This window comes from Panicum hallii, chromosome 3, assembly GCF_002211085.1.
Source record: "Panicum hallii strain FIL2 chromosome 3, PHallii_v3.1, whole genome shotgun sequence".
Taxonomy (NCBI): domain Eukaryota; kingdom Viridiplantae; phylum Streptophyta; class Magnoliopsida; order Poales; family Poaceae; genus Panicum; species Panicum hallii.
Genome location: NC_038044.1, coordinates 13,812,514 through 13,865,739, shown reverse-complemented (window position 1 = coordinate 13,865,739; position 53,226 = coordinate 13,812,514). Strand labels below are relative to the sequence as shown.

Sequence of the window (53,226 nt, the reverse complement as noted above, 5' to 3'; positions counted from 1 at the left end):
CAAGTATATATTTAGCCAGCTGAAAACATAAAGAAGCTCGTCGATGAATTTAATAGAAGGGTTCTCAGGCGATGGATGGTGGAGTGGGCGGTGAGGCGAGCCAAACGCCAGAATAGCCGGTGGAGTAGTATCTTTTTTTTTAATGAAATCATACAGTACAATTTAGATATTCATGACGTATGCAGATTCACCTCTATGAACGCACGTACACAAACTCTACCTTTATAACTTTTATGAGCATCTTCGAAGATCGAGCCGACAAATCCTCGACATTGACGAAATTACCACAGGCGTCTCGCTGTCGATGGAAACGTCATCTACCACTGAAAGCATAATGCCGTTAAATCTTAGAAAATTCGCCCACACGAGGAGTCGAACGCAGAACCTCAAGTTCTACTTAGACTCTTGTAAACAATAGACTATGAGTCCTTTCGCGGTGGAGTTTTGCGGTGGAGTAGTATCATAGTATGGTATTTGGTATGGCAACAAAGAGTAGAGAACAAATGGCCGATGGAGCCATGAAGCTGGCTCAGTGGCTGCACACATGGAATAAAAACGGTCATCGGAATATAACATGTTCCTAAATATATAAAAAGATAACGATGGCCAAAAGTCTACATAATTTGACAACAACGTACACACAGCCTAAAATGATCTTTTTTACGGTCGCAAGGAGTAAGATATCACTCGTGGGATCATGACACTAACGGAGAGACCAGCTTTGCCGAGGGTCAATAGGTTTGCCGAGTGCTATATTTCGGGCACTCGGCAAACACATTCTTTGCCGAGTGTCGCTCTCGGCAAAGAAAAACACTCGGAATAATATATTTTGCTGAGAGCCTGACACTCGGCACACAGATACACTCGGCAAATGACTCGTCAGCAGTGAACGGGAACTAACGCCGTTAGCTTTGCCGAGTGTTTGATGTCTGACACTCGGCAAAGGGTGTATTTGCCGAGTGTCAGCTGACCGACACTCGGCAAATCAAATATATTTTTTTCTTTATTGTGTACAATTATTTGGCTGGCTGAGAGGTCCTGGCGGACAGTCCGCCAGGACATCTCGGGGTCAGCCAGCATTTTTCTTTCATCCAACGTATCTCTTTGTGGGCCCATCGTCTTGTGTCCGTGGGAGGCTGTCCAAAACCCCCTATACCTCTTGGATGAAGCTCCTCTATCTCTCTTCATCCACATAACACAACTCCATCCTCTCACTCTCTCTTCCTTCCCCACGGACAACACCCCCCCCCCATTGTCCGTGGAGCCAAGGATTCGGTTCCTCCGCAAGGTCCACGGCGAAGGAGCCCCTCCACAGGCTGCAAGAACCTTCTCCCCTCGTTTCCAATCCTTTGGAAGCACTTCCATTCATCCTAGGGCAAGAACAAGGTATATGCAATCCCCCATCAATCTCTCTACTCGATGCATATCTTGAGGAATGCTTTTAGCTATTGTTTTCTGCTAGGTAGAGCATGCTATTCCTTGAAAATCCTGAAGAATGGATGGCTAAATCTTTAGTTCACATGTTCATGTTCATTTCATAACCTAAACCTTGATTCAAGTCGATCTCCCAATCTATCCACCCAATGTTGTTCAAAATTTAATTCTAGGCTTCCATTATCATCTAGAATGTGCCTACAAAGTTTGAGCCACATTGGATTAATTCTTGACATCACATGTTTTCACGGGAACATTCAAAACTGAGGCGTCCTGACGGACAGTCTGCCAGTCCTGGCGGACAGTCCGCCAGGACCTCTCAGTTCTGATTGTTACTGCATAATCCTTTGTTTGTCTCCACCCGTTCTTTCATTACTTCTAATCAAGCAGTATACTTCCTATACATGTACAGATGGTGCATGAGAGGAGGACCAAGTTCTTGCATGATCCCGTCTCCGACTCCGATTCCGATAAAATTGAAGTCGTTCCTCTACCTAAGCGCACAAGGAAGCCAACGCCCAAAATTTCAATGAGTCGAGCTGGCCAAATGGGCGGTCCTAGCCATGCGGCACCCAGGCATAGCTACCAAAGAGCTGCTCAACCACAAGAAGATGTGCCTCAAGAGTCAGTTCCTATCTTTGATGATTACCCTCCACTCCAACCCTACCGGAAGTATATCATGCACAGACCGGAGTACACAAGGATCAACTTCGGTGACCCTGGAGTGAAGCGAGTGGATTACACCACAAAGCAAAGAGGTGCTACATTTAAGGAAAGAAAGGAAAATCCTTATGATTATAAGAAGTACATCACGGATAGGAGGTTTTGGAGCAAATTTCAAACTGATTGGTACATATCCATCTTTATTGAGAAGAAGAATGCTATCACCGTCTCCAAGTACATCAATTGGGTTGAAATGAGTGAGAAAAATAATCCAACCTTTGACTTGGTCATAAGTGAATGTGAGAAGAAACACCTCTATGAATTCTTGGCCCTCAATCAAAATTGGAACAATGAGTTGGTTGCTCAATTTTGCTCCACTGCTTGGTTTGAAGGTGAGGGCAAGAATTCCTTTATTCACTTCAATCTTCAAGGGCGCGCCTTCTGGGTTTCATACAAGCAATTTGCTACTATCCTTAAGCTTGATGACACTCTAGATGAGATGGAAATTCACGATGACATCAATCCAACGGATGAAGCTCTTATGACTCTCTATCGGGATGAGGATCCGAATTTAGCGACGACTCATGGACTACGTCCATATGTGGAGATCATGAACAGGATATTCTGGGAGACCTTGACTCCCAAGAGGGGTGATCGCACCAAGATTCATGGTACGGTCAAGTTGCTTCTTTTAGCTATGGACTTTGATCACCCGCCCTTTAGTGTCTATGACTTTTTCTGGACGGAGTTGAGGTACATGCTCCATCATGGCAGTAATCCAGTTATCTATGCTCCATACATTCAAAGGATGATTAATGCCGTGACTGGAATGGAGTTTGGATATGATGCGGTCCATGCCCCATATTGCCCACAGCCTCCCAAGGAGCAAGAGTTTCCACCAGAGGGCGAGTCTCCCCATCAGCTCACTCTCCACCCCAGCCCACTATGGATATGCCCTCCACCTCGGCGATGCCTTCCTCTTCTAGGACTCGTCCTCGCAAGAAAGGCAATGCCTTTATTTCTGGCTTGAAAGCTCTCTTCAAAGTATGCCGCAACACCAACGATGTAGTTCGTGCTCACGCTCGGGCAAATCAGCAGAGTATCAACAGGATTGAGCGCCACCTTGGCATTGAGAAGACGGATTGGCCCGCATTTCCACTTTCTCCTCCTAGGGACTTTCCAGCTGCGTGGGAGCATTATGATGTAGGTGATGATGATGATGATGATGATGATGAGGATGATGAGTGATTACTGCTCCAAGGTTCCATTTGTCTTTTCTCTTTTTGGTGTTTGATGCCAAAGGGGGAGAAGATTGTATCCTAGCATTTCTACCATTCTTATCTTTCCATCCTTTAGAGTCGTTGTGAGACTTTGGATGTATGTGAGACTTGGCTTGTATCGTATTTGAACTAAGTTGGCTTGTAATTTCTAATTTCTTTTTATGGATGATGCTTTGCTTGGTTGTGATCTTATTGCTTTTCTATGTTTGTGAAATCATGTGATATTCTATTATCTTGGTTTTATCTCATCACGATGCTTTGACTTTATTTGGTTTTCTCATTATGAAATGAAGTTCATGAATATCTTGTGGATGCATGGATTTAGGGGGAGCTCATCACATATTTATTTCCTCAAGCTCTATTGAATTTATTGTTTTTATTGATTCATTTGGGTTGTCATCAATCACCAAAAAGGGGGAGATTGAAAGTGCATCTAGGCCTAATGACCTATTTTGGTGATTAATAACAACCTAAATGTGTATCTAATGTTTCAATTGAGAATAATGAGCAGGGGTCAAAGAAACCAAAAAGGAGAAAAGAAAAGAACCAATTCCGACGATTCGTTAAAATTGGAGAACGGTATCGGTTCAAGAAATGTGGTTCAAGCGAAGATAATTCTTTATTTTACATTTTCTTGAGTCTAGGTATACCATACTATCAAGGGGGATGTGGAAAGTGTGTGGTAGAACACAAATAAACCAAATTCGGAGCCCATGCCTTGAATAGAAAAATGCAAACCCGAGTGGTCCTGGCGGACAGTCCGCCAGGACACTAAAAAACAGCCTAACGGCTAGTTTTTCGTGAGGCTCTATATATACCCCTTCGACCCCAACGGGAAAACCATCCTGCCAAACTGCATAAGCTGAGCCTCAAGCACATTCTAAGCACTCCAAAGCTCCCCAAAGTGAAACCCTAGCTTCCCCACTCCAAATCCTTGGTCTAGGGTTGGGTTTGAGCAAGATCCAAGCAAGATTCAAGTTCTTCCCAAGAGATTCACCTCTCTGGGGCATCTCAAAGCCCAGGCACCCCGTGCACGCATGCAGCAGGAACTGCCGCAGCGACCAAGATGCTCATGTTTTTCCATCGACGTCGCGTTAGCTAGATGCTTCCTGTGCGTGGGAGCTTTTGGGTAAAGGGCTGCTCCCTTTATGTCTTTATTATCACAATATTTCCCGAATAACAACGCATCCTCTTCCATCGCTCCTAATAACAGAACCGTGTGAAATTCACTAGTGACATGGACAAACTTTATTCATTGCCTGGATAAAGAGTGTGATGTTGTGTTGTGCAACTTGCTTGCCAATTGGATGCTCACGTGACAAAGTTATGACTATTTTTTTTCTCGTATATGGTCCAAAAATATATATATATATATATATATATATATATATATATATATATATCACAACGGACATCACATGCAGTTTATATATATATATATATATGACAATACACATTACACACATTTCATATATGACAATACTCATACAAGTCCATACAAATTCATACAAGTTCAAATGTCCTGAGCCAGCATAAATGAACATATACAGTCCATACAAGTTCGGAAACGTTCATACAACTCATTCGGTCGGCGGCGGAGGCTGTGGCGGCGGGACAAACCCGTAAATAGCTTCTAAGGCATAGTCCTTTGCTTCAGAATCTTCAAGTGTCATGAATATCTGGCGCTGCTCCCAATTTATCCTGCATAAATTTATAACACTACGAATTTCTTTGCCTTTGAAACCACACCTCATAGCTTTGTGACAACAATTTTTCATACTCAGTGGACCCTTGAAGAGTTCTGCGGCAATTTCTTTATCTTCCATCAGGTTTGAAAAACGTTCACCAATGCTTGAATCTAACTTGCCACTGCTGGTGGACTCTGCGTTGCATTTCATCTTCATCTTCTTTCTGGGATTAGGCTCGTTGGCTACATTATCAGTGTCTTGGATATAGTCAGGCGTAACATAGTCGAACACTGCAATCATTGTGAGCCAATCCTCTGAAATACGGTGATCACCCGCCTGCATAAACCAAAAAAAAACTTGTGGATTGGAAGGGTATTAACATTAAGCTAAGTTTCGGATTATGATATGGATTGCAATGCTTACCAAATGGAGTTTGACATCATTTTCCAATGCAGTAACATGTTCTTTTATATCATCGATAGGCATGTTGCAATTCACAGTACGTAGAGTCGTTCAACTCTTTCCGGTACATCAGTATCAGTAGCTCTCCACTGATCCTTACGATCCGCAAACTTTATGTTATGCAAAGCAAGAAGGATTCTTCTTCGCGTGTCCATCGGATCAGTTGGAAACCTACAATTTATAATCCAGCTTACTTCTGACTTTCCTGTTAAAAAGAAATTTGCACGATGCTGAGAAACTTACATTTCATATTCCAGCTCAATCGATGCACTTAATAATATTAAAAAAACTTGCGTCAGAACTTTTTGGAGGCCTCTGCTTCGTCAACCGTCTACCAGCGAGGTCCGGCGAGTCTCCCCCAGCGACCGATTCCTGAAGCAAAACGCCCGATCATAGCTCCCCAAGGGGATAAGTAAGTAAATTTACATGTTTTCAGTACATGTTTACGTTATAATTTCAAATTTGTGGTACAAATTAATAATTTTTATCAATCACCTGTGCAGGAACTGGATAGTTGTGGAGAGGCCCGTTGGTGCTCACAGACGCCATGTGAATGGCATCTTGGGTCTTTTGGTTAGGGATCACTTCCCTAGCCTGGTCACGTTGGCCGGAGAGCCGTGTCCGGCCTATACGTGGGAGCACTACCGGGCCGTCCCCGACATGCGGGATGTTGCCGGCAGACAGTGGCCCAACTTGGCTGAGCGAGTGAAGGGCGAGCTTTGGGTAAGTGATCAATATATCGCATTCGTTGCACATCCTTGATAATATGATTGAAATATATATATATCGTGTTTATTGCAGGATTTCTACAGACTACAGGCCGGGATGGACGCGCAGGCGGATGTGGTTGCCGAGTATCGCTGCAAAAAGCTCGTTACCGACATGTTCTACGAGCAGCGCCTCCAGTCAATCATCAACTACCACGCCGTCGTCCTTGGACAGAAGGTCACCAAGACGCAAGCAAGAACTATGACGTTGACTGAGGAGCAGTACTTGCAGGTAAATACCAAAATTTGATTTCTTTGAACATTAAGTTGGCTTAATGTCCTCTACTAATATGTCTTCTACTTGATGTCGTGTAGATGGTTCCTCATTGGTGTGCCCACTTTCCTGAGTGCTGGCAGCAGATAGTTGCTAAGTGGTTATCCGATGACTGGAACGCTTTGCACCAGGAGCGTCGTGAGCACCGTCTGACTATGGCCGGTGTGCCACACCACCAAGGCAACCGTAACCTGACTGAGTACGCCCAAGCATGGGTACGCGACTTTACTTGTTTTGTGGTTATTCAGCTATGCATGATTTCTCATCATCTTATTTCTCGCAGTCGGCGGCACATGGAGGGCAGCAGTGCAACAAATTCATGGCGTATGCTCTATCCCACAAGGGTAAAGCGACATCCAGCGTCAGCTACAACGCGGAGGACGGGCCCGAGGCGTACAGCAACCCGAGCATCTATACTCGCCTCAATGAGTACACATCGATGGCGAGGGAGGTGCACGGGCCAGAGTACGATCCGACCCAGGAGAAATTGTCATGAAGGTCGGAGGAGGAAAGAAGCATGGACGGTACTGGATTTGCGACGGCGCGATCGACTCCTCTTCTACTCCGACTCTATCTCAGATAAAAGCACGGCAAACGAGCTCGAGCGCAGGCATCCGACCTCATCCTGACAGTTCGACGACCCGTCTCCAGGCACTCCAGGTTGTTGCTTATTCATACGTTTTTTATCTATTATATTACATAACTTCTCTTTTGTATTATTGTAATATTGGGGTAAAAATTTTGCAGGCTCAGCTGGAAGAAGAGAGGAGAGAACGTATGGAGTTGGAGGCAAGGATGAGGGCGGAGATGGAGGCCGAGCGGGAGGCTGACCGACAGAGGATGGCGAGCATGTTCGCGTACATTCAGAGTCTTGGCGCCGCGACGGGTCTACCTCCGCCATCTCCCTTCGTCACCCCACCTAGACCACCCACCGATCCGTTTTCTACTTCAGTGAGTATGCAATGTTCAATATGTCGTTTATTTTGTCATTTCACTCATACATTTCATCTATATGTTGTAGAATCAGTCGGCAGCCTCCAATGATCCGTATATTTCTCCAAATCAGACCAACCGGAACAACTGGCCACCTTCGGCATAGATGATGGAGTTATTTGCATTTGAGACTTAGCTAGACTGAATGTACTTTGATTGTTCATTGTGTACTTTGTGATATACTTGGCTACAGCGAATGTGCCTACAAAGTTTGAGCCCCATTGGATTAATTCTTGACATCACTTGTTTTCGCGGGAACAATCAGAACTGAGGCGTCCTGGCGGACAGTCCGCCAGGCCCTCTCAGTTCTGATTGTTACTGCATAATTCTGTGTTTGTCTCCACCCGTTCTTTCATTACTTCTACTTCTAATCAAGCAAAGAGAAAATAGGGAGGTTATTAAAAAAAAATAAGATTTGCCGAGTGCTTCCTCCAGTGGCTCTCGGCAAAGAGGCAGAACGGCGCAGCTCTGGATGCCCTCTTTGCCGAGTGCTGTTGACTGGGCTCTCGGCAAAGAAGGCGACCAGGGTGGCCGTTAACTCGGTCCTTTGCCGAGAGCCTGACGGTGACACTCGGCAAAGGATCCGTCCATGGTGGCGTGCCGTGACGGCCACTTTTCTTTGCCGAGGGCCGCTTTTGGCTCTCGGTAAACAATTTGCCGAGAGCCCGAGGAAAAGCTCTCGGCAAAGTATCATCTGCCGACCCCGGCTTCCCAGAGAGCCCTTTGCCGAGTGGGGCTCTCGGCAAAGGATTTGCCGAGTGCCTTTACATCTTTGCCGAGTGCTCGGGGCACTCGGCAAATCAGCCGCGTCCGGTAGTGTGAGATCGACACGAGTAGGGTGCAGTGCTAGGAGACCATGAAAAAATGTCAAGCCAAAATGCTAGTACTGACGTAAGTACTAGCATCAAGCTGTTTTAGCCTTTGAGAGTTCCTTGCTTGTATACTTGCAAGCGGGGCGGTTTGCGGCTGCCCGCCCCCCGTCCGCATGAGCCGCAAGCTCCGTCGCGGGCGTATGCGGCGTTTGCGGCAGCCCGCATGACCGCCTTTCTTCCCCGCGCTCACCTCCGTCCCGTCCACTGGTCGCTCCACATCAACTACAGCAGCGGCAACTTACATCTCTCCGAGGCGCACTTCTTCTTCCCTACCAGCTCGCCGGCCGTCGCTCATTATGACCCCGTGATCACCTCCTGGAAATCCGCACCAAGGCGCCTGCTGGAACATGCTTGCTGCCTGCTGCTGGCGATGCCGATTAGCACTGCTTCCTGCGTTTGTGACACCGCAAGTATGGTTGACAGATTGAGACAGAACATAGAGCAGGGAGACGCCGCACCAGCTTGCGCGTTGGCCTAAAGGCGAAGCCATGAAATTAGGCATGAAACTCGAGCTGGACATAGCCGCCCAACCTCCCAATCGATCACTTGATGATAAAACAATCGGTTTCGTTATAGACTTAGTTGATTTTTTGATACTGCATCTATTACATGTCAAATCTTGTTGAGGAATTAGAAATCAGCTAGTAGCCTAGTAGTTCCATGGACATGGGCAAATGGATATGTAGTATTCGAATCCATGGACAAGCAGATACCCAGTGCAAGGAAGGAAGCAGGAAGATAGATGTAAGGATCTCGATTCTCGATCTTGACGCTATGGGATGCGAGGGTATTCTGAACCCTGATTAATTGGTTAGCCAAAAGGGTTAGAACGGAAGGAGCGTATGAAACGGCGGCGAGGACGAGGCTGGATCGGATGAGCTCGTCGGCCAGCGTGAAAACAGCAGGTGTTCGCCATGATCTCTCTCCACCGGTTGACCTATCGTTTTGCGGTTCCTGCGGGGCCGCTAGGTGATGCGGGCAGCCCGCGTACCGCCGCTTCAGCGAAGCGGGTCAAATCGCGGCGTTTCATGGGTTTGTGGCGCGGGCCTGCCCGGCGGGTTGGCGGCATAACCCGCGCCGCTTGCATCCATACTTGCTTGTTCCTACTCCAGCTGATAATCTTTTTATCAAAAAAAAAAGAAAAGAAAAGGGGAGTACTAGTATTTATCTTTATCCTGTATCCTTGCTGGAAAGTGGTTGATCACCCATCATTAGCAGCAATGATGACACGAGCTTAAATGCATCATTAGCGAGAGGACCACAACACCCAATAATGGCGGTGCTGCCCGGGAAAGGATCATTGCTAGCTGCAGAGTGGAGAGTGGAGACCCGATCGTACACTTGCAGCTAGGGCACGGACTGGTAGCGAGGTGTAGTCGCAACTCGCAGCAGGTACATACTCCGGAGTGTGCGCGCACAGGCTTTTTCGCCATCAAACAAGGAACATATGCTCCCCAGTTATTTTCAAATATATATATATATATGCGGAGTATTAATGAACGTATATGACATGGCATGTCATACATACAGCTGCATAGTTTTTTAGTTGGGGCTACTTTTAAAATCTATTTGGATTCACACTACTAACACTAAAAGGGACTCAAACTCCACCTTTCCACCCCTACCCCTCCCACCAACCCTTGGCGCTCGCGCTGGCGTCTTCCCTCGCTCCTCTGCTCCCGCCACCGCCGCCCCTCGCGCCTCTGCCCCCGCCGCCCCTCAACGCCTCCCCCACCCACCCCCCTCGCTCTTTTGCTCCCGCCGGCGCCGCTGCTCCTCGCTGTCACCGTGCGCTCGCCGGCCGGATCCACCCCCGCCGCACCTCCACACCGCCAGATCCACGCCGCCGCCGCAATCGTAGTCCCCCCCCCCCCCCCACCGAGCCCGCCCCCACTGCCGCTTGGAGCCCGCCGCCACCGCTCGGAGTCCCCACCGCCGCTGCACCTGGGAGCCGCGGGGCCGAGCATGAGCGCAGCGTCGACTCGCTCGCCCCCCTGCGTCGCGGCCAGGGAACGCCGAGGAGGAGGAGGACGCGGCGGCGCCCAGGCTGGATCTAGCTGAGGAAGACCGGGCGACAGCACGGCAGGGAAGCAAAGCAAGGTCGCCTTCGTTCGTTTGGCAAGGGCAATATAGTCTTTGTGCAGCTATAATAATGACCTTTAGTCCCAGCTTCCAAATAGGACATGGACTAAAGTTTACTCCCTTCGTAAGACATTAGACGCGTTCAAATTTGTACATAAATGTAAGGCATTTTAAGGGTGCTTTGAAAATTAATTATTCCCAACCTGCCATAAAATCAGCAAAATAAAATCAGCGAAATGATAAAAAAACATTAATAGAGGCACATGTGTCCCTGGACTAAACTTTAATCATAGGACTAAAGGATCCAAACAAACCCCTTATTCAAGAGGCCTGTCACAAAAGCAAAATAGCATAACACGAACGAGTTCACAGATCACTAATTCACTATCATGTTGCTGTTACTAGCTCTCGGGTATGTGTGTTTGTAGAAAATAGTGTGTGTGCGTTTAAGTGTCTGTATCTGTGACAGAAAAAAAAAGACTAGTATCTTTTTTTGAAAGATCCAAAGAAAAAAGACTCTAGTGTAAGGTGATGTCGTGATGTAATAAGTATAACAAACGGATGAAAACCTATCAAAATTTGTGGCACACCCAAAAGTTCCTGCGGCTGGTTTGGCTGTTGGATAATCCGGACCTGCTTGCGAGCAGAGATAAACTGGGCATTGTCTTTTGGAAACCAATGTAAGTATAACTGAACATTATCATGCATGCAACACATAGTTGGATGAGAGAGTTACGAGCACGACTGCACGAGCGGCAATCTGGAACGGGCCGCACGGCCACGAACAGTTGGGCCGAGACGAAAGGCCGTGGGCCGCGGTCTTTCTCGGTGTGCGCTGTAGGCTGTCGTCACGCGGTCCAGCCCGTTCATCTCCTCAGCTGGTGAACGATGATGTTGTGGCTGTCAGGCGGGTCAAGCATGAATTCATGATCGTCGTGAACGCTAGTAAGCCTAGCATAAGCAGGATCGCCGTGAACGCTAGCAAACGGATTCAAATCTGTAGGCTAGCCGGCACGGCTCGCCGTAGCCGCCGGCCGAGGCAGTCGCGAGGAGCCTGTACTGTAGCGCAGCGACCACGGGCCGCCGGGAACAGCGGCACCAACGCAACCGGAAACTGTTTCTGGATTCGGAGGGATATGTGTGTGTGTGTGTGTGTTTTGCTCAACCACAATCCAAATCCAAACAGATAAAAAACAGGTTTGTTAAGATTTTTCGAAGGATAGAGAGTGCCACGCTTCAAAAGCGCGCGGGATCCGCGGGGGGTCGTCGCTACACTACATCCCCTCCCACGGCGACGCGTGACGGCGCAGCCGCCCGCCGCCATGCCGGGCCCTCCTCCGTCCAATACCCCGCCTCCATCTACTACTTCTACTGCCCCAACAGCCCCGTCGCCGCCAATTCCAAGCACTCGTCGCGAGCCGTCGCCCCCGTCCGCTCGGACCCCGTCGCCTCCATCTGCTGAGCCGGACCTGCCGCCCGCTCCGCCGCTGCAGGCGCCGGTTCTGCCGCCGCCGACTCCTGTCGCTGCGCCAGCGGCTCCTGCTGCTGCGCCACCGCCGCCTTTGACGCCGGTGCTCCCGCCTGATCCTCCGGCAGCTGCTTCGCCGCCCCCGCAGTGGCCGGTCGCGCCACCCGCCCCGCCGTTGCCCTCGCCAACCCTGCCGGCCCCATCCGCCCCGCTGGCACCAACTGATCCGCCGCCGTCTTCGCCTCCCACGCCGGCGCCGCCTGCTGACCCGCCGGCGCCATCTACTCCACCCCCGCAGGCGACGCCAGCGGCACCGCCGGCGCCTTCCCCTCCGCCGCAGTCACCGGTGACACCTGCTGCCCCGCCGCCGTCTTCTCCGCCACCGCAGCCACCGGTGGCGCCAGGCGCTCCGCCGGCGTCTTCTCCCACGCCGCAGCCACCGGCGACGCCAGCTGCTCCGCCGGCGTCTCCTCCTGCACCGCAGCCGCCCGCGCCTTCTCCGCCTGCACCGGTGGCGCCCACGCCGTCAGCGCCGGCCCCATCTCCACCAGGGGCCCCGCCGGTGATGCCACCGCCGTTGCCCGCGCCATCGACACCGACGCCATCGCCGCCAGCGATCCCCGCGCCGTCGACGCCCACGCCGTCTCCGCCAGCGATCCCCGCGCCATCAACGCCAACTCCGCTGCCTCCTGCGACGCCTGCGCCCACGCCGTCACCTACGCCATCGCCTCCTATGCCGCCTTCACCACCGGCGCCCGCGCCGTCGTCTCCAATGCCGCCTGCACCGTCAGTACCCACGCCATCACCGCCGGCGACGCCTGCACCAACGCCCACGCCGTCGCCTCCAGGGACCCCTGCACCACCAACGCCGGTACCGCCGTCCCCTGCGGTGCCAACGCCAGCAACGCCGTCCGCGCCTCCTCCGGTTCCACCAACGCCGGCCCCGCCATCTCCATCAACGCCAGCGCCACCATTGCCTTCGCCGCCTTCCCCCGTGACGCCAGAGCCACCAGTGCCGTCTCCGCCTTCTCCGGCGACGCCCAAACCAGAACCGCCGACGCCCTCCCCGCCCTCCCCATCAAACCCAGCGCCACCAATACCTTCGCCGCCTTCCCCGGCGACGCCCGAGCCGCCAAGGCCGTCTCCGCCTTCTCCAGTGACGCCACGGCCACCAAGGAGGCCCCGGACTCCACCAGGTGTCCCGGCCCCAACCGTACCACCATCCCCGCGAAGGACGCCAGAGCCACCACCCGCAACGCCATCTCCGCTCGCCCCGGATCCTCCAGGGGCGCCCAGACGGCCGCCCTCGCCGCCTCCTGCACCAGTGCCACCATCTCATCGTGGCCGCCCGGCTCCTCCTGGCGTAACCCTGTCTCCCCCGAACGGCGACGGTCCTCCCTCGCCGCCTTCCCCGCCGTCGCTCACACCTCCGGCGCCTTCATCACCGTCATCGCCGTTGTCGTCGCCGTCGCCATCGGCTACGAGCGGGACCGTGATCGGCGTCTCCGTGGCCGTCGCGACGGTGGTCGTGCTCGCCCTCATAGCTGGGCTCATCTACTGCTGCTCGAAGAAGCGCCGCCATCGCCGGCACGGCTCCTCTCCGGCGGGTACGTATCCATACCCGATCACCCGGTACGCTTTACACGCGCTGCATCGGCTGGTGGAAGCGCACCACCACCACCGCCTTGCTACGCTGCTCCGTCGCGGGCACGAGTGCGCGAGCCACACGAAACGCAAAGACGCCGGGCGGGCCCCGCGGCTTATTTGGACGCGTCGCGCCGCGCACTCGCCGCGCGTGCGCCGGTGACGTCACGGGGAGCAGATATAGCTGCTGCTGGTGACGATGGCGACACGTACGCCATGGAGGGCATCTGACCGGAGAGTTTGAAGGCGGCCGGTTCTCAAATGCTTGCCTCGTGTGGGTGGTTTTTTCAAGTGCGTGGCCGATGGCGACTCGCCGCGTAAAAGTTGCTCGTTGATGAGCTTGTGGACGGGAACGGCAAGGGCTATACAAGTGTGCAATCTGGAGTTCTCTCTTCTCCGCGTTACTGGTCGCTTGCTTTATGCGTTGCGTCCTTGCATACTGCTTTTCTTGTTACATTTTCTGCCCCTAGATTAGATCATCAGATCGTCGGCGCAAATCATAACCGGCGTTGACAAGAAAAAAGTCAAACAAAATCCCACGTGTCTGTGTTTCGAAACATTCTACAATTTTCTCCTTTGTTTTGAATTTTTATCTTATTATGTTTGTCTTGCGTCCTCAGGCAATGTCTATGGCGGGCCCCCGCTGCCGGTGACGTCGAAGGTGTCGTCAGCGCCGCTACCGTCCCCGCCGCATGCGTACTCGCAGTCGCAGCAGACGTTCCCGCCGTGGGAGACCGGCGGCGGCGGCCTCTCGGCCCCCCCGCGCCCGCCGCCGTCGGTCACCGGCGGCACGGTGTCGTACGCGGAGCTGGCCGCGGCGACGGGCGGGTTCTCGGACGCGAACCTGCTCGGGCAGGGCGGGTTCGGGCACGTGTACCGCGGCGCGCTGGAGGGCGCCGGCGAGGTGGCCATCAAGCGGCTGCGGCCCGGGAGCGGGCAGGGCGACCGCGAGTTCCACGCCGAGGTGGAGATCATCAGCCGCGTGCACCACCGCCACCTCGTCTCCCTCGTCGGCTACTGCATCCACGGCGACCAGCGCCTGCTCGTCTACGAGTACGTGCCCAACAAGACGCTCGAGCTCCACCTGCACGGTACGCGCGGTTCAGAAGAGCTCCACACCTCTGGCGTTGGCCGCCGCCGGGCTCTTCCTTCGTTCTCACACGCGTGGTCTCGTCTCGCATGGGGTTTCAGGGAGTGATCGGCCGCCGCTGGATTGGCAGCACCGGTGGAGGATCGCGCTCGGATCGGCCAAGGGATTGGCCTACCTGCACGAGGACTGTAAGCTCAGTTCATGCGTGCCTCCCGCTACATTTTCCTTTTTTTTCCTGCTCGTTTTAGCACTCTGCTGGTCTGAATTTTTCTGAGATCAGTGTGGTTGTGTTGATGGGGCGATGCCCGGACTTGTTTTTTTTTCAGGTGATCCTAGGATCATTCACCGCGATATCAAGGCGGCCAACATACTTCTGGATTACAATTTCGAGCCCAAGGTACGTACATCACTATCTGAAAGGTCACGCCTGCGTTGAATTTATCTGAAGAACCGAGCATTTCGTCGTGCAGGTTTCGGACTTCGGGTTGGCCAAGATCCAGCACGCGGACGACACGCACGTCTCCACGCGCGTGATGGGAACCTTCGGGTAAATCGGTTATCACTCACTGCTCCAAAACTTTTGCAGTTATACAGCGAACAAGTGACCAGGAATTTACAGATGAAGTACAGTACTCCGTAGCACAGAACGCATTGGTGGTGGTAACATGAGCTCGTTCTTGGTCAGGTACTTGGCGCCGGAGTACGCCACCACCGGCAAGGTAACCGACCGGTCCGACGTCTACTCCTTCGGCGTCGTGCTTCTGGAACTCATCACCGGGAAGAGCCCTGTCCTGTCGTCCGAGCCCTACAACGACGAGACCTTGGTTTCTTGGGTGAGTTATATGAATTACTTTAGCAACATTTGGTTGATTGATTGTTCATGTGGAGGTGCCTGAATTTCTGGCGGTGAATGTTTGGGTACAGTCAAGGCCAAGGCTAACGAGAGCTCTCGAAGAGGACATCCTGGACGGGCTGACCGACCCAAGGATGGGCGCCAACTACGACGCCGGCGACATGCGGCGGCTCATCGCCTGCGCCGCCGCCGCGGTGCGGCACACGGCGCGGTCCCGCCCGCGGATGAGCCAGGTGACGGATCATCGCTGCAAAGTTGCCAAAAAAAAAGGCACAATTTTTCGCTACAGATTTTTAGCAGAACGCTAACAGTGGACGACGACGTGCTGTTTCCATGGACAAGCAGATCGTGCGGTACCTGGAGGGCCAGCTGTCGGCGGAGGCCCTGAACGCGGGCGTGGCGCCGGGGCAGAGCGAGCTGCTGGAGGACCACGCGGGCGAGCAGCTGCGGCGGATGCGGCGGCTGGCGTTCGTGCCGGGGACCACCACCGGCGGCTTCCTCACCGGGAACATGAGCAGCAGCTACGTGAGCGAGCCGACGAGCGAGTACGGGCTGCACCCGTCGTCCAGCTCCAGCGACGACGCCGACGCGAGCGAGGTGTCGAGCGTGCGCAGAGCGCCGAGCCGGCCGCCGACCACCACCACCGCGTCCAGCGCCACGGGCGCGGGGGTGGAAGGGCATAGCTCCGGCGAGTTCGGGGCCGCCGACGGGGTGAGCCGGCGCATGCGCCCGGGACGCGGCGGCGCGTGACAGAAGTTTTCGATTTCCCGTCAGGTTTTCATTCTAGGGTACACGTGTAGAGTTGCGGACAGGGTAGTGCTAGAATTTTGTAACCTGCTCGTATGATTTTGGTCTCAGGTTTTCAAGTGTAGAGTGACAGTAGTTATTGAGGAACTTTTCTTCAGATGAAAACAGGATGCGTAGTCGATCGAATGATATTCCTCTCATGATCGGATTAGGTGCATGTGCATGGAAGTTTCTTGTTAGTTGCATTTGCTTTTCTGCTTCGTCGTGCTTACGTGTGCTCTTCCAAGAGACGCGTTGCGTGCCAGGTGGATGGCTAGCATCCTACTAGTGTTCGGCATATGCTTTCGGTCGCTATCGTTGCTACCCCTCGCCCTCCAATATACATCCAGACATCCCATCAAATGATGAGCCTCAAGTCACATGGCTCCGACTCTAGTAACAGTTTCGCGCATTAGGCTTGAAAAATTTGCAATACTTATAAATTCAATTTTAAAATATTTGTAAATTTGTCTAAAATACATATATTCATTCACTACTCAGAAATCAGACAGATCTCTGCGCCTCCTCCGCTGTGGCCAACGGTGTGGCCGCCACCTCATCACACCTTCCCCATCTCCCCGGGTTTCCCCTTCCTCGCGTCGTTCCAGCCCCCACCCCCCTCCCCCCCACCCCCGACAAGACAACGCAACGCATCGCGGCGGCGGCTCCCGCTGTCCCTCTGGTCAGGTCTCCCTCCCGTCTCCCCTCCCAATCCCCGCCCGCGAGATCGCCGCCCCAGGGGGGCCCTAGATCCCGATGGCCTCGCGCCGGCGCACCCTGCTCAAGGTCATCATCCTCGGCGACAGCGGGTGAGCGCTACGGATCTTCCCTCCTCCGTCGCCCCCGCGGCTTCACCCTGGTTCCCTGCTGACTTCTGTTTCCTGCGATCCAGGGTTGGGAAGACGTCCTTGATGAACCAGTATCCTGCGATTCGGATAAATTCTTGACAGGCTGACTGGATTTCCTTGAATTTTTCTTCTTCTTGTTGGCTAGTTTTCTTGTTTTCTTTGAGCTGTGATGTAATTCAGATACGTGAACAAGAAGTTCAGCAACCAGTACAAGGCTACGATTGGCGCGGATTTCCTCACCAAGGAGGTGCAGTTCGAGGACAGGCTCTTCACTTTGCAAGTAAGATTGGCTCCCCTCGCGACCTAGCCTTGCTCTATGTTGTGCTCTGCGGGTAGTTCGGCTGATTTATATGTTACTTAAGTACTGATTATTACCTTCTTAGTTAGTTTACGAACTGATCACCTCTGATCTCATAAAGCATACGAGAGGATGCTTGCCTCTTAACACTTGAATGATTGTTTGTTAGACCATAGCATTGAGGTTTGTGCAACTGATTCAGTCTACACTTTATCTTGTTGTGTCTAGGTAGATTGCTTAAACTGGAAGTGTCTAGTTCCTGTGCCAACTAATATTTTTTTGTTTCTTTGATTTACTTTTTTTGGGAACCTGCCATGCCATGAAGTATTTCTTCTAGAAGATCTACCTACTAAATTTTCCATGAAAAAACACTGGCAGTAAAAGGTGTATTCTGTTCAAGAACTTTTAGGCTTATACATTATTTTCATTCTTTGCTAGTGAATCCTATGCTGCTGCTTATATTGGCATCATGATGTTTGGAATCAGCTTAGGGCACTTGGCATCTGAACTGTTAACCATTCCTTATACTTGCCCTACAGCTTTGCTCATGGCTTAATTAACAAAAAAGTATGTGTTCAGATCATTTCCAAACCTTTTATCTATATTAACTGTCTAAGTAGTTTGTTTATGTTTTGATTGCTGCTTGATAAACACCATCTTGAGCATCTCCGGTGGGCACAGAAGAAATCTATGTAGATTCAAATTAATATCACGTGAACAGATAAATTTTGAATGTGTCATCATTTATCTGCTGGATTATGGAGCTTAACAACATGTCTTTGTAGATATGGGACACAGCTGGTCAGGAAAGGTTTCAGAGTCTTGGTGTTGCATTTTACCGGGGAGCAGATTGTTGTGTCCTAGTCTATGATGTTAATTCTATGAAGTCATTTGATAATCTGAACAACTGGCGTGAAGAGTTTCTAATTCAGGTGCAGTATTTTCAGTGATCTGTTAGTTCAGTCTGTCATGGTTCTTGTTTTTGTCTAACTACTGTGGAAGTTTAACTTTGCAGGCTAGCCCATCAGATCCGGACAACTTCCCTTTTGTTCTTTTGGGTAACAAAGTTGATGTAGATGGTGGCAACAGCCGTGTGGTAATTACCATTAGACGTTTTGCTCTTTTAAGTCTTCTCTTGAATTAGATTGGCTGATTATATGTGTGAACTGTTTCGTTTTAGGTCTCCGAGAAGAAGGCAAAGGCATGGTGCGCCTCTAAAGGGAACATCCCATACTTTGAAACATCTGCGAAGGACGGAACAAATGTCGAAGATGCTTTCCAGTGTATCGTAAAGAACGCACTGAAGAATGAACCAGAGGAAGAACTGTAAGCGCACTGCAATTCTCCTAGCTTTACATATTTTGACATTAACAGTTACTTTTTTAGGTGACATAAATCATTTTGAGTACTAGAAAAGGAGTGCCACAATAAAAGTACGAACTTATGAAATATCAGTAGTTCTGTCTATTAGGCTTTGGACCAGTGATTATTTACATTAAATCATCAATAGAAACATACGTACTTATGAAATATCAGTAGTTCTGTTTATTAGTCTTTGGTCCAGTGATTATTTATGTTAAATCATCAAAAGAAACTAGTCACTTTTTCTGATCCCCTTTGTAGGGTATATTTGCATAGTTTCAGGACTAGCATCACTCACTGGCATCATATTTATTTCCATGTCCGCAACAAACTCTGGAATTTCCATTCATGACCTCAGTTCTGAGGAAAAAAAAGTAGATCATATTTTTCCTTGTTCCAGAAATTGTCTATGTCAAATCATCAATAGGAACTATATTGGCCTTTGATTTCCTAAGCACAAGCACCTGACTTGTTTCTGTTCCCATGTGCCAATCCTTTTTGTTAGGTATGTTTGCATTGTTTCAGGTCTAGCTTTACTCTCTGTTTCTTCTGCTCCTATTTCATTCTGTGACTCCTTTTTTGATATAATTCGTTTGTTCTTGAAGGTATGTGCCGGATACCGTGGATGTGGTGGGTGGCAACCGGACCCAGAGATCATCTGGTTGCTGTTAAAGCATGACGCGTCAGAGGTGTCACGATCATCGGCTCTGCAGTAACCAAGCATACCTTCTCCATTGCTGGGTCTCCATGGTTCTCAATGTCATTTGTTACCTTTCCAGTCTCCTGCTATGTACCCAAGGTCGGCTGTCCCCCATGCTGTCGATTCGTGGACGTTGTGCAGTTCCATCAGTAGCGTCATATCTTGTGAATACAATTCGGTGAAATAAGAGAAGTGTAAACTAAAGTTCATCCGTTATGGTCTTGTGTGCCGATAGAATATGAATTTTGTCCATCTCAGAATCACCTTTTCCTCGCTCTCAGCTTCGATGTGAGTTACACCCGTGCTGACCAGAAAAGTTTGGCAAATCCCTTTTGGAACGTAACATTGAGTTTCTCTGAATGAATGCAGTGCAAGATGCGTCAAGTGTCAAAAGAAAATGCAAGATACGTCTGCAAATTCAGTTGTCATTTTGTGAATATATTCGGAGAAAATAGGCCGCCGGAATCCAAAAGGTTCACCGAAGTCACGTTGCCTGCCAGTTTGCCGACGACATTTTCGTCGATGATCTCTGTGCGAGAGAGATTTCGCCGATGTCGACTCCTTCTCATCCGCTTGTTCGTTTGCGCATTGCAGAGAAGTGCACGTTGAAGGCGAGGAAGCTTCGGCCTTTAGAAAACGGAAAACGGCGGGTGCCCGTGCGCGGCCGCCTGGCGCCCCGTCCGCACACCAAAGAGGAAGCGGGGCCGGCCGGCCGGCCAGTGAACACGGCCGGCGGGGGCATGAAACGAACGTGGCGGACGCGGCCCGCACACGGCTGTCGACAGAGAAAAGAGCCTCTTGCCTTGCCGTGGCGTCGAGCTAACCCATTGCCCCCACGTTTTCCCTTCGCCCAATCCCGCTACGTTACACCGCCATCCCTTTACCTGTCCTTGTCGGCTGTCCCCGGCACCCGGCGCCGGCATCGGCATATATACCACGCGCGGCGATGGCGAGTGGCAGCTTAAGCTCGGCACGCGCTCTTGTCGCAGGGGCTAGCTTAGCTGAAAGTGTGAGCACCGGGGCGGGGGATGGCGATGGCGCCAGCAACGCGAGCTCCTGGTCCTGGCGGCGCAGCCGCTAGCCGCTTGGTCTCTAAGAGCGGCTTCTCGGTGCCGCCTGCCGTCCGGCCGCCACGCCGCGCCGCCGGGGGGACCAGGACCGAGCTCCTCGGCGTCGCAGCGAGGAGCGGGCGGCGGGACGGCTGGCCGGGCGCCGACTCCTCCAGCTCGTCCTCCTCCGGGGGCGGCGGCGGGCTGGTGGACGCGGATATGGCGACGCTGCGGCGCCGCATCCGCGAGGTGAGGGCGGAGTCGGCAGAGGAGGACGGCATTGACGCCGACGATGACGACGACGCCGGTGGCGGCGTCCCGCTCCCGGCAGAGTGGACGGAGCTGGAGCGGCGGCACCACGGGAGCTACGTGGCGGGCGTGCGCAGCGCGGTCGGCCTCCTCGAGGCGCTCCTCGTGAGCGCCAGGCCGGGGCTCGGGGCCGGCATGCTGGCGATGCTGCTGCTCGGCGTGCCGGCGTCACTGTTACTCGTGTGCATGCAGCTTATCAGACACTGATTTCCGTCTCGTCCGGATCTCTGGCCGGTCGATGAACGGGAACTGAATTAGTGTATGGACTGATGCAGCTCTAGGTCAGCCGAGCACGGTAGGATATTTCTTTCCAGAGAGGCAGAGATCCATAGGATCTCTGAAGTCTGAATTGATTGCATGCTTAAACCGCTATAGTATATACATAGCGGGCATTGTTCTTCTGTTAATACACACAAATTCTTCAGTTGATAAAAACATTGCTTGGTAAACTCTTCTGTTGATAAAAAGATTGCAGAAATAGATAAAAACACCATATGAATCTGACAGAATCACAAATTCATAGTCGATAATTTAAATCGGTAGATTGAATTGTTCTTTTAGTGACCCTAAGCCTCGGCAACACCACCAGAAACAGAATCCAACACATTTCTTATCCTGCAAGCCGACCGTACCTTACCTACATGAAAAATGAACAAACCGTTTGTATTCGCCTTAGTTTGAGCAGCACCCAACTCTCTTCATTGCGGACACATCATCCTTCACGTTTATTTTCTCCCCTTTGCCCGGGCCAGCCGCGCCATCCTCCGGTGCCTCCACTGTCTTCTTGCTCACGATCTGGTATATCTGGGTCAGGACCTCTGAGAACGCGTTGTCCACGTTGGTGGCGTCTAGCGCAGACGTTTCCATGAAGTACATGGACTCAGCCTCCGCAAACTCTTTTGCGTCCTCAGTTGAGACGGTCACCAAGTGGCGGAGATCAGATTTGTTGCCAATCAGCATGACAACGATGCTTTGATCAGTGTGGTCTCTGAGCTCCCTTAGCCAACGGCTCACATTGTCGAATGTAGCACGGCGGGTGACATCATAGACAAGTAATGCTCCTACAGCTCCACGGTAATAGGCACTTGTAATAGCACGGTACCTGAACAACAAACAGACAGAAAACAGGAAGAGATGATAAGATAAGTGGATATTATCTTTCCTTTTTATCTTCTCGTGTTGGTTTGCAAACGAGATCAAACATGTCAGTCTCCTAGGAGAGAGGTAAACCATCCTGAATTGTGAATACACTGAAGGAAACGTTAGTGTGGACAGCTCCAGAGTTTTTACAGGAAGTTATGAGTAATGAGCATCCTAGAGACTCTTAATTCAGCAGTTACGGTTAGTTGTGATTTCAAAGATTGAGTCCATAGCTCCATTAAATTGTAAAAAAAAAGGAACATGGGATCAAACAAGCTGATCTCCTAGGAGAGATGTAAACCAGCCTGAATAGTGAACCCACCAAAGAAAGATTTTACTCTGGACAGACCCAGAGGATTACATCTAGTTATGACCATTCTATATCCTTTCCTTTCAGCAACTACGGTCAAGTATAATTTTAAACATCGAGTCCTACCACCATTGAATAGTAAAAAAGAATACCACGAACCTAGTATTGTTAACCAACTACTGTCAGGGCTATTTCTCAGCTGATTTGTCCAAAGAAAGTTCTGGCCAAAAGGAAAATTACTCATGATCTAACGAGCTGCTTTTCAACTAATTACCATATATCATCTCAATCAGCTTATGTGATGCTAAACGAAAGGGAAAAAAAGTAAAGAAATGACCGCTTCGGCCATTTCCAATGATATTCAATATGACTAACATTGTGACATGGAGAGATACAAGCTAACCAATACCTTCCGAAATGCATCAACTCAATACAAACATAAAATCCAGTTTTTGTATGGCATGTTTGCTGTTGCGCCAAAGAATCAAAGGTCCATAGGTTGCTTACACATGAACTGTGTAGCTGCATGATTGCTTATGGCAGACAAAATATCACAAGGCACCAAGTTCATTTATCAACATTCCTTGTGTCAAAATCTTTAAGTTGAGGCAAGACAATTCGGTAGCACCAACCCCATGTAACTTGTCCTGCCTTGCAAAATCTATTAATAGGTACGTGCCAACTACTAGTTAAGTGGTTGGTTAAATACACCAGTAAAAAAAAGTACTGGTTTAAATACACTAAAACTGTCACTTTTAGTTAATGACCTCGAGCTCATCTAGTCGCCCAACCTTTCTGTTTCTTCCAAACTGAGCAGTCGGTAACAAATTTAAACCGAGATCTCTTTATAACATAGTTCAAACTGGGACAACCTATATAGCCCCTATTATGACCGGGAAGAAGGCAAAAACATAATGGACCAGACACCGGAGGGCAGTGAAATTTGCCCGTGCACTTGCCAACAAGTAAGATATGAACGGAATCGACATCTCAATCACCAAAGATCGAAATGTTCCATCCTGACATCTGAACCACTCGGACACCCCCAAGATCCCGTCTTTCAGTAAATCTTGCCAAGCTGGGGGGGTTCCCCGGTGATCGTACTCGTGGTAAATCATAACATAAATGGCAATCTCCTCCAGATCACCAATCATGGAAAACCCTTACCAAAATAGCAGCCAAAAATCTAGCTCCCTAAACAAGCAAGAAAGCTATTGAATGAGCAACCGCGACCAAACAGTTAGGAAACCTGCCGAAATCAAGCCAAGGAGGCTCCTGACAACATCACATTTTGCCCACCCCATTGGTTGAGCGCACAAGGAAGTAGAGAACAAATCTACACCAGTGCACCAAGGACGCCTAGCGAAGACGGTAGGAGCAGATCAAAGCGTACCTCTCCTGGCCGGCGGTGTCCCAAATCTGGGCCTTGATGACCTTGCCGTCGACCTGGAGGCTGCGGGTGGCGAACTCAACGCCGATGGTGGACTTGGACTCGAGGCTGAACTCGTTCTTGGTGAAGCGGGAGAGGAGGTTGGACTTGCCGACGCCGGAGTCGCCGATGAGCACCACCTTGAAGAGGTAGTCGTAGTCGTCCTCGGCCCGGTACCCGCCTCCGTTGGCGGCCATTGCTCCCCTCCGAGCAGAGAAGGCCGGCTGCTGCTGGCGCGGGCGAGGTGTGTTGGGGGTCTTTGGGGTCTGGATCTCGCTGGAGCCGGGGTGGTGGCGCAGTGTCACTGCAATTGGGAGGGGCGGTGCCAGTGAGGAGGCAATCAAGTAGTTGAGCAGTACTAGTGTGGGTTTGCCGGATGCCAAAGGGTTGAAGACGGAAGAGTGGTTGGCCGTGTTTACTTTCCGTTGTTAACTCTGTTTGATGATATGGAACGGGAAAGCTAATTTCTCGCAAACGTAGAAGACGGAGTTTTGCTTCGGCACCTAATACGGCTGCACATTTTCTCCTTCTATGTAAAATTGTGTACGGCAGATCCAGCAGTAAAGGAATACAGTCATGAATGGCCTGTATGGGTGTGGCTCTTTGAAAGAAAGAGTGATTTGTATGTTTACAAAATACATTCCAAGTACAATTAGTTTTACATGAGGTGTAGAGTATTCGCTAACATATTTGGGTCAGGCATCTTCACTTCTTTCTTAATGCAATGATGCGTAATTCTGCTGCCGAAAAAAATACATCATGATGGTAAGAAGAATCATGTTGCGATGACCAATAAGGTTGAAAGTAGATAGAAGATGTCAATGAGCCATTGGATGCCGATCTGGTAGACTAATATGTGCTGAGATGCTCTAAATGCTGCTTAGATAAGCCATGTAAAAATTACTGTCAATAACTCCAATAAAAACTAAAACGTTGGTTATTGTTTCTACTAAACAAAAAATTGGAAAATGATCCTCAATTCCCCATTGATCCCTATGTAGTTAACGAGTATTAATGTCCATTGCGATAAGAAAAGAAAGAAAGAAAATAGAACCTAATCAAAGACCATTGATTGAAGTTTAGTGCATCCTTATTATTTTTGCTCCCTTTCGTTGTGGCATCGTGCAGTTGCTGTTTGCGCTTTGCAGCGATACGACACCGCTAGGCTGTGGTTGCTGCGAAATTCTGAAGACTTGTGTAGGCTATTGTTGTCCATGGGCTGCACTTCCCGTACCGACAGACAGGTTGTGAAATCTTGGATCCGGCGAACCGGGAACCTCTGCCTGGCCGGACCCTGTCCTGTACACGGAAAGGATAGATTGTTGTGCGCCATCTATTCTACGGCGCGACCAAGATCTGGAGCGCGAAAAGATAAACAAAAAATGCCAGTGGGACGAGGTTTTCGTGAGGCGGACAGCGAGCACCTGGCTGGGTGGTCACGCCCCTGAGACCGCAGGCGGCGGCAGGCAGGCCGGTCGGTTGCTCGGCCGGCGTCGGCGGTATCCTCGTGAGCTGGGCGTTGCACTTGCACCCGCCTCTGTCTTTCTCTCTCTCCGGTCGCCGACGATTTGGTTAGACGGGAGAGCGACTCCCCATCCATCTCCTCTCGCCCACCCGACGCCATGGCTGCTGGTTGGGCAATGGGCCATCGAACTGATTCGCACCACCTCGCTCGCTCTCCCTCCATGCTCCATCCACGAGGACAAGGCCCATGGGCAGAGAGGCAGGGGGGCAACATCCTGCGCTTCTGTTTCACTCACAACACACACCAAACCACCACTTGTCGTTTGTTGTCGATCGGCCTCACTGAATTCACGACGTCGCTGCCCCAAGCAGATCCGTGACACTGGCACCTGGCACTGTGGCAACATACCAGCAGAGCAGCAGCAGCAAAACAACAAGAGGAGGGCGGCAGGCAGCAGCGGCACTGCACGGTTCAGACATTTGAATTCTAGAAACTGGAGATTTTTGGAATCTACATACAGCTGCCCACGCCACGCCAGGCGATCCGGCGGCGAATCTCCCTCCGAACCCCACGCTGGCTAGTGGCTAGGCCGCGCCTCGAGCTCCATCGGGACAGGAACGCGCGCCGCAAGTGCCGTCGGCGCAACTTGGCGCGTACGTACAACCTGCCGCGCACCAACCCCCGCCACACCACGACACCCGGCGGGCGTTCGAATCAGCTCCTGCGCGGAACTCGGAGCCCTGCTGCAGCTGGCGATGGGAGGGAGTGCCGGGTGACCGATCAGCAGCGCCGGCGCCCGTCCGGGCGGGGCAGCAGGCTGAGGTACTCGAACCAGACCTGGCGGAACACCTTGACGATGCAGTCGTGGTGCTCGTCCGCGTTCAGGGACAGGTAGCACGCCAGCAGCCGCTCTAGCTCCCCCGCGCCTCCGCGCGTGCTCGCGATCATCTCCACCATCGACTCGCGGAACGCGCGCTGCGGGTCCCGCGTCCGCCGCACCACCGCGAGGCTCTCCGCCAGCCCGGGCGCGCGACGCGGCGACCGCACGCGCACCCGCGGCGGCAGCATCCGCCCGGAGATGGACGACGACGACGACCTCCGCCCGCCGCTCACGCTGAGGCGCCGGCTGCTGCTACGGCGCCGCCGGCGTCGCCTCGCCCGCGCCGGCTCCCCCGCGGCCCCCGCGGCGTCCGTCGCGTCTGAAGGCGCCGCGGCAGACGCGGCGCGCGCGGGGGAGCCGGCGAGGGAGAAGGGGATCAGGCGGCCCAGCGGCGGGAGCTCGCGGTCCCCGCCGAGAGAGCAGTGCCTGCGGAGGTGCTGGCACTGCTGGCGCGCGGCCGCGTCGTCGGCATTGTCGTTCCCGACCGACAGCCGCTGCGGCACGACGTCGGGCGGGGAGCGGCGCGGCGGCGGGCTGTAGGGCCGGCCCGGCGCGGCCATGGCTGGGCTCTGGCTGGTGCGCTTGGGGAGGCACGACGGGAACGGGGGAGCCCCGGCCGCGGCCGCGCCGTTCTTGCACGCAGACGACGCGGACGCGAAAGGCTTCTCCTTCCCCGTGACCTTGGCGAGCCACGAGAGAGGGGAGAAGGAGAAGGCCCTGCCCTTGCCCTGCTTGCTCCCTCGCTCGCCTTCATCCCCCTGCACGCCTTGCGCAGCCGACGCCGCGTGCTGCTTCCGGATCCCCCATCTCATGGCTGCAAAGCTAGTAGTTCTTGCTACTGAGCTTGGTGTCACCGTGTCACTGAGGGAGCTTGGAGCGCAGAGTGTAGAGTAGAGGGCCAGGGCGTGTCCGATTTAAAAGCGTGGAGGTTTTGGCGGTTACGCGCCGTGCCGGCGTGACGGCCTTGGGACTTGGGCTCGTTCAAGCTTTCAAACACTCGAGTGCCTCCTCAGGACAAAGGCGGACACACTGCTACGGCTACTGCTAGTACATGACAGAAGTCAGCATCGGAGAATGGAAAGCAGTGAAACAAAACAAAGGGAGAAGAGTGGGGAAGGAGACAAGCGTGATCTGAAGTTCATGTCTGCACTGCACAAAGCATTCATGGGTTTTCGAAAGCCCCTGGCGGCTTCAGATCAGGGTTCTCGCACAGTCCGGCCGGCGGCCCCGCATTCAGGCAATCAGGCAGGCACACACTCATGATGCGCCCATTCATTAGTCCACACCTTTGCGTGCGTCTTTGTACTTTCTGCCGTCCTCTGTGTACACTGTCGCAGTCCAAGTCTTAACATTGGCACATTGCAGTGCAGGGGCAGCCATGGCTTGTACTGGCTGCTGACTGGGAGAGCGAAGGAAGGAGACAGAGCAGGGGGGGAAAGTGGTTTGATGGCTGAAAGCTAGGACCCCGCTGAAACTGGGACGGCCGACGAGTGGGGCTACCGGCACGACGGCTTGCTTGCTTGCTTTTGTGCGTGCTTTTCTTCAGCACCGCGCTCCCGCCTCCGGCTTCTGTTGCTGTTCTTCTTCCTTCGATCGTTTGAACGAAGTCCCGCCAGCTGATGCCTTTCGTGCATTGCTGCACACCAGAATTTCCAATCACCACTCTCTGACGGCTCCCAGCAAACAGAGGAACGACGGCTGCTGCAAAATTCTAGTTTCTTTTCCACTGGCTTTGTGGTGATGCAACAATGTACTGGTGCGGCGGTGCCATACTGCCAGTAAAGCATTGTTGGCACAGTATAAGAGCTTCATATTTGAACAGAGGTCTAGGTCTTTTTCTTCTTGTTTTTTTTGGCCGCCACAGCTCCAGCTAAGCGTGCCTGTCCGAGGTGTACCAGTTGTACGGCAGGTGATTACACTATCATGCTCGTGCCTTGTTAGATAAAGGTGCTGTCTGAATGGCTGACTGAATTAAAAATTTGCTTGCACCATTCCTGAGATCGAGCGTGTCCTGTCCTGCGATACGATGTCGTTCAAGATGTTTGTTGCACTGTGATCTGGATGCTTTGTTCTGATGGTCGCCGGTTCAGTTCCGAAAGGGGAGGCCCTTTCCTTCATGTGCCGTTCAGGCAACGTCTGAATCATGATGTCCTTCTACTCCTGAATGGCGAATAGATCCTAGCCTGAATTCTAAGCTGTGGCTCGAGGTAGATGCATCATGCATCATGCTTCATGCGTGCCCGCCTAGTAGTTCTGAAGAATTCATGTGTGCTGTTCAGCCATCGGCAAGTCAGGAAGAGAGGCAGGTCTGAATCCTACGCTGCGAACCCTGGTAGATGCGTCCTAGCTCTGAAGAAGAATCATCTCCACCCCCCCCCCCCCCAAACCCCGCGCACTGGGAGATATTTTAGACCGACACTAGCCAATGAACAGTACGAAAGCTGGTCGAGATGGCACGGGTTTAGGTGGAACTGACGTTGTCGTCATCTCAATGAGCTTGAAAGTCTCTGAACTCAGAACATTTACGCATATGCACAAGGAAGGCCACCTTGTTTCATTCCAGTCACGCAGACATTTCGCCACGCACAGATCTCTGAATCTTTTCCTTCACCGAAACATTGGGGAGCAGATGTCCTGCTTACTGTAGACTGTTCTGTCAGTTAAATCAGTTTCTGCTGCAACTTCATGGCTAAAACCTTCACAGTTCATCAGTTTCATGCATACTTCTGCATTTCAGTATCCTACAGATGTCGGCAGACTACCCTCGTCCGGACTTTGAAACATGAACATGCCATTTCGGTCCACCATCGACGATCTGACCAGAAGATCTGTCTGAACTTTGCATCATGACATGAAACAGCCCACTGTTCAAACCCGAAAGGGACGGGAACCAATCTGCCGCCCGGTATCATCCTGCCTGCAAAGAGACGGGCAAAAGGCCAGGAGGGGGACAAAGGGGGATTTGCATCATATCGCCCCGTGGTCCCTTCCAGATCGGCTTCGGCGTTCTCCAGAATGGAACTCTCATCAGAGGCCATTCCTATCCACAGTGCATGTGCGGCCGGGGGCGAGCACCGTGACCGTCAACTCCATCCATCCCCCTCGTCGACCCCAGGCGCACTAGAGCCACCGCACTCGCTCTCACGCCCGCGCCGTCCAGTGCTTTTTGCCGATTTGGACAGCGCCCCGGATCCGAGAACAAAAGCTCCCCGGCCAAGTTGGCCCGGGAGGACGCTCGAAATATCCCACGGCCTGCTGCTTATTGTTATGGTTATGGATGGAAATGGAACAGTGCAAGTTGTGCTCAGGTCTCTTTCTCTTCCAGATGTATAAGCTGTTTTGCTAACATGTTCAGGAAAAAAAAAGACTGCACCTTTTGACATCTTCTGAACTCCTGGGAATTCAGCTTGCATTTCTCAGCTGAAAACTACTATTTTGTACTACATAGAGTGTCCTTTACCCGATAAAGTTGCACTTGAATATTGTCAGCAGCTACTAACAAGCGCTTCCATTGTAGAATAGAAGCAAATCACATGGATAACACGGCCGCAGCACCCAACCGACCGGCGGCGGGCCCCGGCGGCCGAGCACCCTCGCCAATGTCGCCATACAGCTACCGGAGAGATTCCAGCCACCAGAAAAAGCTTGACCAGCCGCCCATGGCCATCGCCCTTTTATTGGCAGTCAAGTGGCGCCATCGGATAGCACTCCGGGCCTGAAGCTGAAGGGGGAGCTCAGCTTCCCCTGCAATATCCGAATAAAATCAGAGGGATATGCCTGTGCCTGTCCACGACCACGAGGCTGGTTGGTGGCCCGTGCGCCTCACCCTTCATTGCCCACCGCCCATCAGCCTCGCTTCGCTTGCTCGTCTGCTTCGCCTCCCCGCTGACAGCCGAGCCGCGGGCCGTTGGCCCCCTGCTTTCAGTTCTGCTGCCTGAGCTGTGCTGCTGTGCAGCAGCAGGAGTGCTGGCGGCGTCAAACGGCGCGTGCGTTTTTTTGGCTTGGTTTGGTTTGGATGGAATTTAAAAATGGGAGGATGATGCTGAGTCGGAGCCTGGTCAGCACGGGGCTGACGTGGCGCTACAGCCCCCGGGGACGGTCCACGTGGCCACAGCTGTAAACCGGTCAGAGAGGCTCGGGGCTCCAAGTCCAGTCCCGATGGCGATCGCTCACTGCCAGCTTGCCCTATCCCCCAGCTGATGGCTCATTTTTTTTCTTTCTCTCGCTAATTGTAGCTGCGACTACTATTCCATTAGCAGTGGAGTTTCATCTCGTCCGCAGGAGGTAAAGGCGTGCTCGAAAAACCTAATCAGATTATGGTTGAGGTGCACAGTAGTAGCCGCGCCGTGCTTGGTCACGTGCGACGTCACCCTCGCGCCGCCGTGGGCCGTGGGAGTGGCCCCCCGCCGCTACGCGACACGTGCTCCACGCCCCCGGCCCGGCCCGGCCCGGCCTTGTTGCTGCTGGCGCCTTGCATCACGGAGAAAAGACGACGAGGACGGCTCATAAAACCGCCGGGGGCAAGGGGGACGAGGATTTCTAAATCCACAAGCCGCGGGGCCCACGCGACCGATCCTGGCCGTCCATCGCGGGCGTCCGCCCCGTGGGTCCCGCCGAGTCAGGTGGCAGCGCGGCGCCAGCTGGCGCCGGTGGGGGCACGCACTACCTTATCCTCTTTTCCCGATGTGGCACCTCCCCAGACGCGGACCAGTGAACTGAAGCCATCCGTCGGAAGTGGGACCCACTTGTCGGTGAGGGGGAGTCCACGAGGGAGCGCGCTGCGCCGGGTCCAACCGCTCGGCGAATATACCGTGGTCGTCTTCCTCGCCGCTCGCACGCACCCAGCCCTCCCCCAACTCTACCTTCCCCCCATTCCGAAATCGAAACGCCCCCCGAGTCAGATCAGATCAAAGCGGCGCCGCACCTCCCATTCCGCGGATCAAGAAGAGGCTAGGGTTCCCGCGTAGCAAGCCGCCGCCGCCCCGCTTCAGCCATGATGTCGAGGTCGTACACCAACCTCCTCGACCTCGCCGCGGGGAACTTCGCGGCGCTGGGCCCGTCCGGCGGCGGGAGGCGGCGGTCGGGGTCCTTCGGGATGAAGCGGATACCCCGGGTCATGACGGTGCCCGGGCCGCTGTCCGACCTGGACGACGACGACGAGGAGCAGGCGGCGACCAGCAGCGTCGCCTCTGACGTGCCCTCGTCGGCCGTCGGGGAGCGCCTCATCGTGGTGGCCAACCAGCTCCCCGTCGTCGCGCGCCGCCGCCCCGACGGCCGCGGCTGGGTCTTCTCCTGGGACGAGGACTCGCTCCTCCTCAGGCTCCGCGACGGCGTCCCCGACGAGATGGAGGTGTTCTTCGTCGGCTCGCTCCGCGCCGACGTGCCGCCCGCCGAGCAGGACGAGGTCTCGCAGACACTCATCGACGGCTTCCGCTGCGCCCCCGTGTTCCTGTCGCCCGAACTCAACGAGCGGTTCTACCACCACTTCTGCAAGGGGTACCTCTGGCCGCTGTTCCACTACATGCTCCCCTTCGCCGCCCAGCTGTCCCCGACGACGGAGGCGGCCGCATCCAGCGATGGGGGCAGGTTTGACCGCAGCGCCTGGGAGGCGTATGTGCTCGCGAACAAGCACTTCTACGAGAAGGTGGTCGAGGTCATCAACCCGGAGGACGACTACATCTGGGTCCACGATTACCATCTCATGGCGCTGCCCACCTTCCTCCGGCGCCGATTTAACCGCCTCCGGATCGGCTTCTTCCTGCACAGCCCATTTCCCTCATCGGAGATCTACCGCACCCTCCCTGTCCGAGAGGAGGTTCTAAGGACATTGCTAAATTGTGATCTCATCGGGTTTCACACCTTTGATTATGCCAGGCACTTCCTTTCTTGCTGCAGTAGGATGCTTGGTCTTGAGTACCAGTCAAAGCGTGGATACATTGGATTGGAGTATTTCGGCCGCACTGTTGGGATCAAGATCATGCCTATGGGAATCCATATGGGCCAATTGCAGTCAGTGCTGCGATTACCTGAGCAGGAGCAGAAGGTTGCTGAGCTGCGGCAGCGATTTGAGGGGAAAGCTGTGTTGCTTGGTGTAGATGATACAGATATCTTTAAAGGGATCAATTTGAAGCTTCTTGCATTTGAGACTATGCTGAGGATGCATCCCAAGTGGCAGGGGAGGGCTGTGCTGGTGCAGATAGCAAACCCTCCTCGTGGGAAGGGTAAGGAACTGGAGACCATCAAGGCTGAGATTCGGGTGACTTGTGAGAGGATCAACAGGGATTTTGGCCAGACTGGGTACAGTCCTGTTGTCTTTATTGATCGGAACGTGCCAAGTGCGGAGAGGCTTGCATATTACACAATAGCCGAGTGTGTGGTAGTTACAGCGGTGAGGGATGGAATGAACTTGACTCCTTATGAGTACATTGTCTGCCGGCAGGGGATACCTGGCTCAGAGTCCGCACCAGAGGTGAGTGGACCAAAGAAAAGCATGCTTGTTGTGTCGGAGTTCATTGGGTGCTCACCTTCGTTGAGTGGCGCTATTCGTGTTAACCCATGGAATATAGAAACAACTGCTGAGGCATTGAATGAGGCCATCTCAACATCAGAACAAGAAAAGCAGCTGAGGCATGGAAAACATTACCGCTATGTCAGCACCCATGATGTTGCGTATTGGTCAAGGAGCTTTGTCCAGGATCTGGAGAGGGCCTGCAAGGACCACTTTCGGAAGCCATGCTGGGGCATTGGATTAGGGTTTGGATTTAGGGTGGTGGCCCTAGATCCACATTTCTCAAAGCTTAATTTGGATACCATTGTCATGTCTTATGAGAGAGCAAAGAGTAGGGCTATATTACTTGATTATGATGGTACATTGGTACCACAGGCTTCAATCAACAAGGAACCAAGTGCAGAAATAGTGAGGATCATCAATACCCTATGTTCGGATAGCAATAACATTGTTTTCATTGTGAGTGGGAGAAGTAGGGATAGCTTGGGACCAATGTTTGCCTCATGCCCAAAGCTAGGACTTGCTGCAGAACACGGTTACTTCTTAAGGTACAATTTTTGCATCAATATTGTTCAATCTCTTGTTTGGTGCTAGCGGGAAAGTACTTTATCCAGTTGTACTAGGTTGCAATGTTCATTCTAACTTTTAATTTGTAAAGCTAATGTATTTTTAGTCAAAAGTGTGCTTGCTACTTTGTTAGTGCTTCTTTCAAGAAATATCAGGCATAAATGTTTTGTGTATTGCAGTCAGTTAGATTAACTATTTGTTGTCTTCCTGCTGCAATACTAGTGGATTTAAAGGCCAGGACTGAAATATTAAGCTTGTTAATCTTGAAATATTGAGCTAACTGCGCTTCCATTAGGATGTTTTATTCATTTTTAAATTAAGTGGATGATGAAATGCTTTATTTCATCGTGTAGGTGGACAAGAGATGAAGAGTGGCAAACAATCACGCGTACCTCAGACTTTGGATGGATGCAAATGGCTGAGCCGGTGATGAATCTTTATACGGAAGCAACAGACGGATCCTACATTGAGACCAAAGAAACTGCATTGGTGTGGCATCACCAGGATGCTGACCCAGGCTTTGGGTCTACCCAGGCAAAGGAGATGCTTGATCACCTCGAAAGTGTACTAGCAAATGAACCAGTTGCAGTCAAGAGTGGACAGTTCATTGTCGAAGTGAAACCTCAGGTTTGTGATATTGATATCATCCAGTCTTTCCATAAGGTTCCCTGTTTTTTACTGATGGTTTGCAGATATTTGCACCTTCAATGTACAACAAGGATACATGCATATTTCCCAACTGATGATCTTACATGCCTCTTTTTTTATATATTCTGATTTATGTATTGATGTACAGCAATTAACTCTAATTATCTTATTGCGCTGCAGGGTGTTAGCAAAGGTCTTGTAGCTGAGAAGATACTCACATTGATGAAGGAGAAAGGGCGGCAGGCAGATTTTGTATTATGCGTCGGTGATGACAGGTCAGATGAGGATATGTTTGAAAATATTGCTGATGTCATGAAGAGAAACATTGTTGCTCCGAAAACACCACTGTTTGCATGTACAGTGGGGCAGAAACCAAGCAAAGCCAGGTTCTATCTGGATGATACATTCGAAGTAGTGAACATGCTGAGCTCACTAGCAGATGCTTCAGATGCTGACCCTATAATAGAATTAGAAGATGACTTGGCTACATCTGTCTCATTGATAGATATCAGTGATGAACCACCAAATCTTGGTAATAGAAGAGATGAAGGATCTTAGGCTTGAGCTTGAACTTCCAAAACCTACATGTTATGATGATTGGCTCGCACAATTTTTCTGTTGGTTGGATCTGAAGTTGTGGAACGGCGAATGAAGACTGGCAGCAGGTCTAAAGATGCATGACATGACATGTCAACAAGCTAACTGATTCATTATATAGATGATAGCCTTTTTCTCCAGGTGGGCAAGAGTCTACCTGCACAAATCCTAATTCTGCAGTCTGGAGAGGGATTTCAAGAGTAGTTTCAAATAGCCTCATTCTGCACTTGGTTCGGGCATCACAATCAGTTGGTGCCAAGGAGATTCATCTGTCCATAGCTGACACCTTATGTTCTTGCAAGTTTCAACGCTTCTCCTTTTTTCGCATTATAATCTTATGGAATCTGAAATGTAATATCCACGTGGTTGCTGAAATGTAATCCATATTAGTAAGGGAGCAAGGCTGATGAAATCCATTGGTTGGAGCTTCTGAAAGGACACATGTGGCTACATGTGGTTCGGTGTTTGCTGACTTTGTTAACAGCTAGATTGTCTAGTCAGGAAAAAACATGTGATTTGTTCATTTTGAATTGTAATAGTGTGGCAATGTGAAGGATGTTGCTTGATTCATCGTTTGATGACCTAATATATATCATCCTTATTTATCTGGCTAATCTGTCATTGGTGTCGTCATCGAACCTGACCAATATGATTATTTGTTTCTTGGATTTGCAGTTGCTATTGCCAGCGATCCTCGAAACTATTGTGTTAGTTTGGATATCGTGTTAGTTTTCTCGTAGCAATGTTTCTACCTGAGTGTAATGTGTCCAACATTACGGTTTGTGCACTCCTTTTAGCTTGTTTGTATGTAGCTTCTCCTGAGCCAAGCAACTGCGCCAGCTAGATGCAACATTCAACTTTGCACGTAGCAGCTGTTGCCGATGTTTCTTTGACGGCGCTTTACCCATTGTCCATAAAACTTGGTGAGCAGAAGCCTCTTACTTGGGCGACAGAATAATCGCTGTTCAGATCGTCAACAATGGCTCAAAACTTGGTGAGCAGAAGCCTCTTGCTAACGATTCACGTGTCCTCCATTGGCTAGAACCAAGAGTCAGTTTATTCCTGGTGAAAAGGGGATCATGCAATTTGAGTCTCGGAACAGTTGGAACCGGAAATTGCCTCTGAACAAGCTCCGGGTCCGGATGGAATTTTTTAATCTTAATCTTCTTCAAAAGTTGCTGGGACACAATTAGAGACGACATCACAGCAGTTGCCAACTACTCCCTTCGTCCCAAATTATTAGTCATTTTAGCTTTTCAAAATTTATTAACTTTATTATGCACCTGGACATAATATATATAGATGCATATAAAAAATTATGAATTTAGAAGAACCAAAATGACTAATAATTTGGAACGGAGGAAGTATTTCTTTCATGCAGCATTATCAGCATTTCAATCATCTGAGCAATGCCCATGTGATTCTACTACCAAAGAAGAATGAAGCAAGCGGCATGTCTGATTATAGGCCGATTAGCCTCTGCCTCACGCATAGTATTGCAAAGCTTCTTTCTAAATTGTTGGCCTCAAGCCTTGCTGGCAGCCTCAATGACATTATCTCAAGATCACAAAGTGCATCCATAAAAAGGTGGTGTATTCAGGATAGCTTCCTGTACACCCAGAACATAATAAGAGAGTTGCACCGAGGTAAAGTACCGGCACTTTTCCTTAAATTGGATATTGCCAAAGCATTTGAGTCAGCGAGGTGGACGACAAGGAGAAGAGGGAGCAACCGAAGCAGAAGAGAGCAGCAAGCAGCTGATGGGGGAGGGACCGCTCCGAAGTCATCAAGGAGAAGAGGGAGCAACCGAAGAGAGCAGCAAGCAGCTGATGATGGAGGTGGACGACAAGGAGAAGACGTCTTTTTTATCTCACTTCATCGTCTTGATCGGATCGGGAACTCAGTAGAGGAAATGGACAGCGTACCATAAATCCTTGGGGAGAATCTTAGCCGTTTGATTTGAAGCGAGCGGTTCAGATCTAGATCTACTGTGTGTATCTGCACACGTTGTGAACATGATCGGATTGGAAGATGAAATTGATGTTTTTTTCTTTGTGAGGGGATGATTATCATACGACACCGGGAGAATCTGATCTGGATATCCAATATTTAAACACGTGGTTAATATGACCTTTTTTCGAAAGGACAGTAAAAACTTTTGTTACATTTTTTATTAGAAAAAAAGAAAAATACAACAAGTGCCAACCTGCTTTTTTAGTGGAAACAGGGTCAAAAAAACACACAACTAGTGGAAGCACTACACTTCCCCGCGAGTTCGGAACAACGACCAACAACAAAACACTCTACACCACTACTTGCTCATAAACTATGGCGACTTGGCGTGGTTAACATGACTGTCTACATTGTTTTTGCTGATCCTGATCGCTGATGCTTGCAAGGAGCCTTTAGGAGTTGTTGGCGCAACGTCACTTTTTCTGAAAATCAATGTAAATTCTGGAAGCTGATCTCTTCTTTCGTTTGCCAACCCAAACCTGCATTTGATCCTTTCCTTGCGGAAAATCCACCATTTATGTTGCCCAGCCAGCGACTTCGTCTTCCCAATTCATATGGTGTAAATTCTGGTTGCCCGAGTTTAGATCTGCTACCGTGTTTAGATCTAGATGCTAGGTGCTGGTTTTGGAACTTTAAGCTTGCCTCAACAGCACAGACGAACGAAACAGAAAGTGGGTTGAACAAAAAAACATTCATCTTTATTATGCACTGAGGTAGATTCAGAGATGATTAGATGGGGAAAATTTACACCTCGTCAAATGCTTTTCTGCAACCACGAAAGCATCAGATTAGCTGACGAGTAGCAGATGCAAGGTGCAGAGATACTCACGACTTCTCTGATCTGAGGCTGTAATTCTGAATTAGGTTATCCGATTCAGCATCTTGTAGGCAGGAGACCTGCTTGGGGACAAGCCCTAGTGGACCTCCTTCACCTACGCCGGCGACGGTGCGTCCCAGCTAGGAGGAGGGACGACCGAGCGAGCGAGCAAAGCCATCGTCGGCCCATAGCAAGCAGGGTTCATCTGCAAATAATCCTCTTTTACTGGTCAACGAAGAGCCGATTACCAGCTCCGAACGGACGCGTGCCGACCGCGGCGGCGGCGGCCGGACCGGCGAATGGCGGAGGGAGAGAGGACAGGGAGAGCGCTAAACTATCTGCTGTACAGAGGTAGAAGAGGACCTATCTGAAAATACCAGGGGGCAAAATAAAAATAATCGGATCGCGATTAATAATCTCGATCCAAATCAGGGGGGTAAGTGAAACAATCAGGGCGGAAATTGCAAATAACCGGATCGCGATTATTAATGCGATCCAAATCAGGGGGGTCAATGAAAACACCAGGGTGTAAATTGCAAATAATCGGATGGCGATTATTCCCCTTTCGTTCTCCTTCCCGGCGAGCCTATCGACGCAGCGGCGAAGCTCCGGCGATCCCCCGCAGCGGAGCACACGGGATTGGCGAAGCTCCTGGAACTAGGCACCGCAAGTATGCATGTCATCACCGCAAACATCTTCCGTGACGAGAGGGGCAGGCGCCGGCGCCCGAGTCCCCGCCGGTTGCCGGCGTTGACGCGGAAGCAGCGTCCAGACGGCGGGCCCCTGGCGGGAGGAGCACCACCGCACAACCCGTTTTGGGCAGGAATGCGGCGCATGGCATCAGTTTCAGCTAACTGCTTGGGCATTCGACGGGCGACGTTCGGAGGGCAGGTTCCCAGGCGCGGAAATGGCTGCTGCGGCGGAGCATTGCGCCGGTGGCCGCGTGGATCAGGTGGGCATAGCGATTTCGGCCGGCCAGGTCTTGGGCGCCAGATGGTTGAGCGGAGCCGCGTCAGAGCCGATCTGTCACCCGAACCAAATCTCTGCAACTCTGTGTTAGCAATAGCACCGCCCTTTCACCTGAAGCGACAGTGTTTCCATGATTTCATCAGTCAGATGGAACTCGGAGGTAGAGATGGGACTTGGGCTGCTATTCTTGAACGGGCTACGGCACGATTTTTGTATGATTTAAAGTACGGTACCTAAAATTTTGGGCTATGTTGCCTAGTATCTCAGCATGATAGGCATAGGCTACAGGTCGTGCTTAGACCAGCATGGCACGAAAATAATCCGTCAGCCCGCATGTTCTTCTACTTTGATAGTTAATATCGCTTTCTAATTAGTAGTCACGTAATTTCTGTGCTTCCTAGTTAAGATACGGTTGCTGTGCTTCCTAGTTAAGATACGTCGCCTTCCACATGCGGTGTACTAATGTCAAAAACAAAATTAATAAAGCATATTTTTCTTAATTTTATTTCTTCTTATTCTTTTTAAACCTTACTTATTTTCTTATATCAGTTTGAATATTTTTTTCTCATTGTTGGTTCTACTTGTAACGACGAGTACGTAAGCCAACTTCAAATATCTAGAATATCTGGAACGCCATGCTTAGACCAGCACGGCATAAAAAAGGTGCCGGCGTGATGTAGACCGTGCTTGGACCTGGTAAAAGAATTGTCCTGCGGACACAACACGGCACAATATGCCGACCGTGCCTAGAAGTTTAGACCTGACACGGCACGAGGCACGAGAGAGCCGGGCTGGGCCGGCAAGGCATGGCCCAAGTCCCACCTCTACTCAGAGCATTCAACTATCAGTTGGGCCAAGCCAGCCTTTCAATTTTCAAACGCCCATCAGATTTGGAGACTTCACATATATACATACTATTCAAGGCATGTTCAGTTCAGTACATAAATGCTCCTGCCGAAGGCGAATAGGCGATGGTGGCTCAAAGTGCACAAATAGCAGCAGCGCTCGCCAATATGGCGCCAAGAGTAAAGCAATACAGGAAGCCCAGAATCTGTAGGCTTCCGAGTATGATGGATACACACACAGCCACACTACAATAACAATGCTATGCTGGTTCAGGAAGACCCTCCCCGCCTGCTTCCGTCTCAGGAGAATATGTAAACCTCCTCAAAAGATTTCCTGGCATGAATGAACGCATTGATTTAGCCGACGAAAAGGTGGTACATATGGTAGCAGGTAAAAGATACTCAAACTCACGAGATTTTTCCGCTAAATGTGGGATTGTAGTTGTAGATCAGGTTATCGAGCACCTTGTCTGCAGGAGGCCTGTTGGGAGACTTGCGAGCTTGGCTGTTACACATCAGAGGCAAGAGTGAGGTAAGCACTATATCCATTTTTCCTTCATGTGCACTTTACACAATCGCATAAAAAAAGGCCCCTTATTGCATATCTGTTGCCCTCATAGAGTGGTTGACAGCAAAATGAGAAGATGTGTGTGGTTTTATATTGATTTGTGGTATGTTTCCACAAAAGAATGAGAAAGATGATGAGTGGATCCACAAATAGCCAGATCAAGTATCATCAAACTGAAATCTATAATAAGAGGTTACAACCACGAACCTGATAAAATGATTAGCAAAATGTTGAGTAACTTGTATTGCATCTTCACTGTGTGGGATCATTGGTTTTCTCCACTCAAAAATGGCTTTCTGCATCGAGAATAAATTTTATAGTGGCATAAAGCCATCATTACTTGGTGAGTGAGCACATTATGGTATATCACCTGTGAACATTAATTAAGAGGAACAGTGGACAACCAAAAGGAAAAAACACAGAATCCATAGGTATACAGCGTATGTTAACTTCCAAAACAACTACAACTAGCATACCTCAGGATGCCACTGCGTGCAGGTGATTGGATATTTATTTGCTTGTACAGTTGAGACATAGACCTGATTTGGCAAACGGGAGAATGTTAATTTGTGCAACAGAAGAACTGATGAGCTTTAATCCAGATCAGATAGGCTATATTTGCAAAGTTCATCAAAGCTGTTCTATTTATACCACCTGGCACCTTCAAGAGAGATTAGCATGTGAGACTAGGAGCGGAAGTTTGATATTTATACCTTGCCGTTTTCATCAGGCGATGTAGTCAAGACTCTGAAGAAACTTGATAGCTCATCATTCTCTCGCAAACGCTTTGGTGATATACCATACTATGTATGACCAAATAGGAAATGAAACATGTTAGCAAACTTGAATTTGGAACTAAGTTCAGTTGTTCCGCATATAGATACTATCATAATCAACAGCCTTCTACATTGAAGTTGGTGCTGGTGAAGTAAAAAAAAAAGTAAGCAGAACCAGTAGTGTACTTACTCTGTGATTTTGCATGACAAGACAGCTGCTGCTAACTTTCTCGATGAGGTCAGAGTCAAATCTGTGAGCAATTGCCAGGTGGGTCCACGAAAAGCGCAGGTAGAAAGTATAAGACCATGAACATCAAATCTTTTGAATGTAAGTATCCATGGCATTTCATTGGCAATTAAACACTCTCTGTTTGAGAGCAATTGGTTATGTACAGTCCAATCTAGATATAATTATGTCGTATTAGCAATCTCTGAAACTATCTGGATCGTAAAATACATTAGTTTAACCCATTTGCAAATTATACAGTTTCACTTTTGCTAACACAGTAATAAAAAGATGCAGTTCCACGGATATAATTTTATGCCGTTTGGCTGAACCACAGTTTTCCTACATGCTTTATATTGCACTATAAGATAGCACCAAACAAGAGTAAAATGCACCGCCGGTCCTCGAACTTGGCTTGTAATGTCATCCAGGTCCCCAAACTTCCAAAATGCACATTCAACTCCACAAACTTACTAATTGGGTCACTTGACGTCCAAATTACCATTTTAAGTTATAAAGTGGAAGTATTTATGCTGATGTGGAGCTTATATGTGACATTTTAAATTTTTTCGCTCAACTCTTATATTTTTTGAAATTCTCTACAAGATTTTGTTTCAAAACTTTATGTCCGAATATTTTTCCAATGTTTTCCCCAAATTTTTCCTTTTCTATTTTGTAATTTCTTTACAATTTTTGGCATATGAGTTTCATTTTCCTACAAAATTTTTATACAGATCTTTTGTATTTGAACATTATTGTACAAGTAAATTTGTTATGTTTTTTTTGCATGTATATGTTTTATATATAATTTTATATTTGAACAATTATATAACCTTCAATTTAGCTTAAACAACTGTGATTTGGACCTCATGTGATACGATTAGCAAGTTCAAGGATCTAAATATGCATTTTGAAAGTTTGGGGACCTAGATGACACCCCGAGCCAAGTTTAAGGTCCGGCGGTGTATTTTACTCACCAAACAAAGATTGTCTTTCTAAATGTTCAGCAAGAAGTAGCAAATAAAAGACTTGCTTGAACATGGTTGCATGAAGCAGCTACCTTTGAAACACTGTGCCCTTGAAAGAATAGCTGGGAAACTGAAGAGTAGATACTTGATTCTGGGCGTCAAACGTCTCCAAGATATTATTGTCCTAGCACAATACGAAAGGCAAACTCAACAGGAATAGTGGTGCGTTCATTGAACAGAAGACTGCAGCGCACTTTGCTCCAGTGCCTTACAACAGACGAGCAAAGGTAATCTTCTAACTTCAAACTAAGCATTACTCTTTTTATCAACAAAAAAAACTAAACATTACTCTTACTGCCAATGTGTATGAGTTTATCGATTTCGTAAAGAAAATAATCTAATATGTTAGCACATTATCTTTTATATTTCAATTATTACACTTGTAAGTTGCTAATTTGTGAAAAGTTAAGTTACCTTGCTGACAATCATGCTTACGAGCTCAAAGCCTAGGCATTGAGCAAATAAAGGAAATGGTTCACCTGCGTCATTCCTGTCCAAAACATACTGAAAAGGGAAAGCGGAACTGTTAGAGTAAATTGTGATCAATTGGTTGAATATCCTTCAGGCTTGGGCATCCAAAATAGATAATCCAAAGTTATGATACTGAAATGTGATATGTTCTACTGTAATTAACAACATTAGAAGCAAATCATACTTAGGAACCTGTCAACTCCAAACTGTTTGACAACTAATTGAGTGTTATGGGTGGTTCAGCCCAACCAGGCCAAGGCGCCCACGCCAATGGCCTTAGCTGGCTGGTAGTCTTAGATTGATTAGAGATAGGCAAGAGTATTCAAAATCACAATCTACCTGAAACACTTTTTTGATTGTCTCAAAATATACACCTTGCTTCTCTGATCCACCAGTGAACAGCACACCATTCACCAAACTCAGTTTCTGCACGAGAAAAAACAGGAATGAGTAATATGTAAAACTAAAAGGCAGGGCCACCAAGCAATTACTTACAAGCCAATAGCCATTTTGATGTGAAGTCATGATTGAAAAAGACAGCGAGAATCTTCAGCAGCTCACGCCAAATTCTGCATAACCTAATGCTTGTGGACCCTATTTAGATCTAAAAAATATATACAATACAATACTGGTTTAGTGGGTTGCTTACACATCCAGCGATCGCTCCACCAAAGAACTCAATTTGTGATTGGTCACTCCATCAGCAACAAGTCTTACCAGACATGTTTATCAAGCAATTTCGACACTTGCCTGAATAATCAGGAATCGAGCACCTCCAAATGTTCAGGGGCGTCAGACAACGCTTTGGAAAGTTAGGTGAACTCAAGGGAGTGCTGTAGGCAAACTAGTGAGGAATCAGAATTGGCCTGCGCTTTGGTAAGTGGACCATATCTAGTGGCGGAGCTAGTTCGGGTTTGGCAGAGTGGCAGGGGCCATGGGCCCCCTATGCTCCTAATTTATTTTTTGACTATATAAATATGGATTTGGCATTAGATTTTGGTAAAGTTCTTCGGCCCCTACCATTTGGAAAATCATGTAATATAACTAGGTTGCTGCCGATGAAATGTTTGATCCTTTAAAAAAATGTTTGCTTTGCAAGCACAGCAAGACTATCTCTGCAAGAACTCGACGACGTGTTGCTTATCCAGGACGCGATGACAGGGGGGAGAATGGGCAGAGAGAGAGAGAGAGAGAGAGAGAGAGAGAGTGCAAAGCACGCACCTCGAGGAGGCGCTCCTCGGGCTCGTTGTAGACGAGCGGGATGACCCGCGCGCCGGCGGCCTCGACGAACTTGACGTAGGAGGCGCCGATGTAGGAGGTGGCGGTGCCGTTGCTGATCCTGCCGCCCGCGCCGTCCCCCGGGTGCGAGACGATGCCGATGACGGGGCGGTCGTACGCGGCGGGGTCCGGCGGCGCCGCGCAGGCCCGCGCCCCCGCCTTCCCGCTCGGCAGCCGGATGACCCCCGCCGACGACGGGGCGAGGACGGCGGCCAGGAGGAGGAGGAGCAGGTTGGGGGAACGCGACGAGTCCATTGGCAAGACTACTGGCGCGCGTGGGCGTGGACGACCTGTGACGGGCGCGAGACGGCGGGGCGGACGGGCGGTTAAAAGAGGCGACGGGGCTCCGGAGCTGTCGGCCTCAGCCGTCACCGGTCGCTTTCACTTCACCTCATCATCTTGGCCGGATATTTTGCGAGAACAGTCCAATTTAATATCACCGTCGGTCCTTATCATGAAAATGAGATTTAACTCGCGCTCGCACCAATAGCGTGCCACGGGTTAACCCACATCTAAATTCCCAAGAACCAACTTAACTTTTCACCGAAAATAATATTAAACCCGGTAGTCCCCGTATGTGCTCCAACACATGCCTAAGATCACGCATATGCACATACCGTCACAGGCTCATACATCACCATTGATCCACAAAGAGCAATTTTTAATACAAAATTAAGCCATTAACCATTACAACAATGACATAAGGGAAAGTTTCAAATCTGAAATTTAAGGTTCAATAAAGGATACAAGCCTCGGGCTCACAGTAACATAGAAGAGATAAGAACCACAAAGCTTAATGTTTATCATGATAACCCCAAGTACGATACGCAGCGGAAAATATAACGATAGATAATATTAATGGCGTCTTGCTCAAGGACACCATTGACCATATTGGCCTATTCCTCGCCCGTGCCGGGTTCGGCGGGGTAGAAATGGCCAAACACCACTTCCGGCTCACCTGCAACTTAGTGTAATAAAGCAACATGAGTACAAAGGTACTCGCAAGACTTACGCGAATAAATAGGTCAAGAAAAATGCATACGAAGGCTCACAAAAAGGCTTTAGGGTTAAGTAAATTAATTAAGCATGAGCTCCCTAATTCCACCATTTAGCCTCCTAGCATTTTAATTAGCTTGCCCAACCCACCTCAAATTTTAGTTAATTAGATAACTCAATTCCTAAGTATCAACAAGAGGTAACAAGAAACCAACCACTTGACCACAACTTCTACGAAGATTTCGTAGGATAAAGAGCTTGCTCGTAACCGAGAGCGCGGCAATTCGAATTGATTCATTAACCTTGCAAGGGCGTACATCTTTACCCACACGACGCAAGGACCATGCGACTCACCCAACCGATCACATTGGGCAAGGGGGTACTCGCATCAACCTTTCCCGACAAGTTGTAACCGTTGAACATCACGCCTAGCTTGCGTGGAGAGTTACCTAGGTCCACCGGGGACACCCCTAAGCCTCTCTACAAAGCCCTACGGCCACACATCTAGGACCGTGCATCAACGATTAGAACTAGAGGGTAATCGGTTTATCCACCCCATGAATGGATATATGGTAGTACGATAAGTGCTCACCCGCAGCGCGGACGAGCGAGGCGGGGCGGCGGAGAACAGGACGGCGGAGAGCGGCGGCGGCGGACGGGGGCGCGCGTCGGGGAGCGGCGGCGGTGAAGGAAAGGGGCGATTGAGGGCCGGGGTCGAGTGAGTAGGTGGAGGGGAAGCTTCGCGCGCAGGGAATCGGGCGGAGGTGGAGCGACGGCGGGGGATTGCGGCGGCGGGCGGCTCGGAGAGGAGGGAGCGGAAGAGGCGGAGGCGTGCGGTTTGGCCGGGGAAGGGGAACGAGCGCGGTTTGAAGCGGGGAGTGGGAGAAGGCGAGCAAGCGGCGGCGCGGAAAACGAAGGGGCGGCGGCCACGCTGGACGAGCCAGCGGCCGCCGGCGTGCCCCGCCGCGCGGGCGCCCAACGGGCGGGCGCGGAGGGCCGGGGGACGTGGAGGGAGGCGCTGACGCGTGGGCCCGGGCGCGCGGAGGAGAGAGGGAGGAGGCAGACAGGTGGGGCCGGGAGAAGGGAAAAAAGAAGAAGGGCAACAGTTCAACTTACAAAATCAAAAACATGCATTTCCCTAGCTCCAAAAATCACCAAATTTTTACTGAGGCAAGATCATGCTACCAAGAATATAATGCAATAACAAACACTCAAAAAGACGTCGAAAATTGCCCACAATAAATCATATAAAACTGCAGTTTTCAAACTTTCCAAGAATTTTATGGCTCGGCAGAGTCATCCAAAAATTTAGGAAAAAATATCTAAAACTCATAATTTGAAATCTAGTATTTGAATAAAATATTTGGGGATACAGCCACATAGCAATTTCTAAACTTCCTTCACAACTTACACCTTAAATCACACAAGAAAATGGATGCTCATGGTGTAATTAAGTGCATATGATGCTCCTTAATGCTTGGATGATGCTCATGTTGATGTAATTAAATTTCCTCCATGTGGTTTTAATTTGTGGGTCATGACAATTCTCCCCCCCTTAAGAAAATCTCGTCCCGAGATTTGGTAGATAGAAATGATAAGGCTTCGGGTGTAAAACGGCCATATTCACCTAGACAAGATAAACATCGAAGGAAGGATGCACATGGCATGGGTGGTGTGGCGTGGTAGGACATCCCTATTTTCTCTTTGATGGTGATTGTGTACACATATAAGATATCTAGAAGGATGAACTTCTTAAAGAAAGTTGGGTGCGGTGGTAGAAGCTTGAGGACTCACTCATGGAAGAAGAAGCCGGGGTAGTCTTGACGCAAACGATCCTCGCGTTCCCATGTGGCTTCGTCTTCGGAGTGGTTGCTCCATTGAACTTTCACAAACTTCACCATACTTCGTTTTACTTTCCTTTCAACATGATCTAAGATGGCAATAGGATGCTCTTCGTAGGTAAGACCCGCTTGAAGATTGAGTGATTCAAGGTCGATGGCGTCGGTAGGAACACGGAGGCATTTCTTCAATTGAGAGATATGAAACACATTGTGAACGGTGGAAAGTAATTGGGGAAGATCCAATTGATAAGCCACCATTCCAATGCTTTTTGTGACTTGGAAAAGTCCAACAAAACGAGGTGCCAATTTACCCTTAACCCGGAAGCGACGAGTGCCCTTGAAAGGAGAGACCTTAAGATAAACATAATCACCGACCTTGAAATGGAGTTCACGGCGGCGACGATCGGCATATAGCTTTTGACGGGATTGGGCGATGCGAAGATTTTCACGAATGATCTTAACTTGGTCTTTGGCATCTTTCACCAAATCCGGGCCAAAGAAAGGCCTTTCCCCGGATTCGGACCAATTGATAGGCGTTCTACAACGCCGTCCATAAAGAGCTTCAAAAGGAGACATCTTGATACTTGCTTGATAGCTATTATTATAAGAAAATTCTGCAAATGGCAAACCAGTGGCCCACTTCTTCTCATATACTAGAACACAAGCCCGTAACATATCTTCAAGGATTTGATTCACTCTCTCGGTTTGGCCATCGGTTTGAGGGTGGTAAGCGGTACTATAGGTGAGGTCGGTTCCCATAGCTTCATGAAGACTTCTCCAAAAGTGGGCAACAAATTGAGGACCACGATCGGAGATAATTGTTTTAGGAACACCATGAAGACATACAATGCGAGTAAGATACAACTCCGCATATTGCTTGGCTCGATAGGTAGTCTTGACCGGAAGAAAATGAGCCGATTTAGTTAAACGGTCAACAATTACCCAAATGGAATCATACCCTTGAATAGTCTTCGGCAACCCGGTGATAAAGTCCATCCCAATATTTTCCCACTTCCACGATGGAATAGGCAAAGGTTGAAGAGTACCGGCCGGTTTGAGATGCACGGCCTTAACCCTTTGGCAAACATCGCACTCGGCGACATATCTAGCGATTTCCCGCTTCATACGAGTCCACCAAAATCTTTGCTTAAGATCTTGAAACATTTTAGTGCTACCCGGATGAATAGAGAATTGAGAATTATGGGCTTCATCAAGAATTAAGCGCCTCAAGTTGTGGTCCTTAGGCACAACAATACGTTTCTCAAAGAATAGGACCCCTTGATCATCACAAGAAAAACATTGAGCTTTACCCTCCTTCATTAAGGTACGAATTCGGGCCATACCTTTGTTATTTCTTTGAGCTTCCTTAATTTGATCATAGAGATTGGACTTGATTATAAGAGCACCAAGATGACCTTCGATGACCATTCCCATTTCAAGTTTCCGGAATTCATCACAAAGAGTATGAAGAGGAGGTCCCATGGTCAAACAATTGCATTGGGCCTTGCGGCTTAGTGCATCGGCAACAACATTCGCCTTGCCGGGATGATAATGAACTTCGAGATCATAATCCTTGATCAATTCAAGCCATCGACGTTGCCTCATGTTGAGATCGGATTGGGTGAAGATATATTTAAGGCTCTTGTGATCGGTGTAGATATTGCAATAATTACCAAAAAGATAGTGACGCCAAATCTTTAGAGCATGGACAACGGCCGCAAGCTCCAAATTATGGGTGGGATAATTTTCTTCATGTCGCTTGAGTTGACGAGAGGCATAGGCCACCACTTGGCCTTCTTGCATAAGAACACAACCAAGACCGACGCGAGAGGCGTCACAATAGACATCGAAGTTCTTGTGAATATTTGGTTGAGCTAGAACGGGAGCGGTAGTAAGACGATCTTTAAGAGTTTGAAAGGCTTCTTCACATGCTTGGGACCATTCGAACTTGACCCCATTTTTCAACAATTCGGTCGTAGGCTTGGCAATTTTTGAGAAATTTTCTATGAATCGGCGATAATATCCCGCAAGCCCAAGAAAACTCTGGATATCGGTGATGCTTCGAGGTTGCTTCCAATCAAGAACATCTTGCACCTTGCTAGGATCGACGGTGACACCATCCTTGGAGAGAATGTGACCAAGAAAGGATACTTTCTTGAGCCAAAACTCGCACTTGCTAAACTTGGCATAAAGACGATGCTTCCGAAGTTTTTGTAACACAATATGGATATGGTGAGCATGATCATCCCGAGTCTTCGAATAGATAAGAATGTCATCAATAAAGATAACCACAAAGATATCGAGTTCCTCCATGAAGATACTATTCATCAAGTACATGAAATACGCCGGGGCGTTGGTGAGGCCAAAGGACATGACGGTGTATTCATAGAGGCCATATCTAGTAGAGAAAGCCGTTTTTGGAATATCTTCTTGACGAATTTTAATTTGATGATAACCCAATCTTAGATCAATCTTGGAGAAATAGAAAGCTCCCGATAATTGGTGAAACAAGATATCGATTCGAGGAAGGGGGTACTTATTTTTTACGGTGACCTCATTCAACGGACGGTAGTCGACGCACATCCGTAGACTATCATCCTTCTTCTTCACAAAGAGAGCCGGGCATCCCCAAGAAGAGGAGCTTGGACGAATAAAACCCTTATCCAAGAGAACCTTGAGTTGCTCTTTCAATTCTTTTAACTCATTAGGAGGCATACGGTAGGGACGCTTGGAAATGGGAGCCGTCCCGGGCATTAATTCAATAACGAACTCCACCTCACGATCGAGAGGCATGCTCGGTAATTCTTCCGGAAAGACATCCGGATACTCGCAAACCACGGGAATATCTTCCAACGCCGTGGTTTCGGTACCCGCCAAGGAATAGAGACAAGCTTTCTTTGTGGCGAGAGAGAGAAGAACCCTATCCCCGGAGGGGTGCAAGAGATCGATGGTGCATGGCCCACATTTGATAACCCCATCATGTTTTCCCAACCAATTCATCCCAAGAATTACATCTAAGCCTAGGTTATCTAGGATGAGAAGATTTGCTCGAAAGGTGGCTCCCTCAATAAGAATTGGGACTTTATCTACAAAGTGTTTTGATATGATTTCCCCACCCGGTGATTCTATGTGGTATGGTTGTGGTAGGGTTTGCATTTGGAGTTTGCTATGCATCATGAAATTCTTGTTAATGAAAGAAAGGGTTGCTCCGGAATCGAAAAGAACGAGGGCGGGATGGGAGTTTATGAAAAGCGTACCCATGAGCACTTCGGCATCATCCGGAACCTCTTTCGCGGTGGTGTAGTTGAGACGGCCACGTTTAGGAGCTTGCGATGGCTTGGCTCCTTAGCGTGGGGCTTGCGGTGGAGGGTTGTTAGGTCTTGGTGCATTGGAGGTGCCGCCTTGCCTTGGGGAAGGACAATATTTGGAGATGTGGCCCGTGCCGCCACAATTGTAGCACGGACCCCTTGAGGCGCCGCTTGGGTTGTTCCAAAAGGCATTGGCCGGCCTTGGGGGTTGTCCTTGAGGTGGTTGAGGATGACGTACAACCCACATCAGGCACGGCGGTTGCGCACCCCGCGCACGAGGTGGGGGAGGTTGAGGCCCCACACGTGGGCGAGATGAGCTACCACCCGCCGAGGTAGAAGCGGGACGCTTATGCTTGGCCTCGAGTCTCTTCATCTTGTGCTCGGCACGGATAGCAATGTTCACCAAGTCATTGAAATCATCAAACTTGGTGGTGGATAACTTGTCTTGTAGCTCTTCCGAGAGGCCGTCATAGAACCTCTCCCGCTTCTTGGCATCGGAGGACACTTCATCGGGTGCATATTGAGATAGAGTATTGAAGGCATTGACATAAGCCATTACATCCCGATGGCCTTGGGTGAGGTTGAGAAATTCCTTTTTCTTGATGTCGATGATACCCTTGGGAATATGGAAAGAGCGAAAAGCCGTCCGGAATCCTTCCCACGTGAAACGGTGATTGGCGGGTTGGGAAGCCTTCCAATTCCGCCACCAAGCCCCCGAAGCATCATGGAGTTGGTGAGCGGCGAATAAGACCTTATCATGCTCATCACATTGGATGAGGTTGAGCTTCTCCTCAATGACGTGAAGCCAAAAATCCGCGTCAAGAGGATCCTTGGAGCCACGGAAGATAGGTGGGTTGGTGCGGAAGAAATCCCCAAAATTGTTCACTTGCGGCTCCTCCCTAGGAGCTTGAATTCCAATGTTGCCCAAGTTGCCTATATGATTGACCAATTGCCCAAGTAGTTGAGTTTGTTGGGCAAGCACATCCGCGAAAGTGGGGTGGACGGGAGGTTCGGGAAGATTGTTGTTGTTGTTGTTGTTGTTGTTGTTGTTGTTATTGTTATTCCCACCCGAACCGTTCCCGCGGTTCGCGCCGGTTCCCGAACGCAAATTCATCCTAGCAAGAGTTTAAGATATGTTAGCGACCGAGGAAGAAATAATAATTTTAAGGAGAACGATGGAATGATAAGGCGTAGATAATGACTTGACTTAAGATTGAGATTCGAACGGTAACTTATCAACAAAAGTATATATAAATATGACTATTGCCAAAGATTGGAACATCACCATTCAAGGTCGCTAGGGTAGATTTAGAGAGCAAGATAGACGGAAAACGGTCACCCACATGCTTTATAATTGTTATATGCGTATGCGTGCATGCATGCAACATATGAGTGCATTATGTCGTTACCTCACATCGTTTCCACATGATAATATAGGGCTCATAATTGACTCTTAAGGAAGCACGCATGAAAAGGTACACAATAGCTCGCATGAATGAACTACCAATAACACATCGAGGCATAACCATAATCATGAGATTAACTTGACTTTAGTTACCAAGCATCCAAAAGAGTTTAATCATCACAAAATGAGCGCGTCTTAACATTCTAGCGCTTAATTCCGCCTTACAACCGCTTTACCCCAAGTGCCACGTCCCTCCTACTAGCACTTGGACTAATGGGCGACTTTCCCTCTCACTAGACGATAAGCAAATCATGGGTCAAAAGGCTCCGGGAACCCCAAAAGATTTGCGCGGGTGGCAGGCACCATATGGAACCGACGCACGGGCAACCCCATCGAAATGGGATTGTATGTTCCCCGCGTCTCGGCCCAAGTACCCACCACATGCGGAAAGCGGTGCGACGGAGGCGCCTCCTCATGCGGCGTGTTCCGCGTCCAGTCATCCATGATCTTCCTTGGCAACTTCTTCGACCGAAGGGAAGGCTCCACTTGGTATTGGAGGCGGACGAGACGACTCCTTGTCTCCTCCAACTCCCATACCAAACTCCGGTGCGCCATCTCGTAGGCGGAGATGGTGTCCGCCATGCACGTCTCCAAGGTGTACGGCCCCATCGGAGGCGAGACAACATGAGCAATGGGATCCTCAGGTCCCCGCACCGGAAGGTAGGTGAACGGAGTCTCCCAAAGCTCACGGTGCTCGTAGCGAAGACGGGCGATGGCTTCACGTGCCACCTCTTGAATGGCCATCTGCACAGAGGTACCACAGGCGCGGAAGTTGTACTTCACAGCTCCCACCACCAACCTTGGCTCAAGGTGGAGGCTCGCCATGTAGTCCACCAAACCAACACCATAGCCGCGAGCATAGACCTCGTACTCGGGCTGGAAAAAGTAGTGCGAGCTCCTCAACATCTCGTTGAGGATCGCCGGGAACCCGATTGTCTCCTGAGCGCGAGTCGCCATGATCAAAGTGGCTATCTATCCAATAAAACATAAGAGATTAAGCATATTTAATTAACAGGTGAAGCATTAGAGGGAATAATAGCTCTAAGACAAAGGGAGGAAGTTAGCAATCAATCCTTAAGTTCAAATTTTAGAAAAATAAATATTAATGCAAGTATTCAATTTTTATTTTGCTCTCAACCCCCTTTGAGCAACTTTTAAGTTCACTTCATGGAACCTTGGCTCTGATACCCGCTGTGAGAACCGCCCAATTTAATATCATTTTAAGCGAAACCGTCGGTCCTTATCATGAAGACGAGAGTTAACTCGCGCTCGCACCAATGGCGTGCCACGGGTTAACCCACATCTAAATTCCCAAGAACCAACTTAACTTTTCACCAAAAATAATATTAAACCCGGTAGTCCCGGTATGTGCTCCAACACATGCCCAAGATCACGCATATGCACATACCGTCATAAGCTCATACATCACCATTGATCCACAAAGAGCAATTTTTAATACAAAGTTAAGCCATTAACCATTACAACAATGACATAAGGGAAAGTTTCAAATCTGAAATTTAAGGTTCAATAAAGGATACAAGCCTCGGGCTCACAATAACATAGAAGAGATAAGAACCACAAAGCTTAATGTTTATCATGATAACCCCAAGTACGATACGCAGCGGAAAATATAACGATAGATAATATTAATGGCGTCTTGCTCAAGGACACCATTGACCATATTGGCCTATTCCTCGCCCGCGCCGGGTTCGGCGGGGTAGAAATGGCCAAACACCACTTCCGGCTTACCTGCAACTTAGTGTAATAAAGCAACATGAGTACAAAGGTACTCGCAAGACTTACGCGAATAAATAGGTCAAGGAAAATGCATATGAAGGCTCACAGAAAGGCTTTAGGGTTAAGTAAATTAATTAAGCATGAGCTCCCTAATTCCACCATCTAGCCTCCTAGCATTTTAATTAGCTTGCCCAACCCACCTCAAATTTTAGTTAATTAGATAACTCAATTCCTAAGTATCAACAAGAGGTAACAAGAAACCAACCACTTGACCACAACTTCTACGAAGATTTCGTAGGATAAAGAGCTTGCTCGTAACCGAGAGCGCGGCAATTCGAATTGATTCATTAACCTTGCAAGGGCGTACATCTTTACCCACACGACGCAAGGACCATGCGACTCACCCAACCGATCACATTGGG

General features: G+C 49.7%; 6 protein-coding genes and 1 pseudogene across 6 annotated transcripts; 4 read left to right on the top strand and 3 right to left on the bottom strand.

The window, feature by feature from the left end:
- The first annotated feature begins 12,406 nt into the window (after positions 1–12,406).
- Positions 12,407–16,517, top strand: LOC112885765 (annotated as a pseudogene).
- Positions 16,518–16,972: 455 nt separating this feature from the next.
- Positions 16,973–19,827, top strand: LOC112885764 (ras-related protein Rab7-like). The gene is made up of 7 exons (XM_025951402.1): positions 16,973–17,165; positions 17,249–17,275; positions 17,385–17,484; positions 18,288–18,434; positions 18,518–18,598; positions 18,683–18,828; positions 19,470–19,827. The coding sequence occupies exons 1-7, from the start codon at positions 17,113–17,115 to the stop codon at positions 19,534–19,536; spliced, it is 621 nt and encodes a 206-aa protein (XP_025807187.1). The 5' UTR covers positions 16,973–17,112; the 3' UTR covers positions 19,537–19,827.
- A 729-nt stretch (positions 19,828–20,556) lies between these two features.
- Positions 20,557–21,204, top strand: LOC112887856. Its single transcript, XM_025954141.1, has one exon. The coding sequence runs from the start codon at positions 20,593–20,595 to the stop codon at positions 21,127–21,129; it is 537 nt and encodes a 178-aa protein (XP_025809926.1). The 5' UTR covers positions 20,557–20,592; the 3' UTR covers positions 21,130–21,204.
- A 213-nt stretch (positions 21,205–21,417) lies between these two features.
- LOC112887855 (ras-related protein RIC2-like) lies at positions 21,418–24,204 on the bottom strand. The gene is made up of 2 exons (XM_025954140.1): positions 23,766–24,204; positions 21,418–22,024 (listed from the first exon to the last, which is right to left on the bottom strand). Exons 1-2 carry the CDS (start codon positions 23,996–23,998, stop codon positions 21,595–21,597), a joined length of 663 nt encoding a protein of 220 aa, XP_025809925.1. The 5' UTR covers positions 23,999–24,204; the 3' UTR covers positions 21,418–21,594.
- A 1,842-nt stretch (positions 24,205–26,046) lies between these two features.
- On the bottom strand, positions 26,047–26,958 carry LOC112885246 (transcription repressor OFP1-like). The gene has a single exon (XM_025950894.1). It carries the CDS (start codon positions 26,956–26,958, stop codon positions 26,047–26,049), a length of 912 nt encoding a protein of 303 aa, XP_025806679.1.
- A 4,181-nt stretch (positions 26,959–31,139) lies between these two features.
- LOC112884705 (probable alpha,alpha-trehalose-phosphate synthase [UDP-forming] 7) lies at positions 31,140–35,080 on the top strand. The gene is made up of 3 exons (XM_025950193.1): positions 31,140–33,202; positions 33,575–33,848; positions 34,050–35,080. Exons 1-3 carry the CDS (start codon positions 31,140–31,142, stop codon positions 34,425–34,427), a joined length of 2,715 nt encoding a protein of 904 aa, XP_025805978.1. The 3' UTR covers positions 34,428–35,080.
- A 4,055-nt stretch (positions 35,081–39,135) lies between these two features.
- On the bottom strand, positions 39,136–43,768 carry LOC112886673 (gamma-glutamyl hydrolase 2-like). The gene is made up of 10 exons (XM_025952639.1): positions 43,401–43,768; positions 42,519–42,605; positions 42,123–42,212; positions 41,741–41,832; positions 40,645–40,705; positions 40,392–40,481; positions 40,155–40,217; positions 39,886–39,974; positions 39,523–39,615; positions 39,136–39,444 (listed from the first exon to the last, which is right to left on the bottom strand). The coding sequence occupies exons 1-10, from the start codon at positions 43,710–43,712 to the stop codon at positions 39,411–39,413; spliced, it is 1,011 nt and encodes a 336-aa protein (XP_025808424.1). The 5' UTR covers positions 43,713–43,768; the 3' UTR covers positions 39,136–39,410.
- Positions 43,769–53,226: the final 9,458 nt, after the last annotated feature.

Excerpts from the sequence above, each read along its gene's own strand:
- LOC112885764 (XM_025951402.1), top strand. The coding sequence starts at position 17,113 with ATGGCCTCGCGCCGGCGCACCCTGCTCAAGGTCATCATCCTCGGCGAC. Across the intron at positions 18,599-18,682 it reads ATGGTGGCAACAGCCGTGTG|GTCTCCGAGAAGAAGGCAAA; the intron begins GTAATTACCATT and ends GTTTCGTTTTAG. Across the intron at positions 18,829-19,469 it reads AATGAACCAGAGGAAGAACT|GTATGTGCCGGATACCGTGG; the intron begins GTAAGCGCACTG and ends TTGTTCTTGAAG.
- LOC112887856 (XM_025954141.1), top strand. The coding sequence starts at position 20,593 with ATGGCGATGGCGCCAGCAACGCGAGCTCCTGGTCCTGGCGGCGCAGCC.
- LOC112887855 (XM_025954140.1), bottom strand. The coding sequence starts at position 23,998 with ATGGCCGCCAACGGAGGCGGGTACCGGGCCGAGGACGACTACGACTAC. Across the intron at positions 22,025-23,765 it reads GACACCGCCGGCCAGGAGAG|GTACCGTGCTATTACAAGTG; the intron begins GTACGCTTTGAT and ends TTTGTTGTTCAG.
- LOC112885246 (XM_025950894.1), bottom strand. The coding sequence starts at position 26,958 with ATGAGATGGGGGATCCGGAAGCAGCACGCGGCGTCGGCTGCGCAAGGC.
- LOC112884705 (XM_025950193.1), top strand. The coding sequence starts at position 31,140 with ATGATGTCGAGGTCGTACACCAACCTCCTCGACCTCGCCGCGGGGAAC. Across the intron at positions 33,203-33,574 it reads GAACACGGTTACTTCTTAAG|GTGGACAAGAGATGAAGAGT; the intron begins GTACAATTTTTG and ends TTCATCGTGTAG. Across the intron at positions 33,849-34,049 it reads TTGTCGAAGTGAAACCTCAG|GGTGTTAGCAAAGGTCTTGT; the intron begins GTTTGTGATATT and ends ATTGCGCTGCAG.
- LOC112886673 (XM_025952639.1), bottom strand. The coding sequence starts at position 43,712 with ATGGACTCGTCGCGTTCCCCCAACCTGCTCCTCCTCCTCCTGGCCGCC. Across the intron at positions 42,213-42,518 it reads CAATCAAAAAAGTGTTTCAG|TATGTTTTGGACAGGAATGA; the intron begins GTAGATTGTGAT and ends TTCCCTTTTCAG. Across the intron at positions 40,706-41,740 it reads AAGGGCACAGTGTTTCAAAG|ATTTGACTCTGACCTCATCG; the intron begins GTAGCTGCTTCA and ends AATTGCTCACAG.